Consider the following 72,089-nt stretch of genomic DNA (forward strand, 5'->3'; position numbering starts at 1 on the left):
TGGCTCATGAAGTGTGTCAAGTTTTTGCCAGATGTGGCAGGGATTATGCACCATGGGTAAGGTCAGACTAAGCTCTGGAGGGGATGGACAGATATCTAACCTGAGATTCCATAAAAAAAATTGGAATGATGAAATGGCTAAATAAAATGGGAGGCAAAATTCACAACTGTTGATCCAGACAAATTAGAAGCAAGTGCAAGTTTAAGTGAAAGGGGGTTGGAGCCAAGAAGTGACAAGTAGATGAGGATGGGGCTGGTACCGAGGGCAGGATAGGGAGAGGCTGGCCGGGATGCCATGGATTGCAGGGAGGAGCTGGGAGAGTAGTCACCACGTGGAAGTAAGGGTCTGAGTCATTTGTTAGAATGACACTTTCTTGTGCCACCAAAGGTTCCTTGCCAAAGTTAGAACTTCTATAAGGGAAACCTCAAGAGACTTTCGTCAGGTGAACCACTTCAGAGCAGTCTGAGTAAAACCATCAATACAGCAAAACAAGTCCTGTTTCTCCTGGGTGGAGGCCATTTATATCTCCTTTGTATCATCTCTGCTGGCAGCCCTCTGTCCTTCAGATGCATAGAACTCGTGCAGGCTACATTCTCAGGTTCCTGTAAAATACCTTGGGACTGAAGCTCTGTTAGTGTTTGTGCTGTATGTACTAGTAGGCAACATAGGATGGTATGAAACTGATGGATTGGAGCTATGTTTTAAAATCATAGCATTCCACAGCAAAACCCAACTTTCTGATGTCTTTTGACACACTGGAAGGTCTGTTCACATTAGGCCCCGATTCCTACAAAGTAACAATGGGGTAGAGCTGGACAGTGGTGTTGCTACTCTTATTCCGTCTTGTGTGACAAAAAAAAATATTCTCCAAAGGGATTGCTTTGCTTACTGATAAAAAGAGACCTTTAGGAACAAAAACTCCTTCCTCCTTTGGATACCAGGTTTGCATATGACTCCTGCAACTCTAACATCATCTAGGTCCATAAAGGCAGCCCAAGATAACATGCTGAGATGCTTGGGTAGAAAGGTGAAAAGAGTCTGGGTCCCTGGTGACATCATTGAGCTACCAAATTAACCTGCCCTAGAGCTATCATATCTTCATTTCTTGTTAAGTAAGATAATGTTTTTTTGTTGATTCTAAGTTGTACCTGGAAACCCCTGGTTAGGCTCTGGCTGCCTGTCGCTGTGTCCAATAATGAAGGCAGGGTTGGATCATATAAGGCGTTTATTGAGAAGGCTAGCCAACCAAGAAGACAGGGCCCTTACAAGCATTCAAATTTTGTCTTACAGCATGGTGCAGGGGACAGGGTTATAAAGGGGAAGGGGCTAGGGTGCCACATGCAGCTCTGGGGGCGTGCAAACGTCAGCTATTGTAGCCATCAGGCCGTGAGATGATGGTAATGAGATGAAGTTTTGACTCCTGGTGGGTGGGTCTGACCATGCTTATCAGTTCTGCTTGCTGGATTCACAGCTGAGTTAACCTTCTTAATCACTTTGCACAAGCCTTGAAAAGGAAAGTTAAGAAAAACTTAACCCCCTATTCACGTATGAGAAACTTAACCCTCTATCCACATAAGTATATGTGTTCTAAGATTTAAAATAATAAGATTATTTTCAGATTAATTCAGGTGCTCTATCAATCAGATTATAAGTCCCCCCTATCAGTTGCACTTTCTATTCATTGTTCAACATCTTTGAAATCAGAACGTTTGTGCCATGATAATATCTTACATTCACTGCTGGCCAGGGGCGGTCCTAACATTGTTGACGTTGCCTGTTCATGGGACAATTTGATTGTTATTCCCAATGACATGACTGACAACTGCAGCCCCGTGACAGTTCAGTCAACAAACTCTCGAAGAGCATCAGAGTTAGAGATCTTGTTTTCTGTCTAAACACCTTCTATTGACACCTTCTGGAAATATAAAGAAAGCACTGTCATCAAAACTTCCATAATAAGTGTCAATGCTTGCAAGGAAATTCAAGAGGCATTAGTGAAGCAATCTTTTAAGAAATGCTGCATCACCAACACTTTGATATCACAAAGGCAAATACTGGGTAGGAAAAATGTGGATATTGATGGCCCTTAATTTAAAAAATAATTCAGAACATTTAAACTCTGAATATGAAGCAATATATTTAATTTATGGTAGTAGATATACATATATTTCTGCTATAGAATATATAGTATATTTGTGATATATGTGAAATAAATGTCTAAATAAGTTTTACAATTCTCTTTCAAAAGATAGAAAAGAAAAATGTTCATCATTAGAGAGCATTGTGTTAATGCTAATTGACAGGTTCTTTTCTTTTTCAGTGTTCATAAAATAGAGGCATGTGTTATATAGTTGGTCTTACACTTGACAAAATCAATAATAAATTCTTTGTTGTTTAAGTTGGGGCTTTCTGTTTCTTGCAATCAAAAGCTTCTACAATGACATAGCATATAATTTATGAATAGTTTATAGTCAGTAGCTTTCTTTTTAGCTCAAAAGAAAAGAGATGGAATAGGTTAAAGTCAATAAAGTGTGGGAATCTGAGTTCTCCATCTGGTCTCTTCCTAGGTAAGGTCAGGGCTACTTTCTTATTAGTATAAGAATATGATGTGTAGGGCGAGCAAGGGGAGACTTGTCTCTCCATGAGCTAAGAAGACATCTCTTTATCCTCCTTCTGCAACTATTCAACAACTATTAGTTATGCTCATGTGTTAACAAGCAGCATTTTCTGGAAATGAAAATGTGTCAGGCTCATCACTAACAGATTTCTTAATTAACCTGTGGGTGCTCCTAGCAACAGAGTTAGCTGTTGTCTTAGAAATGAATCATTTGGGTTCCTTTGTCCTACAGTGCTCCCTTTATTCTCTCTGACTATTATAGGATCGGTGTGCTGTTTGATTAGCTCATCATAATTTCCTAAATTAAGCAAGAACTTGAGAGACTGCCCGTGGCACATTATTTCATTGCTAAAACTTGCTGCTGACTCTTTTAGCCTTTGATAACTAAGTCATTCCTTAACAATAGTGTTAATTTTACCAGTCATTTATTCTACAACTATGCTTTTTTTCTCTTGATGTGTTTTATCCTCATAGACAAGATTAGTGACCTCCCTTCAGAGAAGACTCACCAGGCAACATTAGTTGTTGGGAAAAGAAACATGCATGCCCTAGTCACTCATGCCTGAAAAATAGTTGCCACAATGTGGGTCTTGCTTCTTTAAGAGCAACCGAGGACCAGGAATTCCCTCCCTGTGATAAAGTGCACATTTCCCACTAACTGCAAATGCTTCATTTGAAAAGGTTGATTAGAATGTGCTATTACAAAGAAAGAATTCCAGTGGGTTAAATTTAGCGTCATAAAAAATTCAATCCAAGAATAGTTTCTGGCTTTGAGCCCGCAGTGTTTCTTTTGTTGTGAATTGGATGTGTTTTCATCTACTGTAAGGATATCCTGCAGTGTTTGTCCTTCTTAGTACACAGATTGATGGCTTTATTGGCTTTAATAGTACTTGTTTTTCCTTCTAAAATGACTTATTTAAATTTTATTATTGCCAAACCAAATTTGATTTTCTTCTAATTTTTATGATTCCTTCAACTGTTTTTGCCTTTTCGGTCATAAATTTGGAATGCCTTATTCCCTGCCACCACCTCATCTCTTTTTTAAATTAATTATTTTGTTAATTATAGTTGCCATTTAATAATTTTTAATTTCAGGTGTACAGCATAGTGGTCAGATAATAATTTACAAAGTGTCCCCCCAATATTTCAAGTACCCACCTGGCACCATACAGAATTATTGCAATATTATTAACTATTTTTCCTATGCTGTAGTATACATTACTGTTATTACTTTGTAACTACCAATTTGTACATATTCATCCCTTTGCCTTTTTCATCCAATCTCCAAACTCACCTCCCATCTGGCAACTATCAGTTTATTTTCTGTATCTCTGAGTTTGTTTCTGTTTTGTTTTTTAGACACATACCATGTTCACTCTCACCTCTTATTAGAAGCCACATTTGCTCCTCCCCATAGTACCTCAAAGGAGATAGCCTTGAAAGACAAATATATGTATACTGTATCCTATATAATAAAAGCCTAATATGCAAATTGACCATCACTCCAACACACAGGATGGCTGCACCCATATGGTCAAAGATGGCCACCCCCATGTGGACACAAGATGGCCGCCACAAGATGGCCAGCAAGGGAGGGCAGTTGGGAGGGACCAGGCCTGTAGGGGAGGGCAGTTGGAGGGTTCCAGCCCTGCAGGGGAAGGCAGTTGGGGGTGACCAGGCCAGCAGGGGAGGGCCGTTAGGGGTGACCAGGCCTGCAGGGGAGGGCAGTTGGGGGCAATTGAGCTTGCAGGGGAGCAGTTAGGTGTTGATCAGGCTGTCAGGGGAGTGGTTAGGGAGTGATCAGGCTGGCAGGCAGAAGCAGTTAGGGGCAATCAGGCAGGCAGGCAGGTGAGTGGTTGGAATCCAGCAGTCCTGGATTGTGAGAGGGATGTCCGACGGCCCGTTTAGGCCCGATCCCGGCCGTCAGACATCCCTCGAGGGGTTCCAAATTGGAGAGGGTGCAGGCTGGGCTGAGGGACAACCCCCATGCACGAATTTTGTGCACTGGGCCTCTAGTATATATATATTTGCTAGCAGTTGATTTGGTTTTGAAGACTGGACAGCCCACCCATGTCCTGTCAGTCCCTGTGGTTTCCTCTTCCTTCTATTCAGTTCTTTAGTCCCTTGATGATTATAAGAAGACAACTTTTGCCTATTGAGTGAATTATTGGTGCTCCTGGGCCCTGCCCTAAGCGCTGTATAGACATAATCCTGCTTACTCTTTCCTACTGCCTTACTAGTAAAGGTAAACAGCATTATCCTTATAAAGGTAAGGAAACTAAAGACCAAAGTAAACTAAAGTAATTAGGCAACTGGCCTGAGGTTACCCAGCCAATTAGTGGCAAAACTAAAATTTACAACTTCATCTGCCTATGAAAAACTCCCTCTTGTTATGAAAGTAATATTCAGAGCCTCCTCAAGAATGTGCTAATTTATTCTTTATTTCTAGTCTACTTCACTTTTATTATATTCATGACATAGACACACAAGACTGACCATACCTATGAGCTTCATTCTCCACATATTTGACATACATCATATGATATTATATGATGTTCTAGGGACCCGGTGCACAAAGTTCTGCACGGGAGGAGGGGGTCCCCTCAGCCCAGCCTGCACCCTCTCCAATCTTGGACATCCTTCTCACAATCCGGGACCGCTGGCTCCTTCCTAACTGCTCAACTGCCTGCCTGCCTGCCTGATTGCCCCTAAGTGTCCCCCCTGCAAGCCTAATCACCCCTAACTGCCTCTGCCTGCCGACCTGATCGCCCCTAATTGACCCCTGCCAGCCTAGTCACCCCCAACTGCCCCCCCCCTGCTGGCCTGGTCACCCCTCACTGCCCCCCCCCTACCGGCCTGGTCACCCCGAACTGCTCCTCTGTCAGCCTGGTTGCCCCCAACTCCCCACCCGCCGGCCTGGTCACCCCCAACTGCCACCCCTGCCAGCCTGGTCACCCCCAACTGTTCCTCCCCCCCGCTGGCCTGGTCGACCCCAACTGCCCTCCTGCTAGCCTGGTTGCCCCACGCAGCCTGCTGTTCAGTCATTGGGTCATCCCTCACTAACCTCCCTGCCGGCCTGGTTGCCCCACGCAGCCTGCTGTTCAGTTGTTTGATCGTCCCTCACTAACCCCCCCTGCAGGCCTGGTTGCCCCACGCAGCCTGTGTTCAGTTGTCCATCCAGTTGTTTCGGTCGTGACGGCCCCTGGTGTTTTATATATTAGGATGTGTGATATTGATGCATGATATTTGGCATGTTTTACTTTAAACTGTATCACATCTGAGACATTATAACTAGTTTTTTGTTGATCCCTAAATTAAATTTTCTCCTAGATTTGTGGTCAGTATACACTGAGTGACCAGATTATTATGATCTCTGAATGCATAATAATCTGGCCACTCAGTGTGTGTGTGTGTGTGTGTGTGTGTGTGTGTGTGTGTGTGTGTGTTTGTCTGTGTGTGTGTATGTGTGTGTGTGTATACCAGGACTGCTGGCTCCCAACTGCTCGCCTGCCTGCCTTCCTGATTGCCCCTAACCACTTCTGCCTGCCAGCCTGATCACCCCCTAAACACTCCCCTGCCAGCCTGATTGATGCCTAACTGCTCCCCTGCCAGCCTGATTGCCCTTAACTGCCCTCCCCTGCAGACCTGGTCACCCCTAATTGCCCTCCCATGCAGGATTGGTAACCCCTAACTGCCCTCCCCTCCAGGCCTGGTCCCTCGCAAATGTCCCCCCCTGCAGGCCTGGGCCCCCACCCCAACTGCTCTCCCCTGCAGGCCTGGTCACCACCAACTGCCCTTCCCTGGAGGCCTGGTCACCCCCAACTTCCCTCCTCTGCAGGCCTGGTCCCTCCCAACTGCCCTCCCCTGCAGGCCTTGTCCCTCCCAACTGCCCTCCCCTGCTGGCCATCTTGTGGTGGCTATCTTGTGTCCACATGGGGGCAGGATCTTTGACCACATGGGGCAGCCATCTTGTTTGTTGGAGTGATGGTCAATTTGCATATTACTCTTTTATTAGAGAGGATATATATATTCATGCACCAGGCCTCATATATATATATGAGGCCTGGTGCATGAATTCATGCATGGGTGGGGTCCAGCCAGCCTGGCCACGGGGAGGGAACATGGGCAGTTGGTTGAACTCCTGGTCGAGGGGACAATTTGCATATTAGCCTTTTATTATATAGGATATACACTGAGTGGCCAGATTATTATGCGTTCAGAGATCATAATAATCTGGCCACTCAGTGTATTTCCTGTTAGAATTCTGCCAAAGTGTCAGGATTTTATGATTTACTCTGTTTTATAGTCCTGATTTCAATGCTTGGCTTTACATCAGATTTTCCTTATACAAGATGAAATAGGACAAAAATCATGCAAGAGGGCTGTGTGGGGTAAGATGCAGTCGTTTAGGCTTCTGTAGATTCAAAGTGTACCCCCAAAATAATCCTAACTTAGTACGTGATATGGAAATGCTAGCATCGATATTTCTCCATAGATCTGATCAGTTGATGGATCTGCTGAGAAACCCCTTGAAAATAACAAGAGCAATGTAAATAGCCAAAATGTCTCAAGTCTATCCCCAGTCTCTTCTTCCCACAGGAAGGGCAGGTGCTGATTCCTCCTGTGATTCCACAGACTCAGCTGAGTGTTCAAAGGTTCTTGGGAGTCTATTCCAAGATGGAAAAATTATGGGAAATTTTAATTCTGGGATCAGTAAGCTTTGGGATAGGAAGATCTGCTCCTGAATATTCTGGACTCCCTCCATAAAGAGAAAGCTACAGTAAAGAAGAACTCTGTAACTCAGTCAACTTAGCGAACATATCAACTAACACATTTGCAAGAGAAAGGAGGACAGTGTTATATGGCTTTTAACAAATTTGCTCATTATCTCTTTAATATATTCTGGGCTGTGAACAGTGATTAGTATACCAAATTAATTCTTGGATGGCTTGCTTGACTAACTGAGTTAAGATCTCCAGGAACAGTAAGCAAAGGATCTCTCGTCCAATTGGATCTGTTTCTTCTCTCCCACCCTTTGCATATATCCCCTCCTGTTTCCTCCCCCGACTCTAGTAATTAAACAATCTTGTTTCTTGGCACTGTGTGGGCCAGAGGGGATCTTACCCTGAGGTCTGCCATCAACTGAGGGATTTCAGGGAGCCTGAAATTGTATTGAAAATGTAATATTAATGAACAGCCACACATCATTCTGGAGAGAGAGAGAGAGGGAGAGTGTAGCTTTCATCAGATTCTCAAAGGTCCATTACCCTAATGGTAACAAACATTGGTTAAACAAAGTTCCTTTAATGACTTTTTTTTCCTCTTATCCTTGTTGTCTGGAAGTCTATCCATTGATAATACTAGGTGCTCAGACACTATGCTTTTGATATGTTAGTGAACAAAACTAGATTGCTGTCCCCCCAGCCCTTGACCCCACCAGAGGTTTAATTTGGAATAGGCGAGTAAGATCATTAGAAACATCACGCGGGTGGGGATGTCAAGAATGTGCTAATAATGACAGAGAGTGAACATCGTCCCTCTAGATTAGTGCTTTGTGGGTTTTATTATTATTATTTGTATTTATTTTGTAAGAACTTTTTGTAGGCATTTTTTTTTCTCCTTAAAGACAGTTGGGAAACCCTGTGACATGTCTGTCATTCCACTCCCTGATTTTGTGCACATGTCCAAGTCGTCCCCAGCTCCCATGCCAATCTGTCACCACCGGAACGCTCCCTCTCCATCCACACCCACGAAAGAGGAACCAGAGGTATGGACGTGACAAGTTTTGCCACCCCCCACCCCAAAGTGAAATTGATCCAGGTCACTGACAAACTCCCAGCTCTTTCTTTAATAGGCCTTGGGAAACCACAGTAAATTAGCCTGTAAGGGAGCAACAGGGGTGCAGATCGGTGTCTCAGTTATTATAGATAAAGATTTCAGTGCACACGGCACATATCAAAAATTTAACACGTGCTGCCTGCAGAGTTTTAATGAACACAGAACGCTCAGTTGCTGAAAACCAACACAGCCCAGGCATTACTTCATTCGTCTGTCAATAAAATTGTCTCTTATTTTATTTTCTAATGGTTTATCAATACTCGTAATTTGCCACTGGTTATAAAAAAAGAGGGTGGGGGAGAGAAAGGAATTTAAATAAGTCCTGCCAACTAGGAAGAAAGCTCCCTAGCCATTTTGTTCTGTTCCATAATTTAACGACTAGAAGATGTGAGGGAGTGAAAAATCTCGATTTCTTCCGTAAACTGAAAACATCAACCTTACTTAAAAGAATACAGTAGTAGATTAGATGGGGGTGCATGCTGCTCTGGAATTTTGTAATTGTCTTTTAATAAAGGACCTTAGGGTATTGTGATCCAGCCTTTCTTAAAGAAGAAGTTCTGATTAAGGGAAAAATTATTTTGCTTTATTTATCGCCCCTTCCCCCCATGGAATATAGCTGTGAAATTTGCCAGTAAATGCCAAAATGCAAGATCTCACCTGCCTTCCCCCCTTTCTATAAAATAGTGAATAAGCATAAAGCCCTCTTCTGCAGGGGGAGGGATTCCACCACGGCAGCTGACATGAGCAAGTCTGGTCTGTTTCCCCAGTGCAGCTAGGGAACGGCTATTGATCACTGTTCTCACCTAGTAATTATGTCGGTGCGAGGAGAAGGACTTTGTTTATTTTCCCCTGAATGATATTTATGTAGTTTTTAAAAAACAGATTTATGGTAATGAACTAACCATGAGAACTCATTCATTGATTGATTCTTTCAATAAACATTTGTGGCAGGCTAATGTATTAATAAATTAAGGTAGAAATTAACCTGTGCCTTATTTTATTATTATTTTAATTTTCTTGCTTGGGCACACTCATTAGAAAATGGATGAAGAAGTAATTGTATCCTTCACCCATGGAGGAAGGGCAGCCGGGCGTCCGTGTTCCTCAGTTTCTGGGCTTCTTTGTCCAGGAGCGTCTTTACTTCCTTTGTCCTTCCTTTCCTTCTCCTCTCCTCTCCTCTCCTCTCCTCTCCTCTCCTCTCCTCTCCTCTCCTCTCCTCTCCTCTCCTCTCCTCTCCTCTCCTCTCCTCTCCTCTCCTCTCCTCTCCTCCCCTCCCCTCCCCTCCCCTCCCCTCCCCTCCCCTCCCCTCCCCTCCCCTCCCCTCCCCTCCCCTCCCCTCCCCTCCCCTCCCCTCCCCTCCCCTCTCCTCTCCTCTCCTCTCCTTTTTTTTTTCTTTACTTCTTTCTTTTTATTTCCTTTTCTCTCTGAGACTGGTAGGTATGTCTAAATTTGATGACTTTTTTTTTTTTAAGAATTTAGTGGAGAATACCAATTCTTTTTTTCTTTTTTTTTAAAATATATTTTATTGATTTTTTACAGAGAGGAAGAGAGAGGGATAGAGAGTTAGAAACATCGATGAGAGAGAAACATCGATCAGCTGCCTCTTGCACACCCCCTACTGGGGATGTGCCCGCAACCAAGGTACATGCCCTTGACCGGAATCGAACCTGGGACCCTTGAGTCCGAAGGCCAACGCTCTATCCACTGAGCCAAACCGGTTTCAGCTAAATTTGATGACTTTTTAAAAAAATATTTTTTATTGTTGATATCTACCATTCTCCCCTCCCCCGCTCCTCCCAGCCCCTATTCGCCTCCCAGGTCTTTACTACCCGATTGCCCATGTCCATGGGCTATGCATATAAGTATATAAGTTCCTTGGTTTATCTCTTCTTGTTCCCCCCAACCCCACATTGAGGTATGTCAGTCTGTTCCATGCCTCCCTACTTCAGGTCTTATTTTGTTCTTCAATTAACTTCGTTTATTAGATTCCACAAATAAGTAAATGTGAATGGAGAACATATTTGCCAATGTTACATCTGATAAGGGGTTTATATCCAAAATATATAAAGCACTCATACAACTCAAAAAAAGGAAGACAAACAATACAATTAAGAAAAGGGCAGAAGACCTGAATAGACATTTCTCCAAAGAGGACATACAAATGGCCAAGAGACACATGAAAAAATGTTCAAAGTCACTAATCATCAGAGAAATGCAAATTAAAACCACAATGAGATACCACCTCACACCTGTGAGAATGGCTATCATAAAAAAAAAAATCAACAAACAACAAATGCTGGCAAGGAAGTGGAGAAAAGGGAACAATAGTTCACTGCTGGGAGTGCAGACTGGTGCAGCCACTATGGAAAACAGTATGGAGTTTCCTCAAAAAAATTAAAAATGGAATTTCCATTTGACCCAGCAATCCCACTTCTGGGAATATATGCTAAAAACCCCAAAACACCCATCAGAAGGAATATATGTACCCCTATGTTTATAACAGTGGTATTTACAATAGCTAAGATCTGGAAACAGCACAAGTGCCCATTAGTAGATGAGTGGATAAAAAAGCTGTGGGACATTTACAGCTGTAAAAAAGAGGGATCTCTTACCCTTTGGGACAGCATGGATGGACCTGGAAAATATTATGCTAAGTGAAACAAACCAACTGAGAAAGACAAATATCACATGATCTCACTTATTTGTGGAATCTAATGAACAAAATGAATTGAGCAACAAAATAAGACTTGAAGCAGGGATAACTTCTTCACTCAACCCTTTTGGGGAGATTCTAGGCCCTGAAAGGGCATGAGTCTGAAATACTCTGCAGCTGGCACAGACCTGTCCCAGGCTCAGATGAGCCCCTTCCAGAGGTGACAGTACCTCAGAAGGAAGATGGTGTTCCCCATCAAGTGCCTCCACCTTGAAAGCAGGGAGGAGGGCTCCCTAATGGCCAGCCCAAGGTGAGTGGAGAGGACTAACCCTCTATCACCCCCTCCAGCAGCAGCAGGACAAACAGTGTCTTGGTAACCAATGCTGACTAATGGCTGGAGGGCCACACCCCCTTTTCACGGGCTGCTTTTCATGCCCCGAATAGGCTGTTCTTATTACTAACTGACAATTTGAATTCAGAGAAGAGTACGTTGTGTTTCAGAAAGGTAAAGAACCGTGGCACTTTTTGCAATCTGAGTTGTAGGGCAGTTTCTATTTGTGACACACTTATTGAGCATCTTTTCTGAGCTAGGCCTTATGCTAGGCAGATAGAAGGACTCATTGCCTTCCTTCAAGGGAATCTGAGTCCAGTGAAGTAAGGCAGACAAATGAACAGAACTGTAATAGCACAGAAAGGATTCCCTGCAAGTGGTGTGAGCAGGTACAATGCAGAGGAGGGATGGCTCACTCTGCTTGCACCCTGAAGGAGAGGGCTAGCGGAGGGGACAGGAAAGGCAATCCAATTTGCAAAGCTACTGAGTTGTGAATGTTACCTTGCATCAGGGACCCCTGCAAAGTTCCATTGCATGAGGGTGGGGCTGTAGGGTACCTAGTATGAAGTTATTAGAGTAGAATTTCCCAAGCCCCTGAGAATGAGTTACTCCAATTCAAAGAGATATTTCGGATTAGTCTCTGCACAGCTCACATATAAAAGACACCGGAGAGAAGATTTTCCAAAGATTTGACAAAAGTACTGAAAATGTACATGACATTGCCAGTGATGAGTTGTGAAGCTGAAAGAAATTTTCTAAATTATCATTAATAATAAATACATTTTGATAACTATGTTACAGAAAAAGCAGAATTATCTTTCTTGTCTCACTATAGAAAAGTCTATTACAGAATTTTGTCATAAGAAGAGACAGTCAAAGATTATGCAGCCAAAAATGTAGAATATAAGTATTCAGAGAGAGCTGTCAAGCAGATAATTAACACAAATCTTATGTTATTTTTCCCCCCTGGGTTTTGTTAGTTCACTTTTAAAAGTTGATATATTTTTGCCTTCTTTTCTCATTTTAAGTAAATATTCCTATTGATCTGCTTGTATATTTATAATTTTGCATTATTATTCTTAAAGAAGGTTCCCTAAATTGTATAAGCTTTAGGTATTCCCAAACCTAGGTCAGCCCCTAGGGAGGAGCAGAGACTGGAGAGGTAGGCTGGGACCAGACTGGAATCAGAGCCTCAGGACGTGGTGGAATACCTTCATGTTCTCCCGAGGCTTCATGTCCTTGTTTCACCGAGGAGGAAACTGGCCCGGAGAAGTTGGGTGACTTTCATGGTTCTCAGAGCCTGTTGGTGGCAGAGCCAAGACTTGGACCCCATCTCTCCCTTCTCTGGCATGTCTTCTCCTTCATACTGAGGTCTACAAAGAGCAAGCAAAGGCTTCGGGTAAGGGCAGAGGTCACAACAAACTGATCCATTTGTTTTGGCCAGTACAGTGTTTAAAAAGCAACCCGATGTCAAGGCCTTTAGATGGGGCATAGTCTCTGATGTTCACATAGTCCCTTCCACTCTCATCCTCTTACACTTGGTTGACAGATGTGCCTGTCCTATGTAGCTCATGAAGGCACCTGGGTTGGAGCACCAGTTCTTAGAGAGCAGAGAGGCCTTGAGGCTGCCGGCTCAGGACATTCCCTTCCTGTGTAACATCGATGGGAGATGTGTACCCCCATGTGAATCTGGCACAGCAACATCTATCCAGTGCAGCTCTGGTCTTTGAGTTACTGGGGAGGAGAAGAACAAAAGTCAGATTTTACCTGCCAGTCATTCACAGGTATCAGTGGGAGCCAGCCACACAGGGTGTTCTGTGGACATGTAATCCTCGGAAGGGAAGCTGGAGAAATGCAGGCTCTTTGAGGGAGAACACTGCCTACCAGGACAGCAGCCCAGTCAGAGAAGACCTCAGCAAGGGACTTCTTGAACTTAGTTTTAGCCCTTGGCCACAAAATATCTGGCCATTTAAGTTCCAAAGAAAATATAATATTGTAGGTGCTCTCAGGATAATAACAGCCTAAGAGCTGGTATGTTTTCAGTTATGAAAGCAGCAAAAAAATGCAATAACAAAGGACATGCATCCAAACCATTATATTGCTGTAAAATTCTGGCTGATTCACATGGGAAACAGTCTTTTTAACTATTAGCCAATCCACACTGACAGATAACCTGAAAAGAATGCTTATGGATTTGGCCCAGCTCAGTCCTCTCATGATATCAGGCTCTAGGCTTTTCTAAAAGACACCTCTGACTATTTTGCTTAGGGACATACATAAGGACTTGGTATACATAGGTAATATGACCCCCTGATTGTTCTTAAGAAAGTCTACATTTATCTAAGACCTAACTACATGCCATGGCTTCATGTTTCTTGCCTTAAATTTACATAAGAGTCTTGCAGTCTCTTGATTTTATAAGAACTTGAGGCTCAGAGAGGTTATTATAACCCAGGACTGCATACTTAACAACAGTGGACCTAGATCTAGAACTCAATTCCGTCTAGTTCCAAAGCCATCATATACTGTTACCTCAACATAACTGCCATAAAGGAGAGCCAAGGCCAGTGAGTACTAATAAGCAAGACCTCTTTGAAAACCTATGTTATAATGAGTAGATTCCATGGGAATCAGATCATCACTTGTGAGGCTGATTCATTGCATTTAGTTCTAGGCTCTCAGTGGACTTGCATGGGTGGACTGGGGACTGCCCCAATGTTCAATGTCTACCTCATTTACATGTAGTTACTTTGTCCCTCCAGGGAGATCTAGAGCACCAGGGAGCAGGGTCACTGAGCCACCTTGTGTCCTTCTCTGGGGACTACATCTTTCCCCCACTCCAACATCTAGAGATTTGGGGGGGGGGGGGGCTCATCCTCCTTTGCCACCACCTTTACTTTCCTTTGTTGACCTTTGAGAAAAGGAGTTGCCTATGATGGATAGACAAGCTAGGGATTTGATGTATTTGATGTGAACGACTTGAAAGTATTTAAAATAGTTGGTAGTCATAAATTCTAAATTCTTGGGGAAACTCAAGGCTCCATCCCTCACAAGCCCCCACTGTAGTCTCTCAAGAAAAAGGAGCTCACATATGGATCAAAGACAAAATTGAATTTTCAAGGATATACAATGTTGCTCCCAGAATGGGGAGTGAAATTTTAAGCAGGAGATATAAAGCTACCATAGATGGGACAGAGGCAATATTCCCTAGTCACTTTGGATTGTGTCTTGCATTTTTTTTTTTTTTTACCTATGTGGAAGTAGAGGACAAAGGCTGTGTAGTGATTAAGAGAGTATGCTCCAAATTAGAAACATCAGTGTGAACTCATGATTTCCAAAATATTTATGTGTATATATGCTATGCATGCACATGTGCTCACATAAATGTGTGTTTGCATGTATGTGTTTGTATATATGTGTGGTGAGCCAGCACGGCCATGGCATACTCAGCCCCAGGGCACCTTATGTGCCACACCAGCTCAGCCAGGTTCACTGACCCTGAGTGGGGGTGGCTGAAAGGCTTAGAAAAGACAGAGAAGAGAATGAAAGCTGGGTCTCGGTGGGACGCTGCTTCCTCATGGAAAGACAGCGCCACGGACTACCAGCCATGTCTTTATTTTATAGCCAGATGCCAGGAGGCAAAGTAAGGGTGTGGCCAAAATGTTTACAACATTCTCGTGGGTTTCGATCCTACTCAATTACACGCACCTGATCAAGCTTTGTTTACTTGCAGCCTATATCACTTAGGCACGTGGGGCCACGTGTTCGGACTATAGGTTCAAGCTTACAACTATAGCTGTTGGCTATAATTGTGCTGGGAGGGCTCTGCCCTTCAAGCTGGGTCTTGCACGTGGCCACGAGAGGACTGTGCCCTCTCATCAGACAGGCTTGAACCTGTCCAAACACTGTAGCCGCACCCCACATATATGTATGTATATGTATGTTTTTTTTGTGTGTATATGCATGCATATAATTCCTAGTCTGAAAGGAACTTGAAGCAAAAACCACCCCAATAACAATGAGCATACCCAGTGTTCAAGTCTTGGTCCCCTAGAACTGTGGTCAGCAAACTGCGGCTTGTGAGCCACATGCAGCTCTTTGGCCCCTTGAGTGTGGCTCTTCCACAAAATACCACGGCCTGGGCAAGTCTATTTTGAAGAAGTGGCGTTAGAAGAAGTTTAAGTTTAAAAAATTTGGCTCTCAAAAGAAATTTCAATCGTTGTATTGTTGATATTTGGCTCTGTTGACTAATGAGTTTGCCGACCACTGCCCTAGAACATTTTCTACTAACAGAATAAGGGCTCCTCAGAAAAATGGATGAATCTAAGGCTGAGGCAGAGAGAGTTCTAGAGGATCCTGGAACATTTGTCTATATCATAAAAGAAGGACATGTTTTTTTAAATGATAAGTGTATGTCATAAGGATGAGAGGTAGCTTGAAGTGGCTCCCACTGCTCAAAGATGGAGCAAGTTGAACACCAAAATAAATAAGGCGAGTATGAATGTAAACCACTGAAAAATAGAAACCCATAGAACTGTACTGATAACAGATAAATAGGTATATAAATGGAGGAAAAGTGAGGGCTCTTATTGTAGAATACCAAGAGCTGATTGGTAAGTGGGAAGGGAACTCGAAGAGTTAGAAAAATCATCATTTTATAACCATCTTAGTTAAGAATGGTTCAGGCAAAAGTCATCAATGGATACTAAATCAGGAAGGGGCATTTTGATGAGGAGCAGGATATTTTCATATTCTTAAACTGACTCCCCACTGATGGCTTGTTTGTTCCGAGATGAATAATTGTAACTGTAGGGTATGGAAATCAGACAACACCTTGATTAAGGTAAACAAAGTGAAATCACCAATGAAGAGTAAATAAACATTGAGTACTCCCAGAATGTGATACCATGAGAATACAATATTACTTTTGGATATTCTGGCTGGAAATGGATAACCTAAATGTAATTTTGAGAAAATATCAGACAAAGCTGAACTCAGGTATTTTTTACTAGGAAAGAAAGGAGGCATGAACTATATTCTTCAAAATGTGAAAGTCATACATAAAAAAAAAAGCAAGGCTGTGGAAATGACACTAAGGAAACATGACAACTAAATGCAATGCCCGATATTAGACTGAATTTTGTATTAGAGAAAAATATGCAATAAAAGACATTTTTTTGGGCAAAATTGGAAAAATTGCACTATAAATGTAGATTAGATTAAAATTTTATATTAATTTTAAATTTACAGAATTAAATAGCTGTGGTTATGTAAAAGAATATCCCTCTTTGTAGGAACTACGCATTGAATTATTTAAGGGCAAAGGAGTATGATGTATTCAACTTTTTATTCAAATGATTTTGGGGAAAATAACATATTTAATATCTGTTGTACAGACTATATAATATAAAAATATATCTATGTAAATAGTGATAAGAAAGAGAGAGAGAGAGAGAGAGAGAGAGAGAGAGAGAGAATTAATAGCTGCAGTTTTACATTTGGCTACTTACTAGCTATGTGATCTTAAGCAAGTTATGTAATCTCTCTGTGCCTCAACTGGAAAGTTAAAATAATAGTACCTGTCCCATATGATTTTTGTGGTAAATAAAGGAGACAATAAAAGTGTTCATTATTATTGAATTGGATGTCTTTTCATTAAGGAGGTATCCTAGCTTTGGGAGATAAATTAGGGACTTGGAAGAGGCTTGGGGTTTGAGGCACAAAGCAAGATACTAAGGCAGGTCTCTAGCCTAGGATTTAAGCTGCAGGTGCATGAGGTACCCCCATGGTAAGATGATCACTCAGATCATCTACATCCCAAAATCAGAGATTGGGACTACAGCTAGAAGTACCAGTAAAGAGTGAGCTCAAAAATATATATTGATTGCAGAGAAGAAAGGAGAGGGAGAGAGAGAGATAGAAACATCAATGATGAGAGAGAAACATTGATCAGCTGCCTCCTGCACACCCAACACTGGGGATGGAGCCTGCAACCCGGACATGTGCCTTGACCCGGAATGGAACTGTGACCTCCTGCTTCATAGGTTGATGCTCAACCACTGAGCCATGCCAGCCAGGCAAGAGTGAGCTTTAAACCCAGGAGAAGTGGTTGTGACTAGTAATCAGCTGGTCAGATTCTGAGATTAAGGAGCCTGGTGATTTTTCTAGAAAATAAGATCCATGATGACCAGGGTCTTTTGGGGTGGGTGGTGAGTGGGGTGAGTACTTCCCCGTAACAAAAGCAGCAGTAAAAATAACAAAGCTGATATTTGGAAATAGGGCAATTATAAATAAACCTGGTTTAAGTGTTCCCCAAACAGAGGTTGCCTTATAAAAACTTCTGTCAGTGAAGGGGATGCTTAAACGAGAGTCCCGGGCAAAAGGAGAAAATGTTGGCAGTGCGTGGAGACCGAGCTGATTCTGCTGTGCCCACGTTGGTTTCCTAATTTGGGTAGTTTTCTCTCACAAGCGCCTTATTTGAAGACGGCTCTGGCAGTGTTATGATTAGGAGCATAATGCATTCCACATGCGCCTGGAAGCCTGCAGGACACATTTCAGGGGGTTAGTGCCAAGGTGGCCCCCTGGATCAAGTCACAGTTTCCCTGGCCAGGCCAGTTGTGAATAATGACTCTTAGTGGGGGCGAGGGCAAGGGCTTGACAAACCTCATTTTACTGCTCTATTCTCAGCGTCCTTCAGGGCCGTGGGAGAGGGACGGAGGATGAAGGAGGACATTGGTTTGTGACAGAGGTGGAGGAATCAGGGAGTAGAGAGAGGCTTCGTGGGTCCTCTCTCTTCTTGTCGTCTCACCTCACCCCTGGACTTTCTCGTGGGTGTCTTATACGGCACCGTGTAGCACCCTCGTTCACCTGCTCAGATCAGTGCAGTGAGGAAGAGGCCCAGCACTGTGTTGAAATTGTCCAGCAGAGCTGCTTAGTGGCGTGGGACCTGGGAAGAGTTAGCCTTTCTGAACCTCAGTTTTCTCAGCTGCAAAATGGGGCAATTCCTCCTGGGTTGTGAGGATGAGCAGAGGTGACGAGCATTAAGTGTCTGGGACAAACCTGGCTGTGGAAGGTGCCCAGGGGACGGTTGTCATGTATACTGTATATTGATTTCAGAGAGGAAGGGAGAGGGAGAGAGATAGAAACATCAATGATGAGGCATTAATTGGCCGCCTCCTGCACGCCCCACACTTGGGATGGAGCTCAAATCCTGAACATGTGCCCTGACCAGGAATCATATCATGACCTCCTGGTTCATAGGTCTACACTCAACCTCTGAGCCACGGCAGCCAGGTGTCAGCATCATTTTTGTTAGTGCCTGAGTAGAGGCATGGCCCGCCCTCTCTCACTCAGTGTCTGGTGGCCAGCCCCAAGTCCTAGCATAGCTCTGTTCACAAGTCCATCCTGAAAGGTCCATCAGCTGCCTTATACGCCTTTTCTTTATGCTGTAAAGGTCCTAATGTTAAAGCTTGCTTTCCCTCTAACCTCCTGAAATAGCAAACCAAGCTGAACCTGCTCCTTCCTAACATAATTAATATTTAGCATTTTGGCAGTCAGTTCTGCTTAAATTGCTATCTAGCTAAATCATGCTCACACCTGATCTACATTTTTTTCCAGCCTTGGAAACAGCCTCACTTCTTTTTATAGGAGTCAGGCCAACTCCTCCTGAGCAGATGAACTCGGAGACGTTTTCAGGGTCTGTTAAGTCTGATGTTATTATATACTAGTATATATATAATTCTCAATAAAACCAGACTTTGTTGTGGTCGTTGTTTTCAGGTTTCCAGTTGAGCTGAAGGCCTGAATGGTTTGAATGAATTATTTTCTATCTTCTTCGCATTCTATACAAAAACATGAAGCCCTGTTGAGTTCCCGTCTGATTTGAAATGTGGATAAAATTTCCTCTTATCAACTGCTGGTCAGAAATGTGGAAACAAAAGAACTCGATTCAGAGTCAGACGATCTTGATTGGAGCTGTAGCTTCACCACTTACTAGTTTCACAAATTCAGGCAAGTAAGCTCACCGCTCTGAGCCTCAATCTCACCTAGAAAACGGAAATAATATCCTTGCCTGGGCAGTGTTGAGGATTAGAAATGGCAATAAAAGGGAGTATTGGTAAACGGTAAAGGTATGCCCATGTTAATTTACTTTGTTGTATTTATTGATTTTTTTTAACACGGTGCCACTGAGGATTTTCAAAAGAGGGAGAAAGTAGGGCAATTTTTAAGTTAGCCCCTATGCATTTTCTCATGTTGTCCTACCTTTTCTGCTGATGGCTGTGGCTTAAACCTTTAGGCTCCTCTACTAACTTAGGAACAGAAGCACTGGCCTCTTTTGAAAGGACAACTGAGCCAATAGGCCAGAGAGCACTTTGCGCTCCAGGGAGGAAATGTGTTCGGGACATGTAAGGTAGCACTCTTATTGTTAGTATTACTCACCTGGATCATTTTTGTGCTGATACAGTAACATCATCACCAGCCAAAGTGGAAAAAAATAAATTATTGATGGCTTTGCATACACATGCTCGGCTCCGGTGAAGGCGCCTGAATAGCGGGGGCTGCAGCTGAGCTCTCCAAAGGAACAATGCAGTGGGTTAGAGCCCAGTGGAAAGGAGACCTGTGGGGATCGGTTTCCAACTGCATTGTGGCAACATGAATAATGCAAGAATATTTTTTTGGGTTAGATATCCTTTTCAGTATCTTTAGAAACCTCTCTTTGTACCATGGCGGGATGACACAGCTATTCAATATCACATCAAGGATTCTTTCTTGGCTGTGGGGCTGGATGGTAGCAGAGAAAAGAATGGGATTCTTTCAAATAGATTACAATATGCTTACTACAACAAAACATTTGTTACAATTATGATCTCTAAATAAACCCATCTCTCTGAGAGGTGGGTTTGGATTCTGAAATGTCTAGTATTTTATTCAATTGATTTCCCAATTTGGTATAAGTATTAGGAGAAGGGTAGGAAAATGAGATCCACTCACCAGGTCATCTGCAAATGTTTGAGTTAGCTACACACATTTTGTAATTGTGAGCACTTTATTTATTTGTTTATTGTTTTAGCCAGTAATGTCCTTTAAATAATTTTTTCAGAAAGATTGACTAAACTTCCTTATCATTTACCTTTTCCAAGAAAGGATTTGTGGTGGCTTTAAAAGAAAGACACACAAGATAGGTTAATAAAATATTTATGAATACTATGATGGAGCCATTTTATCTGTGAGGCTTTCTCTTGAGAGAGAACTGTGTTTGAGGAAAAGAGGAATCCCAAAGGCATATTGCAATAACCAAAGACGATCCCTGAACTGCCTTGCCCAGACCAAGGGGAGACATTTGTTCTGCTCCTGAAGAGATGTGAGGAATGTGTGTGTGTATGTGTGTGTGTGTGTGTGTGTGGGGCGGGCAGGGAAGGAGTTGTTGCCCCAGGTGACTTATATTCCTAAGTGATGTGTATATCTGGCTAGGGCTTTTCCTCTCGCTCCATCATCCTCTGTCCATCTGCAGTAATAAGTTTCCCTAAATGCTGCATATTGCCGGGTTTTGGTGGCAACTAGTGATAGAAATGAGCATGGGTGACAGAGGGTGACAAGGAGGATGCTGAGCCAGAGAGACTTGGAGGCATCAGCTGCTATCTGAGTTACTGAGATGCAGAAACAGAAAATGAAATCTCAGAGGCCAGGCAGGAAATAAATTTCCTAGTAATTCACAATTGTTTATAGAGGTCTGTGATTTACTCCCAACTCTGGCTTGGAGTTTCCTGACAGCCGCTGTAAAAAGAAACATGTTCTGTTTCATATTTCTTGTCCACACCGAGGAAGTTGCATACTATCCTCAAGGTTGTTGTTTTTTATTTTCAACTTTAATTCTGGAAGGAGTTTCTTAGGCAAGGCTTTCCAGAAAAGGCCTCAAGTGACATAAGAAAACAATGCCTTCAAAACCAGTTTTACAGGCAATGTATGAGCACATTTTATGTGGCTGATCCTTGAATTGCCCTTGAAAGTCCAGGGTGTGAAAGCTAAAGCAAAACCCAGTGAAAGAATTCTTTAAGGGACTACATTGATCTAGTCTAAGTAAGAAGCTGTCTGTAGTGGAAGTTCATGGATGATGCCATCCCAGTTGATTAGTCTAAGCCAATCAAGGTACTTTCCCTTTACCGATGACTCACCCAGTAATCAGGCTGTGTGTGACCTAATCCTGGCCACTGAGAACTGAGGGAGAAAAGCTGGGGAAGCTCTGGGAAAGGTTTTCTCCAGCTCAAGTAGGAAATGCAGGGAGAGAATGTTTCTCTTCCTTCATGGGATATTGTTATATGTGATGTGACACCATGGAAATAAAGGCTAAATACTGAGGATGGCCGAGTGGACAGCCTTGGAATCTTTTGGTCCTATGCACGATAATGCATTTCCTTATTGGTTAAGTCAGTTTGAGTTGGGGATTGTTTTACTTGCAGTCAAAGGCATTTTGAGTGATGCCTCTTTCTATAATCTGTCATTATCCAATAATAAAACAATGGAAATCATTATAGGGGAACAAAGGGAAGCAAGTGGGTGAGGTCATGACCCATCCTTTGGCTTCCCTCTGTAATCAGCCTCATTTTGACCACTCTCCACCTCCTATTGTACTTCCATGCTCTAGGAATATGGAACCGGCTTTCTCTTCCATCACTCATGTGCATTAACTATTCTTTATCCAGGACAGCTCCCCAACTGCCTTGAGTGAGTATGAATGCACACACACACACACACACACACACACACACACACACACCCCTCCAGCTTGGACACTTCTGCTTATCCTTCACTCTTTCAAGTTCATTCAGATGTGAGGGATTTCTTTGGTATATATCCCTGATTCCTACCTATTTGAAGTGCCTGTGGTAGGAAGCCTCTGAGTTGGTCCCAGTGATCCCCCTTTCTTAGCATTCATGCCCTTGTGCAATCATTTTCCTTTGATATGAGCTGTACCTGTGATTCACTTGCAACAAATGAAATACAGCAAAAGGATGTACATTTTCTACTTATGATGTCACTTCCAAAATTTAGTTACTATGGAAAGACTGTGCCCTTTGTCCGCAGCTTCATTTCTCACTCTCTGACTCATTCTTTCTGATCATCAATGGTCAGAGGGCCTTCAAACATCTCTAGAGAAGCCCACATGGTGAGGAACTGGCCTGCCAGCAACCACGTCCATGAACTTGGAAACAAATCTTTTGAGGCCTGTAAAAGGTCACGTAAGAGTTTGGAAACAGATGACATGCCATCCCAGCTGAGTCTTCAGAATAGACCCTATCATAGCTCTAGCTGACACCTTGGCTGTGACCTTATTCAAGATATTGAGTCAGAGTAACCCAGTTAAGCCTTGACTGAATTCCCAATTTACATAATTTATGAGATAAGAAATGCTTGGTATTTTGAGCCACTATGTTTTGGGATAATTTGTTATACAGCATAGGTAATGAATATAGCATCCCTTCTCTGAGTTCCCACAGGAATCTGTAGTTCTCTCATCATGGCACTTATCACTCTGTGTTGTAATTATCTGGTTATTTGACAGTTTTGCTAGATTGTAAATTCTGTGAGGATAGGGACATTGTCTTGTGTAGTACTGTGTCTTCAACAAGTAACACTGCTCTTGGTACATTAAATATGCCAACTCTGAATTATGAAAGACGGCTGGGATTCTATAAAATATGTGGCACAAGCATTTCTGTGGAAATAGGAAGTTGGATCAAGGAGATGAGTACCTAGAAAAAACCCCCAATAAATTTAATACCAAATTGTAAAATAATTATTAATCTAGCAAGTGTGTAAACAGACAGAGGGCCACTAAAATGGTGCCAACAGATAAAATAGGAGTTTGACTCTCAGTCCCTGGTTGTCAGGAGCCAAGAGTCAATCACAAATTAATTCTAACATTATTTCAGTGAGCTAATGAAGCAGAATCTCACGGAAACTTGGTCCTCACCATAGGCTTACTTCCTCAGGCCTGAGGACAAAGCATTCTTCACATAGCTGTCCTTTATCTATAGTCAGCACCCTTTGCCCCATCCTTTATCTATAGTCAACACCCTTTACGACCTTAGCCAAATTATCTAAGTCCATATGACCCGCTCAGCCCCACCCCTCCTAGGCACCTCCCCTTCTAGAAACCACATATAAGGAACACTGTAAGAATAAAATTTCGAGGCTTGATCAGAACCCTGTCTTGCCTCCATTCTTCGCGTTCCTTGTTTGTCTCATTCTCTTAGGTTCGTCTCTAGCGTCTGCGTTGTTGCCCCGCGGGTCGGGGCACCTGGTAGCTAGCACTGCCATATCCATTGGGGGGTAAAACCATCAGTGAGGAGAGAGGGTGTAAACATATATAAACACAGTGATCAGGTGAGTGCCAGCCCTGCTTCCCACTGCCTAGCTCTGGACCTGGAAGTGACTGGCTGGCCTCTCTGGGCCTCAGTTACTCACTAGAAAGTGAAAGAAGATTTCATACCTTCTTGAAGATCCCTTCCAGCTCTAATAGTCTACTTTACATACGACTCCATTATAGGAACACTTACCTCGAACTAGTTCAGATCAGTGCTCCTCAATATTTTGCCCCCCCCCCCCCCAATCATATCTGTGGGATATAATACATAGTGATTTTCAGCCTGTGAGAGGGAAAGGGACAGGTCATGTTGTGGGCCTATTAGAATTTCTGGGTAATACATGTAGTGTGAAAGAATTTCTCAGGTGATTCTTACCTACTTGATACCCACTTTTGAAAATCTTGGAGCTAATACATGACTGACCAGCAAATTATGGTCAACAGACCAGACATTCTGCTGTTTGTTCGATAAAATGCATGCAGTAGAACTTAACTATATGTTCAGTAGAAGCTTAAAAGAAATAGCTGAAAAATAACCTAAGTAGAAAATTTTAACAAGCAACCCACTCTGGTAGAGTTGCTGTCAGAATATGGATCTTAGAAACACCATCACGAAGTTTTTATTTCCCTAGGGGCTGCAGTACTATATACACATGTGCTTCAGAAGGCAGTAATCTATCATGATTTGACAATAATTTAGAAGGTAATACTTCAAGGCATTTACCACATGACCAGGAGACTTCTATATCTACAAGAGATTATTGTCAATATTCTTGACTGGAAAAGCCCATGCTGCTCTAACTAGTGTATAGCCCATTTTTTGAGCTATAATAACGATAATAATAATATTGCCCATCATTTGTTTAATCCTTTCATTTTTTTCAAAATGCGTTCTGTCTGTCATTGTGTTAGCCTCACAATGTACCCATTAAGTAAGCAGAGCAGGTGTCCTGAAAGTAATGTTTTCCCTGCAAGTTCACTCACTTCCTTATTCAATGTATATATTTATCCAGAACTCACCAGAGATGTAGTTCTGATCAAGACAAGGTTGATGCTGCTGGGGACTCAGAATCTAGAAGGAGAGGCAAACATGTAGGCAGGTAATTACAGGGCTGTCAAGTACGTGCTTTCTTTCACCATAGTGACCTGTGTGTCTACTCCACACCTGACCCATGTCTGGAACCACACAGGAGTCACGGGCCAGAAAGAATTGATCTAAGAGTAGAATTATTTAGTTCTAATTATGCCAACAAATGTCTGTTCGTTCACATACCATTCCATTTGGGAACATAATTGCTTTTCTGGACTTTAGGGCTTTGGTTTTCCCCAAAGATGCCACAAGTTCCAGAAACTCATGAGGCCTGTGACTCACTATTTAGCAATGCCATTTCTCCTGGTGCTTATGTTCCTCTCACCAGTTAGAGGTCAATCTCTTAGAAGAAGCTCTTAAGTTTGGAAGCTCAATAAACGAGAGGTGAGAAGCTTTAGTCTTCAGATAAAGGCTGGGGTATGCTGGAACCTAGGTACACAGGCTTCTGAAGTTTTCCATTTTCACCACAGCAGTCGGCAAACCCTGCAAATCATAACTGTGTTTCTCCCAGAGAGCCAGTGTAATATTCACCAGCACATGGCTTGCCATCCTTCACCTGGGGCTTGATTAAGTTGATGTATTTACTAAACTATTCTGCATATGATATGCATAATAGCCTTTTAATTTGGGTTTGAATATAATTATACAGACTCTATTAATTTTCCCCCTTCTCCCACATATGTGGGTTAAAACTCCCTTAATTTGACATGTGAATTTATGCAAAATAACAAACAATACAAGTCTTATGGTGAGAACCTTAGAACACTAATCACACTGTAATTTTGAACACAGCCACCAAGCCAATGCTCATTCAAAACTATTCTCCTACATTGCCACCTACAGCAAATCTACATGGCTAATGAGCTTTTCTTTTATAATTGTCAAATATGTGTCTTCCTTCTTGTTGGAAAAAATAGGCTAAAAATCAAATCAGAACAGAAATATGTGGATGTGTTCATTGCAAAGATTTTATAAATCATCAACTTGAGCATCCACTTCTTTTCTCTAAACATATCCCCAACCAAATCACTGCTCCAGAAGGATTTCCCTGTTTATGCCAACAGCTTTACTGTTTTCCTAGTAACCATGCTGGAAGCCTCAGTGTCATGCAAGTGCTCACCACAGTGCTAGGTCCACAGAAGAGGTTCAATAAATGCATGTTGGATAGAAGATTAAAAAAATTCCTTCTTCTGTATAATCTCATGCAACAAATCCACAAGACTGTAGATTTTTCTTCAAAATGCCCTCTTCTCGTTCACTGCCGAAACTAAACTAGGTCTTTACCACCACAACTTTTTCAGCTACTTGTCTTATGCTTGTCTCTCTCCACTTTCAGGCATGTGTACAATGGACTTTAACTGAATGTGATTTTTGTATCAGGTACTAGGCTTGAAATGAAAATGAACCAGACATTCCACCTTGAAGGTAGGAAATACACAAATGGATGAGAAACAGTGTCTCCTAATATGACAATGGCTATAATCATGGCAAACACAGAACACTATAAAAGCAGAGAGATTGATTGGGTCTATTTCAAGTGGTAGAGTCTTGAATCAAATTTTGTAGTGTGCCCAGAGTTTTGTTATGGGTACAAGGCAGGGAAAAAAAAACAACCTGAGAGGAGGGGGAAGTCATATGGCATATTTGGTCTTGAGTAATAGCTGAGTCAGGAGGGAGATTCAGAGTCCCTGGGTTAAATTCTGCTACGCCACTCTCTGAATGACCTTAGGAAAATTACCTAAACTCATTGAACCTTAGTTGCCTCATGTGAAAAAGGGGACTATGTACCTTGTAAAACTGTGAGTGTTAATGGTGCATATGAATATAAATTTCTTAGGATGGAGCCTACCACACTTCAAATGCTCAATACATGCTGCCTATTTTTCTTACTATTCTAGGCAAAGGTAATAGCCTTTGAAAAACTGTGCAGGTAAGAAACAAATATGGTCTGTTTTAGGAAAGGCAAGCTTCCTAAGGCTATCACTGGGAATTGGGTTGGGGACTGGTGAAACATGAGACCAGAATAGCAGGCAAGATCCAGGTCCTGAAGACCTTGGGCACCATGCTCAATCCTTTGGGCTTTATCCTGGAGGTGGTAAGGATCCACTGAAGGATTTTAAGGGAGAAAGTGACTCATTCTGCTTCTTGCTGCTAAGGTGAACATTGCTTTTATTGTCATTCTCCTACTGTCAAGGAATACTAGAGCTGGATGTTTGCTAGAGATGACAAGACATTGTCTTCAGGTTACTGCAGTAGGGAAGAGATGCTCCAGTATAGACTGAACTCCAATGAAACGAAAGGTGGGAGGCTTTTTAGGCATTCGAGTGTGCTAAAGGAAAAGTACTGAAAGACCATGAGAGGGAAGGCGGGTGTTGGTCAGTGTGATGAGGCCCTCTGTGCTGGTTATGATCAATGTTAGGCTTCTACCCTTCCAGAGACTGGGCAACAAGGACTCCAACTTTATTCATCATTACATTTCAAAGGGATGGCTTGAAAAAGATACACCTGGATTATAGAAGATGCATCTAAAAGGGACAGAGAGAGGACTTATAATTGTAAATTTTCTAAGGGAAATACTCTAAGAAAAGGAAGATGAGGGGAGTATAGTCAGGTTTTTGCTGAAATGATAATCAATTCTTGTGGCAGTGTTGCGCTATCTCAGACGGGCATTTTAAGGGGACTGGGGTCATCCTAAATACATGACCTTGGGCTGATAGAAGCCATACCGGAGTGTGGTTAAGTCTCTTAGTGTGTGGGGTGGACAAAATTGTTTGTCCTGAGAGTTTGCAGTTCCAAGAGACCAAGTTTGAGGCCTGGATGAAAAGGCAGCTCAGAGGAACCTGACTAAAATTTGGTCAAGAAAAAAAAATTCGGCAGTAGCTTTCTTTCCTGTTGTATGACATCTAATGATTCCTAGCTTATTTTTCTAGACCCTTCAAAATCTGGACCCATCTGCTTGGGAATTCTAACCATTAGTTCTCCCCGCTCTTTTCCCCAATTTATGTGGTCTACTCAAGTTCAATTTGGAGTAACCCCTCTTATGTCTCTCTCATCTTGATCACTGGGCTTTGGTTCTATTGTTCTCTTTCTCCTCTGCCCTTACACTGTTTTTACCCATGAAAGCATCACCCAGCAACGGCTCTCTATCTACAAAGGCTTATTTGATAACGTTGGGCCCTTTTCTCTGAACTCTCAAAATTCAGTTCTCCTGCCACACAAATTAGCTATTAACTATCTCACATAATGTATTTAGAACATATGAGATTTTGGAAAGTGTACTGGTCTCGGAGTTCAGAGGAGTTTGGATTTCAATCCTTCTACTGAACAGCTATTTGAACACAAGCAATTCTCATCTCTGAGCTTCGAAGTTTCATCTGTAAAATGGTAATAAGACTCATCCCAAAGTATCATTATAATTAAGGTAGATGATATAATGTTTGCAAAAGTGCTTACCAATGCATTGCCCAAAGTTTATATACAATAGGTATTTATTGAATCTTTTACCATTTTATGTATATTGTTTCCCTGATTAGATTTTTAAGCTCCTTTAGAGTCAAGAACAAGGCTTATATTCTTCTCCACAATAACTTATCAATGTTGAGCATGTAGTAGGCATTCAATAAACACTAGCTGAATGATTGATTAATTGTGTTCTTATAGGAAAGGGGCTGAGGGTGTTTGTTATACATTCTGAAAAAAAATTAATAAAATTAATAGATGCCCCTAAAGGAAATGAGTTCTCCAGACAACTACAAATAGAGGCTGAAATTTTACAATTCTAGGAAGTACTAGTTTAGACTAATGGACTTTTTTTTAATCTTTAGAGACTTTCTTAACAGCATTTCAGACACTAGGACATTCTACACAGAAGTCTGAGAGAAAACTGGGAAATGGATATAACTAAGGGAAACTCTGAAAAAAATCTGGCTCAATATAAGCCTCAACTTAAAAAAATTCAATCAGAGCTGGAATTTCTCATCCCCTTAGTCCTTCTTGCTGGGGAGGCTATCTCAGAGTAATTAGCTTCTAAACATCCTCAAGTAATAAATGAATAGAACAGCAGACACTGAGAGTGATTTATTATTCATCATGAATAGCAAGTGAATGAAATAATTTAACAACCACTAATCTCTAAAAGGGACCCACTCATTTTTAATCACCTCATATGACATGTGATCACTCATTCACAGACATCCCCCTGAGCTCATCCTACTGCGAAGGAAGTCTTAATGGGCAGCAGAACACTATTTATGTACTTCTGTGACATGAGTGTATCATTAGATGGATATTACAACCTGTGGGATTGGGACCATGTTTTTGTGCAGTGTGACAACTTGACACAATCCATACACAAGTCACCTTTGCATCCCATTAGTATCAAGGGAACCCACAAAAGCTAATATGGCATAGTAATAATTATATGGCTCACAGTTCTGAGGCTAGGATTAAAAATGGCAACTGTGTTGACGGATATAGATTGTGCTGGGTTTATCACATGAGAGAGAGAGAATGCTAAGGGAATGGTAACCAATGATAGTCTTTGTCATGAGAAGTCTCACTGAAGCATTACCTGTTCTAATTATAATTGTGCTGGTGAATAGCGTACTGTTTATTTTTGAGTCACCAGAGAATGCAGAATCAGTATTTTATTTCTGGCATATTTGGAGAATTTTTTTAAATCTAGACTCATTATTTACATATCTAGCAATTTAAGGAAGATAAACCCAAGTTTTGTTGTTATTTTAGATCTACACCTCTCTAAAAGGGCAAAGGAAAAAAATAAAGTGGATTAGGATGTCAGTTAACTTGGCCAGTTAATCTACTGTGCTCTGGTACAAAAACAGCAATGATGGTTACTAATAGTGCCTACTAGTTTTGACTGCCTGCCATATGCTAGGCACTGTTCACACATTATCTTATTTAATTATCACTACAACCCTGTGGAGTAGGCAATATTATCTCTATTTGCACGTGAAGAAATGCATTCACTCAACCTTTGGTTATATCAGTGTTGACAAAACAGCTTAAGAAAACAATTTAATTCAATTATACAGCTTATTTTGAAAATAATAAATTTAAAATTATCCGATTCCATCTTTTTTAAAGACTAGTCTTTGTATTTAGATATAACTTCAATGGAAGTATCATTTTAGTGAAGTTACTATTTATATTATTATTTCTATTATATTATTGTTATTTTTAGTTAAATTATTTCTGGTATAATTTCCAAGAAAAGGAGTATTTCTATGCTATGACAAGGTTTAATAGATCTAAGTATGAGTATGAATATGCATCACCTCTTGGGAGAGGCCTTCTTAATGTGCACATCCTGATTCAGCAGGTCTGTGGTGGGGACAGTATGAGATTCTGGACTTTCTACCAACTTCACAGAGAGGCTGATACCTCACGTGCAGGTGCTACAAACAGGTGGAGATGTTAAGTGAGAGAGACTGAAATCAGTCCATTTTATGGAGCAGCCATCATTCTGGTTTTGAAAATTAAAGAAGCCACAGCTCTTTTTTGGGGGGAGGGGGTGATGGGAGTGGGTAAATGGCTTTTACCGAGCCATTTGATGGGCAGTTTGACAGGGGAGCAGTAAGGATTGTAAACCATATATTACGTAGAGTGTTTGTAGAGTAGACTGTGTGTGAAAAACACTAAACTACATAAAGCTATATGGTTCGCAGGACCAGTTCTGTCTAACTTGAAAGTTCACCTCCAGTGTAAGGAAGACTTTCTGTGTCAGAATGAGAAGCAAGTGTCCTTGTAGGTGGGCATTTCTGTTAGTACAGGCAACTGTCAGGAACCAAGGACCCTTAGTGTGCCTTCTCCAAATGAAACCTTGTGCATTTTATAAGAATTGTTGGTATTTTATAAGATTTGGGGGTAGGGTGGGGTGGAGTGGGGTTGTGCAGCCAGTGGAGGAGGGCTGACTTTCTCAAACCTTGGATGAAGTCAGGTATCTTCTGGAAGCCAGTCTGGACAATAGAGGCAAAAGGTCGTCAGCCAAAGAGAGGAAGTTCTGGTGACCAACAGAACTGACTTTGAATTGTGGCCATGAGACCTTGCAGAATCACCATCTCAGAGCCTCTGTATCCTCTTCTTCAAAACAGGGATAACATTCACTGCCTCATAATGTTAGTATAAGGGTAATGCTATCACCTGCGTGAAGGGCCTCACCCCAGGTTAAGAGCTCTTTAAGTTGTAGTTCCTTTTCCCCTTTGCATGTACCAAATATGTGGGCATTTTGGACATAACTGCATGCCACACTTTTCCTAGTCAACCATGGTTAATTTATGAAGGACAATATCGATAGACTTCATTAACAATGTTTAAACTACATGCTTTCACCCTCTGGTTATACCAATGTCAATGAAAATCAGATTAGGAAAGGAACGTTGGAATTCAATCAAAGTCTGTTTTGAAAATAGGAAACTTTTTATTCTTCATCCTGCTTTCTTCTCTCCTTCCTTTTCCCCTTCCTCTTCCTTCTTCTTCTTTTTATTTTTTTTGTGTGTATCCATCTTTATATTTAGATATAAATTTGGTGGACTTACATAATTTACAACTACAATCAATAAAAAATATTTATCTTCTGTTCAAAAATTGAAGAAACCTGAAAAACTCAGTTGGTTTTTAAAATATATTTAATTATATATCTTTTTTTTCATTCACAAATTATTCCCACACCCATGTGATTCCTCACAGCAGGAAAATTCCAGCCACCTGCTACACAATACACTTCTCTCAAAGGCTTCTTTCAGATTTCAGAAGACTTAAATATGAAAAGCTAATATGCTGGAATAAATCCTTTTCCTCCTTCTTAAAAATGTGTGAATAGAATTTGTACCAGAGTATCCAAGATCATTCTTTTCATTTAAAAAACAACCATGAAATTTCAGTTTTTCCAAGATTAAGGATTCAGTAAGGCAAAATACCTTAATCTGATTTTGTTTTAGAATATTTTCCCATGCATTTATATAGTTTTTCCCTCTAGTAAATCTTAGTGGTTCTGAAAACAATTTTAATGCCTTTTCTCTGCTTAAAATCTGTCAATTTGAAGATTCAAAATACTTGTTTAAAATGTGGACCATTTATGGAAATAAGAGATGGTAAGTATTCGGAAAAGAGGTTAAGTGCTTAAGATTTGATTTCCTGGGGTTACTTTGAAAGGTAGAGTCAGAGCAAGAATCTGACCCCTGTCTTTATAACTTGACAACCAAACCACATTGCCTCTACCTGAACACTACCGTTTACTGGACCATTAAACAGGATAAAGTAATGAAATTTCATAGGTGAAGACTCAGATAAGAATGATAAAATTACTCTACCTAGGAGTTCAAAGAATACACCAAATCCCTTATATATATGGGAATCTTTTCATTCCCATGACATATTACGTGATTTTAAACTTCTAAAGATATAAGACACTTAAAATTTCTTACATTCAAGATCACAATCTAAATTTGAGACCTTTATTTGCATGACCAGGAAAACTACTTTCCTCTGCAAGTGGCTTGCCAGTTGAGGACCACTTCTTAGTTTGAGTGTACTCATTTGCATGTAAGAATCTTCCAGTGTAGATGAAAACTTTGCTGTGTTTCATACTTTCCTTTTTGATGAACTTCTACACTTTCTCCTCCCCAGTTCCCTACTAAGACTTGCCTTTTCTGCCCCTTTCCTGGACTTCTTTGATAGCTTTTGAGCTCCTGTCTGCCTCTTTGAGAATGGGGATCTGCCAGACGCTGCTGTCAGCCCCATCTACTTATGTGAGCAGAACTTCTCTTGGAGAGTTTTTCTTTTCTATTCCCATTTTATCCCACACCAGTGTTTACTTCCTCCAAGGCTCTCTCCATCCAGTCAGATGAGTGCAAGAGGGGAAATTCTTCTGTCCCAGAATTATTATGTAGCATTCCATTCCTAGGTTCTTTTAGTCTCTCTTAAGACAGGTTTTGTTTGTTTGTTTGTTTTTGCTTATTTGGTTTGTTTGTTTGTTAATCAAGACCAAATACTGAGACTTTTTAAAGAACAGATGAATAAATAAACAAATAAAAATGTAGTTTTCTACCGCATACCATAAGAAGACCCGGAAGCCTATGTTTTGCTTGCTAGCAATCAGATGTTAAAATAATCCTCATGCCCTAACTGGTTTGGCTCAGTGGATAGAGCATCGGCCCACCTACTGAAGGGTCCATTCCGGTCAAGGGCATGGGCATGTACCTCAGTTGCAGGCTTGATCCCTGGCCCTGGTCGGGGTAAGTGCGGGAGGCTATGAATCGATGTGTCTCTCTCCCATGGATGTTTCTCTCTCTGTGTCTCTCCCTCTCCCTTCCACTTCCTCTAAAAATCAATGGGAAAATATCCTTGGGTGAGGATTAACAACAAAAACAAATTATAATAATCCTCGTGCTTCACCCACAGAGAAGTTAAAGCATGAAAAGCGGTTCTAATGCTGATATCGCTGTCCCACTTACAACTTTTCGGCTACTTAATACTTTACTTTCCCAGTCTTATTTGGCAAATCTAGTTAATTAATAGCCTTATCTTCCTGGGAAAGTAAAATCTCTCCTCCTGGCCTTTATTGAGACCAACTGAGAAAAGAACAAAGAAAAAGTCTGCCTCAGGCACAGAGAAGAATAAAAGATGATGGGGTTACTTTGAAGATGTTATGTGGTCGTTCTTCCAGTTCCTATTTTCCTCAAATAGTACATCAGCTTTTAATGGAGAAGTAAGAAAATAGTAAGTAGTGTTGGAAATACTTCTATTTAGGCCAGATTTCTTTTCTATAATAGCTGTAGGGCGTTCAAATAATTCAAATTGCATGTGCTTCTCTTAGCAATGTTTCCCCCATTCCAATGCATCTGGCCATTATAAGAGAAATATTTAGATAATCAGCTGCTTTTCTTCTCTCTTTTAAAAGGCAAATCTCCCATATATGCAGAACATCTCTGATATTCCTGTGAGGAAGTATAAAAATATTTATGTCAGCTATGAACTTTTCATCTTAAAATTCATTAGGTTATTCTATAAAGAAAAAAATATGTAAAAAATTAGTAGTGTCTTGGGCAAAGATAAACAGGATTGTTCTTATTCTGGGTTTACGGGGTGAAAAGCTTAATGATGAATTGCCCATTTAATGTATTTTTGAGGATTTTTCTAGTCTAATTTGTTATTACAAAAATTAGCCAAACAGTTTTATTTAATGATCCTTGAGATTATGTCTGGTATTAGTTTTTGGAAAAATATGGCTTGCATTTACACCATGAAAGACTATCTTTTTGTTCACATGAACGCAGTGTTCTTGGTTTCTCTGTGGTCCTTCATGTTTCCTGAAGATCTCTGGCTGAGTCTTTGCCATTAACTGCATGACTATTTTGCTTACACTTGAAAAACTGACTGGCTGGGTTGAATGCATCAAAAATATGTCTTCTGGTAATCCACTCCATGATTTACTTAGGAGCTAGAAGATTTTTCTGTTCAGCTTTTCAACTAACAACGAAAGTCATGTTTGGTTTGTTGAAATACTTTCATGTATTAAAGCTGCATCTTCAGTTTGCATAAGCATAAAATAGTTTTGTACCATTCATGGTAGTTTTCTAAATTAGGATACTTCCCCATCTCAATAAATGTCAGATTATTGATGTATTTTACTACTGAATAAAGTCAAGTCATTATCATCTTTGTTAGCGGTATTAACCTCTCCTCATCAGCATTACAATATTAGTTACCAAATACAGATAATTCTTTCTCCCCCCTCTTAGCTCATTATGTAGAGAGAAACCTATTAGAAGAGGCCTACAACTTGAAATATGCAATACATCATTGTTCCCTATGAGTTGCTGCTTCACTTCAGGCCTAAAGATAGGAGCTTTCGCTCACCTATTCTTTCACTGACTTTTACTTGCATTAACATGTGTTAAAAAACATTGCCTGCCTTGCAACTAAGGCAAAGAGAGGATGGTGTGCCCTTTCAATGTCATATCACAGCGTTATTTAACAGGTCTGCCCAAAGATGATTTGATTATTCTGGGGGATATACCTGTGTTTGATTATATCTAACTATTGATTACAAGTGCATTTTCTATAAAGTTGCACGTTCACTGGTAGGTTTTTATCTAGTAGAGATGCAAATAATTTCTGCCTGGTAGAAATAACAACCTCTAGTTTATGCTTTTATTGCTCTGTAGGATATATTAGCCAGGCTTGTATCTAAACCCATCTTATCCAAACATTTTTGCCTCCTGCTTATCTAACCCCTGATCTTTATATCTTCTTTGAGCTATATTTACTGTCCAGCTGGTTCTCTCATTACTGAGTTGAATAACTCAAACACATACTTATTTTATATTTGTATGAATTATTTTATAAATTCTTAAAAATTGTACTTTCACATGTGCCACTAAAGATGCATATGTAACTTTTTGGGGTGGTATTTTTGGCTTGAAAGTAACCCGTCAGGGAAACAATCGCTAATTAGTTTAGACAAATGAAACCTTCACATAAATCTGTTTCAGTATCCAGCGCTACTTCAAGGACAGGCCAGATCTCATTATTTAAAATATTGATTTTCTAACAATATGTTAAGGAATTGTCTTGGGTTCAATGTGACAGACGGAGGATCCTTGAGGCACATTCCCCACAGTCATGCAATTAGCAGAAGCAGGGTGAAGCCGTCACCTTTATCCAGTGAGCTTTTCGAAAGAATTTTGATTACCATGACTTACATGAGAAAATAAAAATTAACTTTAATTTATTTTGCAACTTGGCCCATAACTGGAATTGAGTTCATTTGTTGAAACAGACAAAGAAACAAACCAGTAGACAGCATTGCCTTTCTGCCTAAACTGATTAACCATAGAGTCCCAGGCAGACTTTTTCCATTGTCACTGTTGCTTTAACTCCCCATGTGATTAGTTTTAAAATTTTTAAAAAGTTTTGCATAGATGCTACATAATGAATGAATGTTTAAAAAGTGCAAGCAATATAAAAATGTATACAGTGGAAAATTTTGCTTTTACCACTGTCCCATCATACTATTTCCTCTCCCCCCACCCCAGGTAATCAGTAATTTGCTTTTTAAGTATCCTTATAGATTTCATTTGTGAAAATAATAGCAAATATGATTATATCCTATTTTCCCTCTCATTCTTCATATAAAGTAACAAGTTATATACGTGGCTTGGCACCTTTCCTTGTTTACTAAAAATGGGTACATTACCAGTTTTTTCGTATCTTACATAAGATACTTTCTCACTTTCTCTTCAACACAGTGTGGCCTTATCAAAGGTAACAAATGACAATTTTAGTAATTAAATCCCTAGTGAATGTGTAAGAGTGCCATTCAATTCATGAAACATGTAACGTACCAGTCAATATCCTAGGTACTAGAGGTACAAAATATAATAAGACATACACCCACTTCTTAAGAAATTCTTATCCTACAAATAGAGATAAAAACATAGCTACAATACAATGTGGGTAGTGTTATAGTAGACACATTTCTTAAATGCCAAGGAAAGATAATTCAATAATTAATTCTGCCTTGATGATGAGGGAGAGAAATAAAAGAAAGCCCAAAAAACAAGGTGACATTTGAGCAGGGTCTTGAAATAGGAATATGAAATATAACAGAATCATTTCTTAGTCTAAATGACCAACCAAGTTCGTGATTTTTAAAAGAATTTGGCTGTGATTGTCTTTTCTTTAATTCTCTCCTATTACTTTGCCCTAAGGTATGGGGGTAAGTAATTTTACACTCCAGTTGGTGTTTACATCTTTTAAGTGGTTTTATATTGTTTCATTTTTAATTGTCAGTTCCCTCCTGTACTAGCCGCTCTTCTCGAAACAATCCTGAGTGTGGCTTCTGCCTGGCTCTCCGGCCATACCACCCTGTATTCTGAAAAGCAGATGTTCAAAAGCAGCGCTTTTGTGAATCTGAATATAAACAACACTGGGTGTAAGGTTCCCTACCTTTCCAAAGGCTCCTGCCAAGTTAGTTCATTTGCACGTTTCATTTCCCATCTATTTATCCCAATGTAATAACTTCGTCATCAGGCTCTCATGCGAAATCAGAGCTCTTCGGAGGCCTGCCCCAAGAACCCCTCCCAGTGTGAATTGCAAGCCATTTATTTTCATTTGTTTACAGACTTTTGAGTCTTTCAGCTGGTCTTTCAACCGTGAGATAGTGTCCGTATACATGCCAATTTTTATTACGCTCCTAAGTAATTCTGAAGCCCTATCAAAATGGACCTCTGAAGTCCTTATGCATCGGCTACTCTGCTCTCCCAGGTTCCTTAATCGCGTAATTCTCTAGAAATGACTATCAAGTATGATGAAGCTCTTTGCTCAGGACCTGCGTTTTGTCCCACTTCTTTTCTCCTTTTCCTGACCCTGTCTGAGCTCTGTGCTCACAATGACACTTAGTGGTCAGGCTAGAGTTTTGGCTGTCCTAAGGAGGCACTGCTATTCTTCCCCAACTATGAGGACTCCATGGGCAATAATGATTTTAAAATCTCCTTTTCGAAGACTCTCTGCACTCTGGAAATTGGCTGGAGCTCTGCTATTATTCTCGGCTCAGAGCAATCAGCAGAGAGCCTCAAGTACAGAGTCGGCAAGCACATCGCCCTCTTGAACTGCCAGCTTCGACTGAAGAATGAGAAAATCTCATGCAGCCAAATAGAGAGCTCAAGGTTGAATTGTTTTACACAAATCTGACAATGTTGCCCTCAATGTACCGATTTCTTTGATAGCTTCAAGTAGTATTAAAATAGCATGTTGTTAAATTACAACCCCCAATACCTCCCAACTTCTTTCTCTTCTTTGCTTTTCTACTTAGTATTAACCTCATCTAATATGCTATATGTTTCACCTAAATTTTATTTTGTTTGCCCTGTACTTGAATGGAGGCTCCATGAGGGAAGGAATTTTCTGACTATTTTTCTGTATGTTCAGTGCCCAGAAAAGCACCTTGAACTTAGAAATTGCACGATTAATGTTAGGTGAATGAATAAATTAATATATAGTGCAAAGATTGCATTTCAACTTAAGTTCTTCTCCACTGGGCTCAGTTTATAGATTTATTTTTCTATTTCTGGTGATATAGTGACTTTTCCCTTTCACATGTCTCACATCCTTTTGAATAAAATTATTTTACTTCTTTGAGAAAGGCAGTGCTTTCATATGAGGCTACCCCATGTTCCAAAGGCCCCAGTATGCTTTAGAACTGGGTGGTCAAAGCTGCCTGCATTATTATTTCTTTATATCCCTACACCTGCAATGGGAGAAAAAACACTCTCGTTTCTGTAGCTGAGCACAATATGCATTATTCAGAAAGGTGCCTTGGTTTTAGAGTTAGTCCAGTCAGTTCCAATTTTGAATCCCAGCTGTCTTTGCCATTTCCGTGGTGGTAGACAGTTGTTAACACATTCTGAGCCCTAATGTCTTCATCTATAAGATGAAAGTAATAATACTTCCCTTGCAGGGTGATTGCGGGGACCAGACATAGTATATGACACAACATGCTTGACAGACATTACTACGAGCTGTTGTTATTATTATTATTAACATAAACACTACTACTACTATTATTATAATTATATCATATCCTCTTTCCTTTGATTCACCACGTATCCTACAAGAATCTTACTCAAATCCAGGATATAGAGTTAGGTATTTTCCTTTGGGATTAAAATTTACATACATCGCCCTAGCCATCTTGCCTCAGTGGATAAGAGCATCGATCTGTGGACTGAAGGGTCGTGGGTTTGATTCTGGTCAAGGGTATATTCCTGGGTTGTGGGCTCAGTCTCCAGTAGGGTGCGTGCAAGAGGCAGCCAATCCATGATTCTCTCTCATCATTGATGTTTCTTTCTCTCTCCCTCTCTCTTCCTCTCTGAAATCAATAAAAATATATTTTAAAAAATGTCCATACATCTATTTAACAATATTTATTGAGAGTCTAGTATGTGCCACGTGCAGTGCCAATTACAAGGAATACAAGATGAATGCATGTTAGTCCCTGTAACTTCAGATCTGACTGTCTATTACATTTATTCATCAAACAGTCCAACAAATCTTTAGTGAGCATTGGCTGTGTCCCAGGCACAGTTATAGAGACGAAGAGTACATCAGGAAAGAAAGCAGATTACATTCTAGTGATGGGGGATAGGAAATAAATGAGATAATTAACTAAGTGAATGCTCCAGTGTGTTAGAAGGTGATAAGGGCAGAGGAAACCTAGTAGAGCTGAGTAAAGGGGATCAAGAATGGAAAGTGTACGTATTTTGGGGCATGAAGAGCTTTGAATTTTAAGTTGAGTGGTCAGGGCAGAATTTCCTGGGAATGTGACATTTGAGCAGAGACCCAGGGAAGAGGATTTCAGCAGAGGGTGTGTGGCAAGCTGGAGGAGAGAGTGATATGTATTAAAACCATCCAGTGGAGAGTCAGCAAGGTCCAGAGTCAGTTCTCTGCCTGTTGCTGGTGCAGGCAGTGTGGGATCTGAGGACGAGCCTGTGAAGTGGTCCAGGCAGAGTTCCCTGGGCAGTCAGCACAGGGTGAGGTCGGGCTTTCCCTTTGGATCATGGGTTCTTTCCATCGCACTCATGCTGATGCTCTAGCCCCTGGATACTTTAAATTATACCCCCCACATTGAGGTTCTGGGGCAGGATGTTTCTCTGCAGGGTTTTCTATCAAATCCCTTTCCCCTGCTGCTGCCCACTTTGTCTCCACTTTGTTCTTCCCAAACCATGGGCTTACTACTGAATCCCCTACTCCTCTCTCCCTCTGGAAAGTCAGGTGGTAGCTAGCCACATGCCCTGTGGGCTTCTACCTCCACTATCCTTTTCTTCCTAGCTGTACCCCCAGATTCCTCTTGGCAGAGAGATGGAGGCTCCTCAGCTTCCTCCCTATATCCATGGGGTTATTTTTGCTGTGACAGCAGGGAGAGCAGACTGCTGGGCCACAGTGTGACTGTGGTGGAAAGGCCTGGTGGCATGGAAATGGCACAGCGAAGGTACAGAAGTGGAGTCTTGGCTGCATGTTCTACTGCCTAAGTCTTAGTCATTTTCTATTATTCCTTTGACTGAACTGCCTTGCTGGCTCTTGAACTGGATCCAAGGTGGTGATAGTTTGGGTGCCTTCCTTCCACAGCTAGAAAGGACAGATCTGGGAACAAGGGCAGCAGCAAAGCCTGATGTGTTTGCTGATAACACCTAATAATCCACTTCCAATTATTATTATTTTAATATATTTTTATTGATTTCAGAGAGGAAGAGAGAGAGAGGTAGAAACATACATGATAGAGAATCATTGATCGGCTGCCTCCTGCATGCCCCCCACTGGGGACTGAGCCGGCAACCTGGCATGTACCCTGACAGGGAATCCAACTGTGACCTCCTGGTTTATAGATCGATACTCAACCACTGAGCCATACTGGCCAGGCTCCAGTTTTTTTTTTTCTTCTTCATCTTGGACAACAGAGTTCTTTATTTTAATGGTCTTTTTACCCAATGAAGAATGCTGCCACCAGAAGTCAGGATTAAGACTCCATTCCCTGAAAGAGGGGATTCCCTCCTGGCTCTCTAGTTCTCAAACCACTACTCAAATAGCTTTAAAAAAATAAATGAAGGAGGAAATTATTTCCATTGTTGCTCGGGACAATAGACCTGCATTATCAGAGAACAATAAGGTTGTATTGGGCAGCATAGATGAAGTGTAGGGATTGCCCTGGGATGCTATGCAGAATACCATCAGCAGTAATAACGTTTATCTAATTGGGAAATAAAGCCTCCTGTCACCAGCCTTTCAGTCTTGCTTCTTTAAGGTCACTGACAGTCCAGTGAAACCATTAGCTCCTGCTCATAAATGGTATGGCCCCTTCCCTCACCCCACTGTCCTTCCAGGGAAAGTGATAATCTTGAAGCATGTACTGTGCTCCTGTCATCTCTCTCTTCTCCTCAGTCCTTTCTGAGTGTGCAAGGCTCAGATAGCTTTCCTTCTTGAACATCTTGGGCCACTTTTCTTAACATACTTGAAATTAGCTAATTTCTCTGATTGAAAACAAGACCAGTTTATCTGTAAATTCAGTCAAGGTTTGAATTGAACAGCTCAACTAATATTTACCTTAATGGTCATGCTCGTTCTTTTCCAGTTTTAAATGATGTATTTTCAAAGAAGAGGAAAGCATAGTTGAGCCTTTGTAGTTGGGTCATTGGATTGGCCTGGCATGGAGAAATTTTATGTTTGTTGATTAAAATTTTAGTCATATTTTGTTGTGATGTTTTAATATGTTCTCAAATATAAACTACACACTCTTTAAGAATAGTTAGGAATTTTGTAATCACTAGACATTTTAATAAATAAGGTTATTAGAGGATGTTATTTTATGTCTAAATAGTACTTTATTAAAGTCTAATTTATTATAGTAAAATGCTCAAATCTTAAGTTACAAGTGACTTCTAACATATCTATATTCTAACCCACGTGGCAAGTGGATAGCCACCACCTGACTTTCTAGAGGAATAGAGGATTAGAAAAATTGCATACAATAGTGGTAATAAATAATCTAATTTTAGGTTATGAGTTAGCATTAAAATTTGAATCTAAGTTTGTTATAATTTGTCACATTTTAAAATTATTTCTAACTCAAGTCATCTTTTTGATAATGTGATTAAAATAATGATTTTTTTTTTGCCTAGTCAGGTGGCTCGGTTGGAACATCATCCTGGACACTGAAAAGTGGCTGGTTTGATTCCTGGACAGGGCACATACCTAGGTTGTGGGTTCTCAGTCAGGGTGCATATGGGAGGCGGCCGATTGATGTTTCTTTCTCACATTGATGTTTCCTTCTCTCTCTCTCTCTCTCTCTCTCTCTCTCTCTCTCTCTCTCTCTCTCTCTCTCTCTCTCTCTCCCCCCCTTCCTTTCTCTCTAAAAATTAATAAAAACATATCACATATCCTCAGGTGAGAATAAAAAAAATAATGATTTAAAAAAATAATCGAGACTAAAACCCCAACCTACTATATAGAGTCAATAATGGTACTAACATAAATGCCTCTCTTTGAGACCCAATGTGTCTTGTACATTTATCAAGTGCATTTAACTGATTTCTTTACATGTCTGTCTCGGTATCACCAGATAATGACAATGTTGATGACAATGATTATATCCCATTATTCATCCCCAGGGCCAAGTATGGTACCTACCATATATTAACTGATGATAAACGTTTGTGGAAAGACTGAATTGAGTAAAGAAAATGAGAGAGAATCACACACACTGCTTTCAAGTCTCAAGCACAAAGAACAGTGCCTATACCTTTGGAAAGCTTAATTGAGAGGAAAAAATTTAGGGTGTGTGAAGGGTTATTTTCTGCTTAGTCCTGGACATGGATATAATGTTTGATTAAACACTGAGAGATACCACTAAACATATTTGTGAGACTACACAAATGCATACATTTACAAATATTTTAAATAGTTATATATTGAAAAAATTTACAACTTTAATAGTCTAGGGAATAACACATAATTAACAGAAAAATGTTATTTTTTTAAATTTTTATTATCCCTCTTCTTTAGTCTAAGCTATGTCCAGACATTTGGCCCACGAATTCAAAATCATCACTCCCATTACTTGGTGAAAACCACTGAATTAGTTTTTATGAGGTAGAGAGAAATAGTTAATCTTAAAAACCCAATTTACAAAGTCTTGGCAAGTTCTTTTTTAAAACCTTTCCTCTCTAAATATAAGAGTAATGAAACAAGATTCCAGATTCAATTTAAATAACTTTTCTCTTTGAAAAAGTGATTTATATGAGCACTGAGATTAAAAACCACTATACTCAGTTTGAAAGAAGATTATTTTTCCAGATTTTTTGGGGCAGTGTTTTAGGTAGGAAAAAAATAAGTTTTATAATATGATTCTTCTTTCAGAATTATTTATATCTGTATATTTGGCAGGTACTGAACATACTCCATTGTATCTCAGAAGGAATCCACAGACAGTGATGAATCAGCACAAACAGTTCCAAATTGAAACATTCAGAGAGTCCCTGTATTTCCCTTGTTCTCAGATGTTTTGAAATAAACACTGGCAGTGTTTATTTATAAAGGTTCAGGACTTTTTGAATGTGTCAGCAGCATGCCTTGGCTCTAAACAGATTATGTTGCAATTTTTTTTTTCCTGATGACTCAAAACTATAAACTTAAAATTACCTAATTAAAAAGATAGCAAACTACAATAAACTTGGACCAAAATTTAAGTTATGTATCTTGTCTGAAATGAGACATATACTTCTTCATGCCAAATAAAGCATTTCCTTTCAGTTATGAACATTCTTTAAACTTTAACTGTTTCTTGGTTGTTTGATTTATTGTCATTTTGAACAATATACTTTTTATTTTTCTTTATCTGCTTTGGTTAAGTATGGATTTTGTTTTAAATCTGTGTTTCTTTTTTTTTGGTGAATCTTCACCAGAGGATATTTTTTCCATTGATTTTAGATAGAGTGGAAGGGAGGAAGAGAGAGAGAGAGAGAGAGAGAGAGAGAGAGAGAAAGAGAGAGAGAGAGAGAGAAAGAGAGAGAGAGAGAGAGAGGTGAGAGATACATCAATTGGTTGCCTCCTGCATGTGCCCCGACAGGGGATCAAACCTTGACCTTTAGGTGTGCAGCAGACAGTCTAACCACTGAGCAACAAGGACCAGGGCTAAATTTGTTTTTCTATGAGTTACATGGACAAGTAAAAGAAAAATAGCTCAAGAGAAGTTTTAGCAAGCAATATTAGAAGATATTTAATTGTTTTAGATGATTTAAAAGACTTGTGAATAATTCTCATCTAGAGAGATTAAATGAAGAATATCTTACTGAGCTTCATTACTGAAGCTTAATGATAAATACTTAAAATATGATCAGAAATACTTCTCAGATACACTAATTTCTAGCATTGTCTTGGTATTGAGACTGCATCAATCATATTTCAATTGATTGACATATGTTCAATGGATATGCCAAAAAAAAATAGAATATCAATTGTGAGAGGACAAGGCTGCTTTCCTTCCTGTGTTTTTTCTTTATGTAATTGATTTTCCTAACCTCAGTTTCCCCTTTTGTTCAATGGTGATAACAATACTTTCTATATTTGTCTCACAGTCATATTGGCTATAGGGCTTACCCAAAATGATGTCTATGAACACCCTCAAAGTCCTGAAAGGCTATACAATTTTATGAAATTCATTGTGAGTACTGGATAATATGGTCTCTTCTCTTACCTTTCTCTTGTTGTAGTAACTTTTACTTCTTCATTCAGTCCAAAATGTAGCAGGAGGATTTTGTTAGCCCACTTATTCATGACAGGAAGCAGAGGTTAGGAAAATTGTAACAGGAAAAGAGAAAAATGGCTTTTTTCCCCTTATCTCTAAATTTTCTGCAAGATTTTGCTTCTAAAGAGAAGTGAGTAATAGTGAGGAAAGGACGTAGGACCTATTTTCCCCTCTAAATCTGTTTATCAAAAAAAGAAAAGAAAAAGACTGGGACCTATTTTTCAAAGGAAATTTAAAATGATAAAAAATTTCAAACAGCTCCTCCATACTTTGTCATTTCTCAATGCCAGTGGCCCAAGAACTATTTAAGAAGAATGCAAAGACTCAATAGAGAACAGATTTAAATTCACTATTCTAACTATGTCCTTTAGGGGATTGTGGCTATGAAGGGGTAGAGGTATGGTGAGGGCAAGGATAAGAGGATGAGCATCTATCATGTGCCATACATGATGCAGAAATCATTGCATTTAAGCTACACAATAACCATACAGGGTAGTTGTGTTTAAGCCAACTACCCTGTATGGTTATTGAGACGTGAAAGTGGAAGCTCAGGAGGTTGCATTCCAGGTTGTATTGGATAATGTATCCAATACATTTGGACCGGTATCAAAACTAAGATTTGTTTCCAAAGACTATTCTTTGGCCGAGGCAGAAACCCAGTCATGTTTGTACCACAATCTCTACAATTAACATTTGGGAAAAATAGGTGCTCATCCATTACATGTTGAGTCAAAGGTCACAGTAGTTAGCTGAGCAGAGTAGCACAGTGTTTGATAAATTAGATGCATCCACTTTGTATTGTTGATTTCTTATAAAATCTTTGTAGAAGCTGAAAGGTGGGCATTGCATTTTATTTATTCATCTTTTTGATTAAAGTAAGAAGTAAAAAGTAATTTTCTAGGTTCTCAGCATAAAATACAAATTATAGGTAAGATCAGCCAAACAATTTGACTGTCCCTAAATTTGTTTATGAGAGATTGTCAGTAAAAATATCTTTGATCTTGGAATATAAGTGCAATAATTTTGGTGTTGCAAGATACATTTATGCAAAAAAAGTAAAGTGTTATTGCCATAAAATTCCTATATTTAGGCTAATACTCAACTTACAATTATCCATGGCATTTCCTGTCAGTGTTACAAAAATGGAGAGCTTGCTTGGGCAAACTGAACCAAAGGAAGCAATATAAGAGAAAAAAAGTTCCTATTCTGACCCAAGAATCAGGGTGTAAATTATTCTTTAAAAACTAATCTTGCTACTTCTATTTCTATCCATGGCAGAGTAACTTGTACCAATCTACATCTCCTGTCAAAACAACTGTAAAACGGGACAAAATGAATGAGGCGACCTTTTCCAGGCCCTAACAAATAGTCAGTGGAGGACAGTAAGTCCTGAGAAGTTAGCCCCATCATGGCTCAGCTTTCCTCCTGGGTACATGTTCTTGCCATTGTGCAGGGAGGTGAAATCAAACAGAATGGCAATCTTGGCAACTGGTCTCAATATTTACTGGCCTAATATTCGTGGAATTGGAATCCCAGAGAAAGAAGCAAAAGAACATTGAGTAGATAACATATTTGAAAAAGTGATGGCCAAAATAATCCCCATATTTTAAAGGACATATCAATTTATAAATCCAAGGAGCTGAGCAAATCCTAGTGGGATAACTACAAATAAACTGCACCTAGGCAAATTACATTCAACTGCTGAGAAAGAAAATTGAAGAGAAAAAAAATAATTAGCACTGGGAACAGTGACACAAACGATAGCTGCTTTTCATCACAGTATTGGAGGCTGGAATACAATGAAATAACATTCGAAAAATATTGAAAGGGGGAAAACTTTGTGAATTCAAAATTTTATATTCAGATTGAAAATAGTGGAGGCAGAATAATGCCCTCCCTCCCTGAATGCCCATACCCATATCCTCAGAACCTGTGAATACAGTACGTTGTTACCTTACATGACAAAACAGTTTTTGCAGATGTGATGGATGTTACTCACTTTGAGATGGGGGAGATTATTTTGAGTTATCTGGGTGGGCCAAATATAATCATAATCCTGAAAAGCAGAGAACTTTCCCAAGTGGTGGTCAGAGGAGATATGACTATGGAAGGGTGAGAGAGATGCACGTGGCTGACTTTGAATATGGTCATGAGCCAAGAAATGCAGGCAGTCTCTAGAAGCTTATAAAGATAAGGAAATGGATTCTCTCCCAGAGCTTCTAGAAAAAGCACAGCCCTGATTTTAGTCCAGTGAGACCCATGTTAGATTTCTGAACTATAAAATAGTAAATTTTTGTTGTTTTAAAGACATTAAGTATGTGATAATTTGTACTGGTAGCAGCAGAATACTAATATAATCCTATATGATAAAAGACTAATATGCAAATTGTCCCATCGGGTGGTCGTTCAACCGGGAGTTCAACTGCTTGCTATGACGTGCACTGACCATCAGGGGGTGGCGTGGATCATGGCGGGGGGTGTGTGTCGGTGACGCAGCGCTGGCAGTGGGCGGCAATGGAGGCACTGGCAGCCCTGATGGGCCCCAAGGAGAGTGGGACTGTGGTGGGATGGTGGAGCAGGTGAGCGAGTGGCTCCAGGCCAAGGCGAGTGTGAGCAGGGGCCTGACCACCCTGCCAATCACCCTGCAGATGGTGACCAGTGGCAGCGGTGGGGCGTGGGGCCACTGCCTGCTCCCAGGCACTGAGGGAGCCAGGTGGGGGGCCCAGCCCCAATCGATTGCCCCGCAGGTGGGATGGTGGAACAGCTGAGGGGGCAGCTCTAGACCAAGGTAAGGTGCTAGGCAGGGCTGCGGGGCTGCAAGTCTGGGGGCGCGAGCTGGGGCCTGATCCCTGCAGGCCACCCCGAGGGACCCCATCCGTGCACAAATTCGTGCACTGGGCCTCTAATACAAAAATAAAGGTGAAATGAAGACATTTCCTATGAGCAAAGGCTGAAAGAATTTATTTATATTTAGCACACCTGTATGTCAAGACATTTTTCATAAAGCAAAAAGTTTAAGAATTAGTCACCAGGAGATCTAATCTACAAAAAATGCTAAAGAAATTTCTTCCAGGTGAAGGGAAAAGAAACCAGATCTATCTATGGGGTTGAATATATAGCACTGAAAAGAATAAACATGTCCTTTGTTGCTGTTATGGCTGTCACTGTATAGGGATGGAGCAACACTCTTCCTAACTCTCCAGCCTTAGCGGAATCTGGGAGTCAACAGCTGCCCTTTAAGTGCAATAGCATGGGCTGAAAATAAAAGGATGGTAAATGAGAATCGATGCTAAAAGCATAAGAAAGCTGGTGTGGATGCATTAATATAAGACAAAATGGACTTTCAGATCAGGTAGCATTACCAGAGGTAAAAAGAGTACTTGTAAATGACAAAGGGCCAATTCATCAGTAGGCATAAAAATCTTAAATGTGTAAGCACTTACCAGAGACGTTAAAAATACTAAAAATATAACAGAACTACGGGGAAAATAGACAAATCTAATATTTCAGTTAGATATTTTAGAAGTTTCTTTCAGCTGATTACTAGAATAAGCTGACAAAAAAGTTCAATGAGAATATTAATACAGAAGATCTGAACAACATCATCAACCACCTGAAGATAATTGCTATTCATAGAACACTACACTCAATTGCAGAATACACATTCCTTTCAGGTAAGAGTGGTATATTCACCTAGATCATATTCTGGACCTTACTGTAAATCTCAATCAATTTAAAATGACTAAAAGTGTATGGAATATATTTTCCTGACCAATATAACTTAAGTAGAAATCAATAACAAAATGATATCAACCATGTCCTCAATGGTTAGAGCATTGGCCCATGCACCAAAGGGTTATGGGTTTGATTTCCAGTCAAGGGCACATACCTAGGTTGCAGGTTCGATCCCCAGCCCTGGTCAGGGCATGTGTGGGAGGCAACCAATCCATGTGTCATGTGTCTCTCTCATCGATGTTTCTCTCCCTGAATCCCTCGCCCCCCAAGCCGCCCTTTCTTTCCATTTTCCTCCTTCCCTTCCACTCTCTCTAAAAAGCAATAGAAAAATCATCCTCAGGTGAGGGTTAACAACAACAACAAAAATGATATCAAGGAAAATTTCATATATTTGGAAATTAAATAAAACACTTCCAAAGAAACCATTGGGTTAAAGAAATATTCATAAGAGAAATAAAAAACATTTTGAACTAAATGATAATAAAAAAACCCCACATATCAAAATTTGTAAGGTACAGCTACAGTGGTTCTTAGAGGAAAATGTGTAGATTAAAATGCTTACAATGGAAAGAAAGAAAAATTAAAAATCAATCACTACCTGATCTCAATTAATTATTACTTTTTAATCATTATTAATTGCATCATCTAAATGGCATCATCTACATAGGAAGTGTGGCAAATGTAGTTTAGACAAATTTACAAAACACATATACCTGTACAGTAGATTAACTTATGTGGTAGGATAATGTTACCTACAGTGGTCATTATCAATTACCATTCTTAAACTTGGCAAGGATTTTCATTTGGATAGATTCTATCTCATGATGAAGTGAAAGAGCAGACTTTGCTGCTTAAAGACTTAACCCGCCTTTTCCTCTGCCACTTACTACTGGTATGACTATCTCTTGGTTTCCGTTTCCTCATCTGTAAAAGAAAGAAAGCTATCTGCTTTATGAATATGACAAAGTCGCTCTGGAAAATGAACCACTGCTTAAGAAAGGATCTTTAAGATGCCAAAAAACTGTTAAGACCATTACCATTACCAATGAATGGAGCTAGAAAATTTTCCTCCTCTGTCTTTTATTTATTGCTTGTTTCACTGACACTATAGTTCTCTCTGATTTTTACATGTAACCTTGAACTCAACAAAGATTGATGTTAAATATCTTCTACGGAAATCATTGCAAAATTATGCCAGAAAAGAAACAAACTGACATCTACAAAGCTGGGAGTTTGGAACACTTTTACAGCCTGTGACACCTGCTAAGTTCTGTTCACACTCCTGGGTGTAAGTCACCAGCCTCAGTTTACCTCACAAAGCTCTAGAAATGTTGGGCTTTCCTACATGCCTTCTGGGTATGTGATTGTGCAGTACCCTTTGCCCTGAATATTTACAAAAAATTTTAACCTGAAAAATGTATTATGACTCCACCCATTCCTATTTTGTGCATTGTTTACCTCAGGAAGCCTTGCCTGAATCTCAAGAGGTAAGGGCCCCTGCCTTCTACTCCCACAGAAACTGCAGGTAATGCCGTTTCACAGTAACTGACATGACACGGTATTGTCTGTGCAGAAGTCTGTCTCACCTACCAGACTCTGATCTCCACACAGGGAGGACCGTATTTCATTCATTTTTGTACCCTTAGGTTGTAGTAGGGTGCCTAGAGCATATTAAAGACTCAATAAATATCCATTGAGTTTTTAAAAATTGAATTGAATTGCTTATACTCATGAATCTATTGTAAGTGTCATGGCAAGAAGCAAAGTTCTAAAAAAGCCATTAGGAAATTATGGAATATTTAGGGCTTTATTTAAATGTGGTTTCCACAACATATTAAAATCATTAATAAAATATTTAAATGAATATCAATGATAACTCAGGTGCATTTTTTCTTGATACAAACTTGGCATATGGGAATCTGTGTTTATATGGTTCAAATGGAAAACTTGGAAGTGAGTTTTTTTTAAATATATGTGTTGTTTTTTTTTATTTCTGAGAGGAAGAGAGAGGGAGAGAGAGAGAGAGAGAGAGAGAGAGAGAAACATCAATGATGAGAGAGAATCATTCATCGGCTGCTTCCTTCACACCTCACACTGGGATTGAGCCCAAAACCAGGGCCTGTACCCTGACTGGGAATCAAACCTTGACCTCCTGGTTTGACACTCAACCATTGAGCAACACTAGCCCGGCTGGAAGTGATTGTTCATTTAATAAAGAGTCTTTGTTTTACAAAATAAGCCATAAGATTGCTTTAAATAGTGAACTGCTTATGGTCATTAAATTGATCAAAAAGAGGTTTAAAATGCCTGTTTGCCAGGAACATGTGATATGTACAAATTTAAGTATTTCTATATCTTAATAGAATGTGTTGGACATGTCTGCAAGATTTCTCTTAACCTTTACAAGAAACATAGGGTATAATATTTCAGAAAGATTATAGATTATTCCAACTAAAACTTTCAAAGTGGGATCAATTGTCATGACTTCTTCAACCAATATGGGAAATTGGAAGAGTGTTTCAACAGAAACGCCCCCCCCCCATAAAAAACACACACAAATAAACCATAAACAAAACCAAAAATTGCTGAAGCCCAAAATAGGTTCCCCAGAGACTCTGGGAGTCTTGTCCTGGATAGGATGTGGAATGAGAATTTTCCTTTTGCTTTGGAACTTGGGCTGAAGTCCAAAACTGAGGACAACTAACATCAGTTGTTTCAGTGACAGTTGAGACACTAGGTATGTTCCTCATAGGACAAGCTAAGATGTGGCCCAATTGTGAACAAGAGTCACTTCAAAGAAAACATTTAACAGCCAGTTTATTAGAGGATAGTGACTTAAAGGAAATTTGTAGGAATAGAGAGCAATGTGACGTGGTAAGCAGCTTTGTGATCTCATCTCAGTTTAAGGGAGAACACTTCAGGAGACATCTTTTGAGAAAGGATAGTGAGGAGAGAAATGCTTGCCAGCAGTGAGATGCTGTCTTACAGAATGGGAGGCATTTCTTGGGAGAGTTTGAAATGTGTTCTCTAGTACAATGCTTCGCAGTGGCCTGATATTGGATAAGACTGAATAAAAATGAATTTTTAGAAAAGTGAAATAAAAAAACTTCAACCTAGAAACATCAATCAGAAAGGATATGTGCATCCCTATGTTTATAGCAGCACAATTTATCATAGCTAACATTTGGAAACAGCCTAAGTGCCCATCAGCAGATGAGTGGATTAAAAAACTGTGGTACATCTACACAATGGAATACTACACTGCTGTAAAAAGGAAGGAACTCATACCATTTGCAACAGCATGGATGGACCTGGAGAGCATTATGCTAAGCAACATAAGTCAGTCAGAGAAAGATAAATATCACACGATCTCACTCATTTGTGGAATATAATGAACAACATAAACTGATGAATGAAAACAGATCCAGAGACAGAGAAGCATCAATCAGACCATCAAACCTCAGAGGGAAGGCAGGAAAGGATCGGGGGAAGAGGGAGAGATCAACCAAAGGACTTGTATGCATGCATATAAGCATAACCAATGGCCCAGGCACTAGGGGGTGATGGCATGAGCGGGGGCATGGAGGACAATGGGGGGATAAGAACACATATGTAATACCTTAATCAACAAAGAATAATAATAAAAAAACTTCAACCAATCACACACCCTGAATAGTAACATCAGTGCTGTAACTTTTCCTAAATGGTACTCTTAATGTCTGTACTTATTTTTTTGCTCACAGATTAATTGGTAACAGACTGTTCAAGGTAGACATGGAGTGTCCAGACCTCAGATTAAGTAGCTCAGAGTTTTACCTAGAGACTTGATTAAAATGCCCATTCTGAGCACTGCAGTTAGCCCCAACATCTTTATTTCTAAGAGGCTCCTAGGTAATGCCAAGACTGATAGTCTGGAGCACATTTTGAGTTGCAAGGCTCTAGAATAGAGCCAACCAATGGAAATATCATGAAAGCCAAATTATAATTTAATTTTCTTATATTAAGCGTGTGAGATCTCAATTTGGATCAGCCAGATTTCAAGTGCTCAAAGCCACATGTGGTTAATGGCTATTGGCAATAAGCTCTAGGGTTTGAGCAGCATCCAGACTGGGGCCTGATTCTTTTCGAGAGAAATCAGAAGGCATGAGGAGGGCTGAAGGTGTACTGAGTGGAAGAGCGAGGCCAGAGGGCAACTGTGCCTGGAGTTAGAGAACATGGCAGGGAAGGGTGTGTTTCTTCTCCTGTGGGACACATGGATGCTGTGCAAGGTAGCACAAATTATCTTGAGAGGACCACACAAGAGGGATGCTTGGTGGGGTGAAGGGATCCCAAGGACTTTCCAAGGGCAGGAGAGAAGGGTTTTGCAAGAGATTAGCCAGAGAATGTTTCACAAGGACCAGGAAATGCCGTCTGTGTGAGTCCCTGATATTTTGAACATCCATCCTTCGCGGAGGCATTTGACAGTATAGAAGGGTCCACAAACAGACCTGTGCTGGGAAGGAAATAAGCTTTGAATTGGAGATTGAAGTTTTGATATTTGATTGGATTGGACATTTTTAATTTCTGAGAAGTTTTCTAGTACCTGTAAGTAAGCAGAGAGTTGTGGAATCTGCCCAGGGATTTCACTGCGTGGTGGGAAGAAAACATGATGGCAGGTTTGGGAAAGGTGGAGAGTGAAACTGGAATTTTTATTTGTCTCCTGGCATGACAATCTACTGCTCATAGTCTGTGTGAGCTCATGTTGCATAAATGATGGTCATTTGAATGATCTGTTCTTCACACCTTCCCTCAGCAGCCTGCCACTGGCTGGAAACATGGCCAGGAATTTCAGAATTAATGTCTCCATGTTGTTAAATCATCTTGTGTTACTTCCTGTAAATTTATCTTCTTCCCTATGTTTGTGACAGAAAGTTTCAAATTAAATAAGAGGGTAAGCAATAGTTTGGGAATTTCTCTCCTTCTGAAAGGCTTAAGCTCAGAGGGAAGAAGCAATGGAATGAAACCAAGAGAAATTGGTTAACATGTTACTGGCTGCAAATAATAGAAACCCAGAGGCCAAAGGTCTTAAATAACAATAATACATAGACAAGTAACTCCTAAGTAGGGTGGGCCTTGGGGCTGGGTGATATCATGCCTCAATGATATCAAGTTTCTTTTTTTTTTTCTTCTTTAAATATTTTCTCCACCCTGCTCTCCTTTGAGTTTGTTTCATCTTCAGATTGGTAGGAAGCAGGCTGGGTCAGTTTTAAACAGCACATTTATGGGCAGTAACACCCAGGTGAAGAAGAAAGAGTCTTTTTTTTTTCCTTTTTCTAGAATCCCCCTAACAGCCTTTCCCCAGATTTCCTTGTCCAGCATTGCATTACATTTTTATTCCCAAATCAATTTCTGGCTAAAAATATAGAATAGAATAGAATTAGCCACATTCCATTGAGGTTGACCTGGAGTTGAGGTTCATGCTTAAAAGTGGAAAGGTGAATATTTAGACAAACTTAGATTTACTGAAAAAGGGCAGAACAGGGCACCGATGTTGTTCACCAAAGATGATATGGAGATTTTTAATCTTAGTGGAAATGTGCTTTCAGTGGATAGAGACCTGTGACACACTGTATGATGCAAATGTGTGTCTGAGCCAAACTGGGCATCCAGAGCAGTTACTGAAACTGCTTTCTGGATGACATCACATCACACCCTACCTAATAATAGACAAATATGCAAATGGACTGCACCTTCGCTATGCCCAAGCCACGCCCACCAACCAATCAGGACGAGTATGCAAATTACCCCAACAAAGATGGCGGCTAATTTGCATATCGAGACAGGGTAGAATGAAGCCAAGAGATGCTGAAGGGAGCAAAGCTGCGGAGAAGCAAGCAAGCGGGGGGAGGGGGGAGGGAGGAGCGGAGGCGGGGCTGGGGGAGAAGGTAGGAGAGCGGGGCGGGCTGGTGGAGAAGGCGGGCCAGGGGACAAGGGAGGAGCAGAGGCGGGGTGGGGTAGAGTGCAGCAGGAAACCCTATTGCAGGATTTTTCCTGCAATGGGAACGCTAGTCACATTACAATTAAAACATATTATGAAAAGGCTTATGTATGGACCTCACTTAAAATTAAAAGGCCTCTCAAAAGAGACATGGTGTTTCGCTGCGGGGCCTTTATAACGAGGCAGATCTCCCAGATGCCCAATTGTTAACTCTGCATTGAACAACTATATCCACACTGGAAGCATCACACAGAAGTTTTAAAACGCCCTCCTCTAGTTGTGGGGATCCTTTGCTTCAGACGAGGATAGGAAAAGAAGGAATATGTTCTTATGAGTGTAGTTGTTTTTCTGCCTTTGTTATAAATGGAACATTTCAAGAAATACTGTCTTTCTAAGTGGCTAACCATTACTCTAGTTATGCCCTGGGACAGAGATGATGTTTTTAAAAACTTGCAAAAATTCTAGAAGATTATTCAAACTGAAGGCTTTTTAAAAGCATAGCTTTCCAGCACTAATCTATTAAAATTTTTCTTGGAGCCGTAATGTGTAGTTCTTGTTTTTCCAGTATAGTACTTGAGCAGAATAGTATGGGTTGGAAATTTTCATTCTATCATATCTATTATTCTGCAAAGCGATAGGAATATTTAATGCCAGATTAGTTCCTTCACAAATAACACTTGGGGGGAAATTTCACTCCTTTCACTGGCAGCTTATATTAATGCACCTCACCTTGAATGCCAAATATAGAAGAAAAAGAAATCCCAGAAGAGAGAGACGTTGGTTTCTTTCTTTCTTTTTTTTTTTTAGAAGACATATTTTTGCTCCATAATTTTTCTTGGTTAGATGATTTTAAGTTCTCCTCTTCTCCATCTCTCTTGCTTGTTTACTCCAGGAATGCAAACTTGACCTTGATTTTAAGGTCAAAGCATTTTTAGACTGTGCAGTCAGCAGAGAATAGAAAAAAAAATCAATGTGAAACATATTGGAGAAGAATGAGGGTAAGAGTAAAGTAGAAGTGCTGGGAACTCATGCAGGAATTGAAAACAACGAGGTAATAAAGTAAGAATGTACTACTCTGAGATTTTTATGATTCCTTTCTCTTTTGCTTCCCTTTTCTTACATGGGGCGTGGGTGAAAATTATGGTAATTTAAAGACTAATGCATTTTCAAAGCATTTTCAGGGACCAAAATTACTTTGTCATGTAAAAATGAGATGTGTTTCATTTTGCCCACCCCCGCCCCCAAATCCATTTTTTCTTTCTCTTTGTCTATTGAAGATGGGGAAATGACTAGTTCATACCTGATATGGCATACAAATTTAGGAGTGTTTCCTGAAGCTCAATGGCCAAAAATTGCACTGAAAAATGTGAGGCCTTTTATCAGAATAGTAAATAAATCTAATTTTTAGTGAAAACACATTTTGATTTTATAAAGATACATACCCCATGTAAATGCTGAATAAAATCACAGTGAAAATGTTGATAATAAATCTATCCATGTAGTCTAGTTCTTTCTAGAATTTAGCCATAGGCCTTGGAAAGAAAGGAAAAAAGTTCAATCAATTGTCATTTATGACAAGGATTATCCTTCCTTTTTTCTCTTTATTTATCATTGGAGTCAAGAACAAATTAGGCATAAGAAGAAAAAATTCCCACTCTTTGTTGAGCTTAATGTTTACTAAAACTTAGTAGAGTATGATCAGAGAAAATTTCAGAATGATCAGTGAAAATTTTAACCTTTACATGTTAGATGTATACATATTCTCTACATATATGCAAACATAAAAGGACAAACAGGTTTTCAGTCATACTGCCATATAGATATGAAGTTTGTCTGATTTTAAGTAATTGTTAAGGCAAAACAGACTGTATTGTGCTATCTGAAAAATATAAAATGTTTTATCTAAAAGAGATTAGTATTAAATATATGGCAACTTCTCTAAAAATCTAAATTAAATATGTTACACTTGAGATAAAGAGAAGTGTTCTATAACTCAGATTGCCAGACATATAATGTCTAAAATACAGCCTTCATTATCTAACATTATTTCAAAGCTTATTACTTTTGTACTGACCTTACATACTTAAATTTTATAAATGCACAATAATTCATGGAGAATAGAGCACTGGGTAGGTTCATGGATAACCATGAGTGTCAGCTACTGGCAGAAATGGGTATTGATGGTTTTGCTTATATCACAGCAGAAAGTGAAGGAAATGGAAAACTTTCCCCTCTCCACCTTTGGAAGCATTCGAAATGATTCCCTGGAAAAGAAGAAATCTAAGTAGGGGGAGATACAGGTTTCCCCTTACTTTGATCAGTACAGCAAGTTCAAAGATTGTTTCTACTACATCTTATCTTACACCTACATCTCACATCAGATTTGACAGATTCCCTTAAAGGATAAAAAAAAAAAAAAGACAGGGACTTGTAAGCGGAATCAATTATGTACACCTTAATTCATGGAAAATCAGCAGGGCAAGAAAGATTCTCTCCTTTAACTTTGATTTTCCTCATATTTTTTTCAGTCTGAACACTCGAGGCAAAAATTCACTTGGCCTCAACTAATTTGCAAATGCCATCATTCACTGCTATTTTGCTACCCATTTCTCAAATCTCAATTAAATGTGTTGACAGTTTCCCTGCTAGAAACATACAGAAAGGTCTTTCCCCAACCAGAGGTCTTCACTCATTTCCTGCTAGTGGACTTGGCAAGTAGAGTCAAAACATCCATTACCGAGGCTGAGTTTTAATTTAGAAGGTTATCACCAGAGTCAGCTAAATAATTATAAAATCCTTTACAAATGTAAACTGCCACCGAAATGTATAGTAGCAGCTGAGAACGATATATAGATCATGAGACCTATTTACAATGGATTTTTAAAAGAATGAATTTTAGATTCTTACTCGTGGAAAGCTTGCTTAACCTTTTGAAGAACCCCTAGGATGAACTGAAAGTGTCTTTTCACTGGAAGTATTTTTTTTCTATTAAAACCAAAAATAACAACAATAAAAATGACTCTAAGTCTTGGTGCTCTGGCTCAAACTCCACATTCCCTGCAAAACTAATAGCAAGGAGTGATAGGGGAGAGAGTTTTGACTAAAGAAATGCCAATTTCGGTGGGAAATGAAAGTTTTGCTTTCCTTTTTTTCTTCTACACCAATAATTTAATATAAAAATATAGAATTTAATGTAAGTATAATAAAATGAAATTAGCATGCATCACTTTGAGAGTATGGACTTTAACAAATCATAGAATGTTAGAAATAGGCCTATGTGTAAAATGGGTACCCACTTTATGTTAACAGTTTTTCAACAAATGTTAGCGACAAAGGATAAGGAACAAACTATGAGAAGTCTTTAACGGAGACTAACTGGTCAACCCTCCTCTTTATAGCTGATAAACTGAAGCCAAAGCGGTTGAAAGACTCGCCTTCTTCATACAGTGGGCAACTGGCAGCCAGGCTCAGGGACTTCTCTGCATCATCACTGCCACAGAACCTTTTTGGGCCTGAGCATATGGTTAATAACAAGAGTAACTCTACCTGCCCAGGGGTTATTGATGAAAGGTAATAGAGGTTGTATGAATTCCTTTAAAATTTTAATTCGTGGCACGGTGCCTTGCATGGGGCAGGCACTCCGTAAATGTCGGAGGAACAGAATTTATCTAATAGCTGTGGTGAGGGCTGGCTCTGATTCACTCCTCAAAGCTCATTGTGCTCACCCCGCCTCTTTAATCAGACTTATGCAACTAACACCTCTGACCTTTATTTCACGGTGGGAGAATTACCTGCACTACAGGAGCAGAGACAGGCAGCCTCCAGCTGGTACCAGGATGGGGACAACCTTTCCTTTGTTCAGAAAGTAAGAAGCATTCAGCTTGACCCTGGTGTAAACCTCCCCCTGCAGTATTTAGGAGCCAAGCTGTCTCTGCCAATCTAGCTGCCCCTGGCAACATTCATTTTATCTGTTCTTCTCTCTAGGACAGAGCAATCAGTGGGAAGGTATTTCCCCTCCCTGGTTTCTTCCAGTCCCGAACAGATCACTGGGGGCAGGCCCAATGGTGAGTGATGCCTGAGGCCTGCTGGCCCTGTAACCTGCATGGCTTCCTGCTTGGCCTGTGTGTGTTGTTTTGGTGGACTGACTTCCATGGACATAGGAAGAAGTGGGAAAGGGCAGCTAGCTCTGAAAACGAGGAAGAAGGAAAAGAAAATGCTAAAAACCCAGTTACTACTGAAAAGTTTATGGGGTCTTTGTTTTGGCTGACCTTACAGGTATCGTTTGTTGACTTGAAAAAAAATAAGTTGCCATGGCTTTCTGTATCCAGTAAGTACATTACTGTGTTCAGTGAATTGAATTTACACATTTTTGCTAAATGAGATTTTAAAAAGGGAATGTTTTTAAAGAGCATGGAGTGGGGAGACATGGTATGACTTCTTCCAGTTCTACCTGCTCTCTGCCAGTCATATACTTCTCCCGCTGTCTCTTCCTTCTCCCCGTCCTCCTTCTTCAAATAACCACTATGCTCCCAGCACCAGCCACCGCAGGATGTCCTTGGTACCTGATTGGAGAGAGAAGGGGAAGAGGAAGCAAAGGACAGGGAAAGGCAGCATCCCAGGTTGCTTTGGGAGAGTGATCTGTGTTGGATGAGTTAATCCTCCATGTATCTGCAGGAATAACAGTCTTGCCTTTCTTCCAACTAGCCCCCAACTTTGGCATAGTGGTTTATCAGTCAGCACTCATGAACTCCTCAAACAAGAGATCAGTGCATTGTGGTTCAGTGAGTGAATAACACACAGAGATGCTTCATTCGTGGAACTATATGGCCACTGAAGTTACATGAGTTGTATGATCGAGGTCAAATCTCTTGTGTTTCTGAACCTCAGTTCCTCATCTATTAGATAAGGGTAATGCAGGCTCTGTTTCCCTCACAGTGTTCTAAGAAAGAAGTGAAATATGTTTTGTGAAACCATAAAGCATGATGACAGTCAAGGATATATGGTAACTTGTAATTTTATTTTATCTTACAGAAGAATTTATAAACTGAATGTTCTTAGGTTTCTCCTTCAACAGGTACAGGTGATTTCACATTTAGAGTTGATCTTGAATTTTCTAGTGGATAGAGACAGTTTGCTGGCCAAAAGCCTCAATCACTCAAATAGGTATGTCATTCTCTGCAAGGTCTACCCCAGATAGACTGGTTCCTTACGTGCCCTCACAGATCCAGTCCAGGGCTCCCTTACTCCAGATCCCTGCTGCTCTCCCCATCACCCGCTGCCCATCTGAAGGTGAGATCCTTGCCCAGGAGCCTAGACCTAGAGCCCCCTGTGCTCATTTCCCCCAGGTGGTGGTCTTCTGGAAAGTGAGAAGGGAAGAGCTTCTTGGCTTTGCTGTTCTACTACGTTAAAGGGGCACCTCTGTAGTGAACGGGGGAATGGTGTAGCTCACCCATAGCACTGGGGGTGTCACAGGCTACACTAGAACTGGCCACTGTGCCTGGATCCACTCACTCTCAGTCCCATGGCGGAGGCAGGCTTGTCATGCCTGTCTCGTTCCTCTCTGAACACTTTCCCCCAGAGATTTTGCAAAGTCCTGCTGGCACTATGGCTTCCTACCACCTTAGTCCTCTAAGCATTTCTGCATGAGTTTGGTCCTCATTTACAGATATGCTTTGAAAGGTTTCAGGAAATTCTTTATGCCCTATGTAAATTGCCAGATGTCTATAGCTTAATGGACAGGAGTTTCTTCTAAAGCTATAAGCCAGATATATCTGGATCTTGGTTCCAGGTGAATTGGAAGTGCCTTTCCTACCTCAACCACACTTATTATTATGAAACCTCCTCTGAATAGCATCAGAATGAGCCCTTTATGGTTAAACAAAATGACAGACCTCTTTCAACTAATGCTCTAGAGAAATGTATACTGTCTTTTATTTTTCTAAGATCCATATACATAGGAGTCACTTTATATTTAAGGTAATGAAGGTTTAAAATAGGGAGTATGTGAGAGCTTAATACTCCTCTATGTTACCGAGGAAGTAAAAACTGCCAGATTTCTTGTTAATTAATGATGAAATTGGTTCCTTATGCAATAGAATATATGGGGTTTCAAGCAAATTTTTGTTTTTGGAAGAGCTCTTATTTTCATGTGTCTTCTAGCATATGAGTTCAGCAACACATAAACTGTTCTCACCATTTATCTTAAAAACTGCAAGTAGTTCATTCACTTGATCATATCCATGCTATTCGGTGTTAGCACTCTATAAGGTGGTAAACAGAGACTATCCATTAGAAACTTAAAATCTATACCCAGAGAATAATTTATGAATCCAGCCACTCAGCCAGCATATATTCATTGAGTGTTTATTATGTGCTAGGTGCTGGAGTGACACAAAAATGAGCAAGATGTAGATTCTGCCTGAGGGATAGCAGGTGATTTCCTCAATACGCTATATTAGTGGTATCATAACATCCAGGACTCAGCCAGGAGTTATACTGATCATAAATCGATAACCTCATTTCAAGGCTCAAACACAGAGATGGCAAATAAAGCCCAAGCCTGCCCCAGGCAGTATTGACTGAAGCAACACATGACTTATAATAGCAGCAGGCAATGAATAATTTTGCTACCAAGAATAAAGGAAAACTCTTTTTTCAATCCCTTTCAATTAAATAACATTTGGATTTATTTAAAAAAAACCCCACAAAGTTTATATTACTGCACCATCATAAATGCTTTGTCTGGTTGAGAGCAGCAAAGGCTGGGGGATGTCATCTTGGTGAACAGAGTGGATTATTTGGGGCAAATTGTCTTTACTCGCAGTATAACTGATCATCTGGTTTGCCTTTCCCCCCTTATTATTTGTGATGGTTTCTGGACAATACTGGAACCTAATATTTCAGTGCTACCTTACTGATCCTTTAAGAACTTGGAAGACCCAGGATAGTTGAGGCAGTCAGCAAAATCCTTAAGTACACCACTGGGCTCATCAGCCTGAATTTCAAACCCATTTCTGTCATCTACTCAAAGTGTGATCTTGGGCAAGTTACTGAACCTCAGAGTGCCTCAGTTTCCTCATCAATAATAATAGTATGGGATGATAATAATAGTGTCATCTCTTAGGGTTGTTGTGAGGATTAAATGAGGATGATAAGTTTTAATAAAATGCTAGCTCACAGTAAGTGCTGTGCTAGCCATTATTGCATCCCAGTTTTTAAAGTACCAAGATAATCTCAAAGACAATTATTATCTACTTTCTCATCCTACCTTTCCCCCTGTAAAGCCACTAGCTAAGTTGTAAGTGTGCAGTAGTAAGATCAGATGGTTTCATGACAAGTAAAAGGTATTTCTTAAGCATAATCCAAATTATGAGTAATTTATAATGTAAACTAAAATTGTTATTTAGTAATAACAATTTAAGGATATTTATTAACAGTAAATCAGGGAATGATATTTAATCAAGAATTAATTTTAATCCGGGAAATATTGGATTTGATATTTATTAATTTATATTTATTGCATGTATGCATCTGTTTATTTATGTTCATGAATATCTGTTTGGCCTGAAAATAATTGAAGACAGCTTACAAAGATGCACATTATTTAGCAAGATAATACCAAATTGAAATTAATAGGAAAAAATAGGTAAAATGAAAATAAAGATTGGAAAAGAAGATAGACTTTTGTATATGAAATTGTACCTTGAAGTCCCATGAACTTGCTGTTAGTGCTTCACCATGTTGGTTCTAGGATGTCTAAGGGACAACTTTAAGAGAAGAAATGGAACCAATGATACAACTTATTAAAATCATTATGTAAAACAAACTAGTTGCTCAGGAAAGGGATAAACATTGCTGACACTTTGATAAGAGTAATTTCTTTCATGTTGCTTAGCTTTAATAGTCATCAGAAACTTGTAATATGATCCTTAATAGATTCATACAGTAGCTGTTTACTTAGCTCCTACCCTATATAAATTATTGTGCCACATGCTGCAGAGAACAGAGACATGTAAAACTCTCCCTTTTTTCAAAGAATATGTATCCAACAGAGAGTAGAAGCAATACATTAATAAACTAACTTTAAGGTAGATAATAATGAAAGGTACATGTGCGGTGTTAAAAGAAGCAATTTAAGTCTCACAGCAATCTATGGACCACCCCAGGAGAAAATATTGTTAACAAGTATGTTCTTTGTACTTTCTAATATTTTAACTATGCTAATTTTAAATAATGGGTTTTAAATACTTAAGATTGTCAAATGTGGATTTCAAAACCACAAGAATATAGTAGAATGCATTGCCAACTCAGATCTATTAAAGGTAATTAGGGGGCAGAATTGGCATAGATACTAGTAACCTATCCCCTGACTCTGTATATATAGCTTAGAACATGAACTTACAAATTTAGTGTCAAGCCTCACATTAGTCCTTCATCTCAAATTGTCAAAAATTGGTTCTGGAGTTTTGAGAGAGAGAGAGAGAGGACATAGCAAAATTTCAGTCTTTTCCTAAAAGTATGGGCATTCATTTTATATATCTATTCAACAGTATTTGACATTTCTTATAATATAAGAGCAGTCATGGGCATGGAATTACAACAAAAGTGAAATGTGGCTCTTTTCCTGAAGAAAAATAACTCGTTGTTTTGGTGGGGAAGACAGATGTATAAACAAATAAGAATAGCAACATGACAAGTGCCAATAGACATATATAAGAAAAGACAAGCTTAGCCTAGTGGTGGAGAGGAAAAAGCCACACTAAGCTGCCATTTAAGTTTATCCTTGAAAGATGAGCCTTTTGCCAAGTGGAGATTGTATGATATGGATGAAATTTATCCCCGGTAGAGAAAATGCTCTCAGAACACCTCTAAACCTATCAATTTAATACTTCCTAAGTACCTATCTATCAAGGATTCAGCATGGGGTTAGGTGGGGTGGTAATTATGAAGAAATAGAAAACTTGCTATTAGTCTTCAGAATGTCTACTTGTAATAAGTAGATTAAATTTTCCACACACATTTAACATAATTAAGAGGTCATGACTCTAGGCCCTAAATGGTGTGTTTCAACATAAAACCCGAGGATTAAAGAAGGACATGATTATGCAATTTAGAGGGACCAGGGCCAGCCTCCCAGATGGGTGAGGCCGGGGGGTGGGGTGGGAAGGGGGAGATTCAATCTCTTCCTTGGAAACCAGGATGGGATGTGGATAGTGGGGGAGAGCCTGGTTCGACAGCCCAGCCACAAGCATTCATTGGGTGCCCACCACGTATCAGGTTCATGAGCAAGGACAGGCATCAGGCTCAGGAGAAAACTGGGCTAGACCAGTGATTTGGGGAATGAGAGATCATGTGAAAAGAGTATAGAGGGAATCAGACAGGGCAAGAATGCTGCAGCTGGATTAAAGAGTGTTCTAAAAGGCAGTGGCTTTTATACTTGGAATTTATGAAAATGGGGAGTCACTAAAGGTGGCTGAGTATGGGAGGAAGCTGATGAAAGTAGTACATAAAGAAAATTAATTTTGCACATGAAATGTAATACTGAAGGGGATTGTAGAGATCCCTTCACTCACCGGCCCTCCAGATTCCCTTCCCCTGCAATCTTTCAACAGAAGAATAAATTAAGGCCTAAAGAGGTATGTGATTTGCTTAAGCCGGAATATAGTAATCTCGTCTCCATTTCAGTCTCCCTCTCTCTGTCCAGCAGTGTGTGAGCTCTCCAGGCTGGACGGCTGGGCAGTAAAGGGCAGAGGAGCCTGAATGAGCCCAGCATCTCTGCCTGGGACCACCCAGGCTGAATGTGGGAGGGAAGATGGTGGGAAGTAGGGCTTAGCTCAGCCCACATTGCAGCCATAGAATCAGAATGTTGGAGCTTGCAGAAGACCTAAACCTCATCTAGTCCGATCCTATTGCTTCACAGAGAGGAGAAAGTTGAGGGTCTAGTGGGAAAAGTGAATCACACAAGGTGACAATCCAACAGCAGAACTGAGGCCTGACTAAGCCCAGCTATCTGCCCTCTATGAAGTCCCCTTGCTCTTTCAGATCCCCTGCTCATGTTGATGGACTCTGTTCTCTGTCCCCAGCTAGTTACCTGCGCCTATGCCATGACCCTTGGTCCCCCTGTCAAAGAAAGAAAGACATTGTTATCTAGAACCAGGATCCTTAAGCATTTGATTAACTTGGCACTTCTCTCACTCCCAGGTGTGTGAGTGTGTGTGTGTGTGTGTGTGTGTGTGTGTGTGTGTGTGTATGTGTGGTAAACTGGGAGAAGAAAGTTAAACAAGGCATGTAGAAGATAGCTCCAGAATGGGTTTGCATCTCCATCTTCCAAAGAGCAACAGTTCTTTCCATTCTTATCTCCTTTTCCCTTCAGCTGGAGACCAGTGTCTATAGCAGTGATGGCGAACCTCTGACACGTGTGTCAGCACTAAATATTTAGTTTTTGGTTTATTAAATACAATTATATATAACAATTATACATTTATGTTGATTTAAACTATAAATATCGTGAAATAATGTTCTTTCCTCAAAGTGACACACTACCCGAGTTATGCTCAGTTTTTTGGCGAAGTTTGACACACCAAGCTCAAAAGGTTGCCCATCACTGGTCTATAGGAAAGGGTAGAGAATAATAGAAGCAGAGGAGCAGTACTAGACTATGAAACATAGATTGTATGAAAAATGCAGACCAGTGAGAAAATGAAAAGGCCCTTCTTCATGCCCTTACATTCAGCTCGGTGTTCCCTCAGAACCTGTGTGTGTGTGTGTGTGTGTGTGTGTGTAGCGGGGCGGGAGTGAGGATCATTCGCATCTCCTCTCTTGCCCTCTGGAAGCCATCCTGTTTCCAAGAGAGGTAGGGGGAGGGTCAGGGACTAGCTAATATTGGGGCTTCTGGGGAAGACACTTTCCAAATGGCACTGCCTGAGAGGACTAGAGCAGCGTCACCAAAGCCCTGCTTAGACCTTCAGAAGGAAAGGGAAGTTTCTGCCCAGAGTGAAGTGACAGCCAGTGTCAGAGATGACTGAATGAGGAGGGTCCAGCTGGGAAAAGCAAGGACAGAAAATGGAAGATGTTTAAGAAATTCAAACACAAGAACATTTGCAAAAAAGCATTAAAAGGCGACTGGGAACAGGTATTTTTATTTGATAATTTATAAAAGTAAACAGGCCCCTATATTAATAAAATTGTTGGGGTAGCCTCTTCACTTCCCTCTGGGGATGTGGCTTATACCTTTGACTGTGGCTTGAATAATAAATGGACATTCACCTTTCAGCCTTAAGGGATCAAATGAGACTTTGAAAATAACTTGCCTCTAAATAACTAAGAGTAAGCCGTATACAATAATTTTTTAGTATAAATAATATGTGGTTTTAAAAATGAAATGACCTTGCTCTAACTTTGGTTGTCCTTGTAAATAATTTTTGCACAGTGTAAAATTCCAGAATGCATTCTTAAGGTCACTCAGCTATTTACATGCCAATATACATTTATTATTAATACACACAACATTTTTTTTCTCATTTAAGGGTATAGGTGTGTGTTTATAATAAAGAGAATGAATATCTTTGAACTTCATTCACATAGCTGCAAGTATTTTTTCATTCATTTAAACTGAGTTGGGATTTATCTATACGGCTTATGTGATTATATTTGTGGAAGGCTAAGTAGCAGAAACATTATAACATAGACAATGGTATTAACATATTCAGATCTGCAACTCAGCCCTTACTGCTTTACACATGTAATTAGGTTGTTTCCATGGTAATGATCTAATTATGGGCTTCTCCTTGGCCTCCTGTAATCACATTTGCTGCATTTTGGCAGAGATGTTTTCCTTATTTAGTTGAACTGCAACACTTGACAAGATGTTCTCTCTTAAGATGAATAATGATTTTCCTTGGGAGAGAAAAAGAAAAAAATGAAACAACACCATCCAAGGTGATTTGAGAAGGATTATAGACATTTGACTAAGCGTGCCAGTATTAAAATATTACCCTTGAAAGCATGATCTATTTTTATCTTTTGTGTGTCATTACTGAAAGAACTCATAGGAGGTTCTCATTTTAAAAAATCATGCATGCTATTTAAATATATTATTGCCATGGGGCCCAAGATCCTGAAGGAAATGTTAGGTCAAGAAAGAGAAAGCCCTGGAGACGTTGGCAGAAAGAGAACTGGAGACTGTATTCAGTGAGAATATTATATTGTGATTGACAAGGCTATTCATGAAAAGGTATTTGATTACTGTTGCCATGGCAATAGGAAACACCTGAAAAAATCAATTAAGGCTTATTTAGGCAGGGATCCAAACACAATCCTTTATGTACATGTGGAGGAAGACAGGTGATGTAAATACTTGTGGGAAAGACAGCTTTATTGTCATGTGGCCCTATCAGAAAAAATGTGCAATAGAATAAAAGTTTAACTCTTTTGTATGTATAAAATGCCACTGTGCTATGAAGCATTTTATAAGAAAACTAGAGGCCCAGTGCACAAAACTCATGCACAGTGGGGTCCTTAGGCCTAGCCAGTGATCAGGGCCGATTGGGGCTAGGCTGCTCAGGGCCAGGCCAAAGAGGAGATGACAGTTGATAGGCCAATCAGGGCCTGCCAGCCAGGGGGAGGGACTGTGGGAGGTTGGTCAGCCGGGGGAGGTTGGCTGTGGGAGCACACTGACCACCAGGGGGAAGCTCCTGCGTTGAGCATCTGACCCCTAGTGGTCAGTGCGCATCATAGTGACTGGTTGTTCCGGTCATTCTGGTCACTTAGGCTCATATATATATATATATATATATATATATATATATATATATATATATATATATATATATTAGAGGCCTGGTGCACCTCAGCCCAGCCTGCACCCTCTCCAGTCTGGGATCCCTTGGAGGATGTCAGACAGCCAGTTTAGGCTTGACCCCTGCCTGCCTGCCTGATCACCCCTCACTGCCCCCCTGCCAGCCTGGTCATCCCATGCAGCCTGCTGTTCAGTCATTTGGTCGTCCCTTACTAACCCCACTGCCAGCCTTGTTGACCCAGGCAGCCTGCTGGTCGTTACTGTTACTGTGACGGCATCCCAGACAATTTGCATATTCCTCTATTATTAGAATACATATATATTAATTAAAGGGTAATATGCTAATTAGGCCGGATAGACCAGATGTCTTCCGGACAAAGCCGCAGCAGCTGCGAGGGCCTGTAGTGGCAGCAGCAGCAGGGTGATGGGGGTGGTGCCTTCCCCTGATCGGTTCGTTGCCTCCTGCAGAGGGAGGCCAGACTGCAGCCTAGGCCCATGGGGAGCGGGCCTAAGCCGTCAGTAGGATATCCCTGAGGGCTCCCGGACTGTGAGTGAGAGGGGCAGGCCAAGCTGAGGGATCCTCCCCAGTGCATGAATTTTCATGCACCGGGCCTCTTTATAGCAGAAAGAATGCATATACAGGCAATGTAGGCTGCTAACTCTGAGGGTTAGGAAGAAGGTTTATGGGTCCCATTGGCATCATGTCTGGGTACTGGTACCCAGGGGCGAGGAACTGACAATGATCTTCTGTAACCATTATGGATGTGACTGCAAATCCAAAATTAGGGGAGTAGAGCTCTGAGGACCCAGCATGTTGAAATTGCATTTTGCATGGAATAGAGGGGGCAGATATAGTATTTTTGTAATCTAATTGATTAAAAAGCATAGATATAGCATGGTGCTTGGGAATAATTAAAATGATAATTGATTTTGTGTTTGTAGCAAACAACCCTTATAAAATATCATATAGTTTGGTTTTAGAAATAAAAAGTGCTATTTTCCTAGGGGGGAAATGGTATTAAAGAGAGAATTACTTATCATTTGCAGATAACTAACAGCAATGTTTATCTCCTTCTTTAAGTGTATTCAGTCAGTGGGAAAAAAATATTTACTACTTGTAATGCACAGGCACAGTACAAGGTCCTGGGAGTCAGATAGACATGATTGCTACTCTCAAATTATTTTGTGGAGAAAAGAGGAAAGAAAAGAGGCTAATTTCAACCCTGGGCTAAGCAGTATAATGTAGGGAATCATAGCGTGAGATGGGAGCACAGAGGGTGGGGTCTGTCAGGGGTCTAGCAGTGGGAGCAGAGGCCAGAGATAGCATGGTTCATGGAACAGGCATCACAGAATCACTTAAAGTAGGACAGTGGGCTGGGAGCCTGCGCAGTATGAGAGGGGACGATGAGAGATGAGGCTGGAGTGCAAGCAGGGCCCAGAGCGCCAGGAACGTGTAAATCACGCTGATGAATGTGGCCCCTGAGCACAATCAGAATCCATTAAAGGGTTTCAAGCAAGGGGACAACATGGTCCAATTTGCAATACCTGCTACTGTTACCTTTAACATCCAGTTTTGAAGCAGTGATTTTTGAAGAATCAACCCAACATTTTACATTCTGAAGTAGAGTGCTAACTAGTGTGGTCTTAGGTGAGCCACTTTACCTCCCTAGTACTGTGTTATCCTCTCTAAGGGCCTCCGCTCCATTCCTCTAAGGATGTGGTTTGTTTTTGGTTTGTAGACAGATTTGCCTCCAGTGTGAGAATACATTTGTACGCATGAGCGAATTGTCCTTGATTACTCAGAGCTCTGTCCTATCTATGAGCCAGCTGATCTAAAACTCTTTAAAACCCTTTTCTCCCACCACGAGGCCCTGCCAGGAGGGTGGTGGTACCTGTCATAGAGAAGGATGTGGGCTTGCATAGTCACTGGGTGCGAGAGGAATGACAGTTTGAAGAAGTGGTCATAAAGCATTGGGAGCATGGCAGTGAATGGCTTTCATAGTCTCCACTCTGATTTGATTGCTCCAAGGACAGTTTTTTATTGAGTCCCATATAGCATGTGACAGTGATTTAAGTACTTTAAGGCCATAGTCAAAATAAACCAGCTCTACTCTGTTTGGGGGACAAATCTACTAAACATGTAAAGAAGAGATATATACTTGTGGTAAGTCAGAAATATTCCTTGAAGGGAAAAGGAAGGTCAGAGATCCATTGGTTGGTTAGAGGATAAACTTTCTCTGAAAGGTTTGCTAGAGAACATGGACCTGGAATTCAGTTTTCTCATACGATAGAGAACGGAAATACGATAATATATTCCACTGGACAATTTTGCTTAGTTTATTAATTATTAGCCTCAACAATGCTAATTTAAAGGGTGTTATTGTTTCATATTGATGTATAGGTAATGTTTTGTACTGAAGAAAGGTTACCATATGTTTATTCGGTAAGCGTTTATTAAGTACCTAATGTTTGTCAGGTACTTGGTATAATCAGATGAAAAACTCTCACTCAGAATTCACTTTATGGAGTTGGAAGGAGACTAGTCTTTGGATGGTGAATGCACACTGCAATGTGCAGGTGATTTGTAGAATTTTACACTTGAAACATATAATTTTATTGACCAGTATAACCCAATAAATTAAATAAAAATAAAATGTATAGGTAAAATTCTTAAAAAAGGTTTATTTTAAAATGCATGGTTAATTATAAAATGGGTAATATAAGAAGTATATTGATGAAACATGCTTAAGGGACCTCAGCTGAGGGTATTTAGTCTGGGGCAGGAGGTATTTAGGAATCAGATTATTATCAGTGTTTCCAGAATTCGTAATAGTTCATGTCTCATTCTAATAAAATTATGCCATATGAAAACCTTAGAGTAACAAAGATAATTAATAAAATAAGGGAAAATGAAATATTTAGAAGAATCCCTTGTAACTGATCACATTGTTTTGTTCTGTAAAAATGAAGGTCAGATGATCTAACTGGTTTTATTCATCTATTTATTTATTTGTTTGAGCTTCTATGTTTCAGGAACTATTCCCATTTGGGATTACAGAGATAAACAAAGTGGACAAAGTGTTTCTTGGATGTCATGGAGTTTAATTTACAGGGTGCCCAATAACCTAAGAACTTGACCTGCTCTGTTACATACAAAGACCATCTTAAATTGCCCGATTAAAATCAGGCCTTTGGATATGGAACTTGGAACAGAAAAAGACATTCGTGGAAAACTAGAATCTGAATAAAATCTGTAGTTTAATAAATATTATTGTACCAATGTTAATTTGTTAGTTTGATATGACTACTGTCTTTATGCAAGATGTTACTATCAGGGGAAGGTGGGTGAAGGGTCTAAGGGAACTCTCTCTGCTCTTTTTACAACTCTTCTATAAGTCTAAAATTATTTCAAAGCAAAACTAAACTAAAGCTAAACAAACAAAATATTGGGCCTTAGCTGTCTCTGCCTTGTGTTTTCTGTGTTTCTCACATCATCTCTACCCTCTGCTTCCTTATTTCCAGTGAACGTCACTGGTGAGGAAAAACAGATGGACGAAGGTCAGAGTGTTATTGGACTCATGCATGCATTACCGTGCTACTTTGTGTTTTCAGATGTCAAAGTCTGTTTCCTGAGCACCTATGTTGTAACAATTATTGGAACCAGTGATTACTATCATAATCTTGGCCAATGCCATGAATTCCAAGGCTTTGAAGTAGAAACTTTATAGAGATGATCATGTTGCTGTACCTCCAGGGATTTGGGCTGTGGGTTTAAATGTCGCTCCTTATTTTGTGTCGGGTCTAAAGATGCTAGAGTTGGAACAGTCAAGATCTTCATTTCATAGATGAGGAAACTGATGCCTGGTCAGAAGAAGGGTTTTATTCAATATCACATTTCCAGTTAGTGATGAGGCCTGAAATAGAACCAGCTTTTTGGACGTTTAGTAAGGTATTTTGCTCATATTAAGCTGCTTCCTAAAATTTTCATATAGCTTAGATTCAAATGAACAAACTTGGTGCCAAAACTTTATGGGTGACAGTTCATTCTATTATAAACAGACCATCACCGTTAGCAATATACCATATTAGAGCCTGGTGGGAAGTCTAACACAGGAAGTAATTCTGTAGGCAGCAATATGCATGCTTGCCAAGAAATATTGGCTGAATTAGATTATTCACTAAAAACTGATCAAAACATTCCTTCTTCTGTGATTGATTTTGTAACATCTACATGTCTGGATTGACATCAAAAATAACAAGTATCAAAATAGCACTATTCTACACAAATTTTGTTGTGTAAGGGACTTAAATATAGCTCAAGTGTCCAGGTTTTTTTTAACAGTGTATTAGGTGAGATCCACATATCTGCAAAGGGCACATGAATGAGGCACTTACCAGTAGAATGAATTCTTACTCAATACCACAAGTAGTACGTTTTAAAGAGAATGGTTGTACATTAAAATGGACCCAGCAGCTATGATGGTAGCCAACATTGAATCCTAGTTTGTTTTCTTGTCTTTCAGATAAGCTCAGTGATATGATCAATACATGCAGATAATTACAAGTAGAATTGTTGTAGAAAAGTTGTGTGTTTCTATCGTGGCCCATGTAATTTTCTCCCAGATATCATGGTTGTTTCAGTCTTACTATGACACACATTTCCCCCAGTCCTGTGACCTCCACCTTTGGCAGTGTGGTTCAGCCTTACTTCCTCTCCCCACCCCACCCTACCCACTGCTTCTCCTCCACCACCCTGCCTGTCAGAATGCTTCTTGCATCACAGCTGCCTGTGTCCACTGCAGGGTGTGGGCTCAGGCCTCAGAAAATGCTCGGCAGATGGTCATACTCTTCAGTAGCTGTGGTCCTTGGCCATCACTAAGCACATCTTATCTTGGATCAAACCCATGAATGATTAGAACACTTATCCAAATCTCTCTCTGGTATGGTCCTTTCCACCTATCTTCTTTCTTCATTGAACATCTCCTGACCTTTCAGCCTCTTTCCTGTCTCCCTCCCCTACCCTTTCTCCTCCTTCTTCCCCTTTTCTATCCCCCAAATATCTCCATAGCACCTTGTTGCGCCTGGAACAGAGTTAGGTCATGGGGACACAAAAATGAATAGGATGAACTCTACTTCTCAAGTGTGTACCTCCCTGGTTCCCTGGTGCCTGTCTCTGACTATTCTGTGAGTGAGGGTCCAGCCATCACCCCCCACCTGCCCCGTCAGCCTCTCGGTGCTTCCCCCTCCCTCTGTGCACTGTAAACCTCCATTTACAGCAGGCAGTCTCTAAGGTAACATACTGATGAGGAATAACTGTCAAGCAGCATGAAGATATTTAATGATGGCTTAAAAAGAGCCTGGGAATAAAGT

This window comes from Cnephaeus nilssonii (genome assembly GCF_951640355.1).
Source record: "Cnephaeus nilssonii genome assembly, chromosome: 3".
Lineage (NCBI taxonomy): Eukaryota > Metazoa > Chordata > Mammalia > Chiroptera > Vespertilionidae > Cnephaeus > Cnephaeus nilssonii.